Source organism: Somniosus microcephalus, chromosome 32 (assembly GCF_052327205.1).
Source record: "Somniosus microcephalus isolate GS21.2 chromosome 32, FLI_Smic_1.0, whole genome shotgun sequence".
NCBI lineage: Eukaryota > Metazoa > Chordata > Chondrichthyes > Squaliformes > Somniosidae > Somniosus > Somniosus microcephalus.
Window position 1 is genome coordinate 1642680 of NC_141018.1, and position 72089 is coordinate 1714768.

Below are 72089 nucleotides of genomic sequence, written 5' to 3' on the forward strand. Positions count from 1 at the left end.
TTTTTATACTGTTTGTTTGTTTACAGCCAAATGAGTCACCCCTGCTGATTGGTTAGAAAACTGTTTTCCACTGCCTGCTGTGCCAATTTACCCCTACTGCAGTGTAACCTTGTTTTACTCTTCTTAAACCAACAGAATCCCAAATATTTAACTTTTCCCCTTTACTTAAACTGCTTAAATAATCTTATCAAGAATGATTTAAAGAGAAATAACAATTAAAGAACTCTCACACTTACCCAAACTCACAGCATTCTCTGATGACTCGCACTCAGTGCTTGCTCGCACTAGGACTGGTCTTTTTATACTCTGTGACTCCCACTGTGGTGTGTCTGTTAGTACAGACCCAATCTGTAAATCTACTTGAGTCCCTGTAATTACAAATGCTCTCTGTGACTCACCCTGTGGAGTCTCTGTAAGTACAGACCCACTCTGTGACTCCCAGTATGGAGTCTCTGTAAGTACAGACTCACTCTGTGACTACCTCTGTGGAGTCTCTGTAAGTACAGAACCACCCCGTGACTCCCCCTGCAGTGTCTCTAAGTACAGACCCACTTTCTGACACCCCCTGTGGGGTCTCTCTAAGTATAGACACACTCTGTGACTCCCCCTGTGGAGTCTCTTTATGTACAGACCCACTCTGTGACTCCCCGTATGGAGTGTCTTTATGTACAGAGCCACTCAATGGGCTGGATTTTCATTGGGCCACGGAGTCGGGATTGGAGGCGTATGGGAGTTTAAAATCCCGAATTCGGGGTACCGACCCCATCCCGCACCCAACCCGCCTCCATGCCAGTTTCAGAGGAGGCAGGCACCCCAAGGTGGGAAGGGGATTAGTGCCAATTAAGTCCCTGTTAACAAGTAGTTAACAGGCTTTTATTTAGCCTAATCCCTATTTTTATTCTTGAAATGTGGGAGTCCCAACAGCTCCAAACCACACCAAGATTGCGAGGCAGGCCGTCGGGATGAAGGACTTGGAGGGGTCGCGATGTCAGTGTTCAGGTGAGTGATGGGTGTATGAGTGTAGAGTTAAGTGTGTTTGGTGTATTTAAAGTGTTTTTAAAGAAGTTTTACTTACCTTTACAGGCTTCCTTCCTTCAGGTCTCGGGAGTCCCTCATCTCACCGGCACAGAAAGCAGAATGGCTGCGATCTGTCAGAAGTTGCAGCATTCAGCTTTCTGTTCCACGGAGATCTCAAAATCATCCTGAGAGGAAGGAATTAACTGAGAGTACAGATTGTCAGTGTTTGCCAGCTTCAAACAGCTGTGAAATGATGATATTTCATCTGTCAAAAGGTCTTGACAGAGGAAATGTCAATCTGTGACATCACCTGCTGCTGGGCGGTCCTTAATTGGCCTGCTGAACCCGCTGGGTGGGCTCAACAAGATCAGTCAAGTTGAAATCGCGTGGGTTGGCCACAACTCGATGGAGGCGGGACTACAACCCCGAAAGTTGTAGTCCCGCCTCCTACCCGACTCCTCAACAAAAATCCAGCCCATGACTACCTGTGGAGTCTCTGTAAGTACAAACTACTTCTATGACTCCCACTGTGGTGGTCTGTAAGTACAGATCCACTCTGTGACTCCCACTGTGGTGTCTCTGTAAATACAGACCCACTCTGTGACTCCCCTGTGGAGTCTCTCTAAGAAAAGACCCATTCTGTAACTCACCACTGTGGAGTCTCTGTAAGTACAGATCCAATCTGTGACTCCCACTGTGCTGTCTCTGTAAGTAGAGACCCAATCTGTGACTCTACCTGTGGCGTCTCTGTAAGTACAAACTACTTCTATGACTCCCATTGTGGAGTCTCTGTAAGTACAGACCCAATCTGTGACTCTACCTATGGTGTCTCTGTAAGTACAAACTACTTCTATGACTCCCATTGTGGAGTCTCTGTAAGTACAGACCCACTCTGTGACTCCCCTGTGGATTCTCCCTAAGAAAAGACCCATTCTGTAACTCACCCTGTGGAGTCTCTTTAACTGCAGACCCCCTCTCTGACTCCCCCTGTGGTGTCTCTGTAACTGCAGACCCACTCTCTGACTCTCCCTGTGATGTCTCTGTAACTGCAGACCTGCTCTCTGACTCCCCCTGTGGTGTCTCTGTAACTACAGACCCGCTCTCTGACTCCCCCTGTGGAGTCTCTGTAACTACAGACCAGCTCTGTGACTCCCCCTGTGGAGTCTCTGTAAGTACAGACCCGCTCTCTGACTCCCCCTGTGGAGTCTCTGTAAGTACAGACCCAACCTGTGACTCCCCCTGTGGCGTCTCTGTAAGTACAGACCCAATCTGTGACTCTACCTGTGGCGTCTCTGTAAGTACAAACTACTTCTATGACTGTAATGATATCAGCAAATAGAGAAGGTATTTGCCTGTTCAATTATGATGCCTTAATAGCATGATTGCATGTATTGATTGCTTGTGCCTGACCAGCAGAGGGCATGTGACCGAGAGGAGCAAGGCAGTCAGTTTGGTTTCAGTTTCGTTCTAGATGCATCACAGCATAATGTCTCCTGTAAAAGCTGTATACAAGGTTTGAACATACTTTAGATAAAAACTCATTCTCTTTCATAAATGTCTCGTCATTGAACCCACAAAGAAATCAATACATGGTGTCAGAAGTGATTGAAAGAGATGAAGAGAAAATATCTGAAGTTAAATCAGCTCTCCACAAATTAGCAAGCCAAAAGAGAACATCGTTGCTTACCATTGGAGAATAGCTAACGAAGTGAAAAAATGGAAGGTTTACACCCACCGGCGACGCTTCAGTTGACAGGTAATGTGGCTGAAAATTGGAGGAGATTCAAACAACGTGTGGGGTTGTATTTATCAGCAATCGGAGCTGACGAGAAAAGTAATGAAAGGAAATCGTCACTGTTCTTACATGTCGTGGGCGATGAAGCGCTGGAGGTGTATAATAACTTCACATTCGCTGCTAATGGAGACAAAATGAAGCTAGATAAAATAATGGAACAGTTTGAGGCCTACTGCATACCTAAACGTTACGTGACGTTTGAGAGGCACAGATTTTTCACATGTGTACAGAAAACGGGTGAGACTATTGATCAGTATGTGACTGAACTGAGAAACAGAAGCAAATCGTGTGAATTTGGGGGACTGACAGACTCGCTGATAAAAGACAGACTGGTGTGTGGTATTCCAGATAATGGTCTAAGGGAAAGACTGCTAAGAGAGCAAGATCTAGACCTGGGAAAAGCCATAGCATTGTGTAGGGCTACAGAGACTGTGAAGTTGCAGGCAAAGGAGCTGTTCAGTGACAATAGCTGCAACGTGGATGCAGTGAAAATGAACGGACACAAACCGTTTAACAAAAAGAGCGCCAATGTGAAAAAAGAGGCGTGGCCAGCGAACGAAAATGAAAGGGACAATCGAAAGACATGTAGTCGATGCGGTACACAGCATCCACCAAGAAAGTGTCCAGCATATGGTAAAACATGCAATAGTTGCAACAAAAACAACCATTATGCCCGTTGCTGCAAGAACCAAGTGCAACAAAGCAAGGTCCATACAGTAGATGAGAGCGACATAGAGGAGTTCTATGTAGATGTTGTGTCTGAAAACAAAAAAGAAGAAAAAAGAGACTGGATGTTGACACTAAAAGTGAATGACATACACATTCCATTTAAATTGGATACTGGAGCACAAGTTAATGTGATATCAGAGACTGATTTTAAGAAAATTAGACCCAGACCAAAGATACATGGAATAAAAGTGAAAGTGACAGGATACACAGGTACTGATATACCAGTGAAAGGAAGATGCATTGTCAAAGTAACACACAAGGACAGAGAGTACACGCTAGCATGAATCGTGGTGCCAAAGGATGTGCAAGCCATACTAGGTTTAAAAGCCTGTGAGAGACTGAACCTGGTAAAGAGAGTCCTCGTTGTGGAAAGCGAAGGAGAGACAGTCTATGATGAACTGAATGTTGCATACACACCGGGTAAGCTGATGTATACAGCAGACACGTTGTCCAGAGCTGTTGACCCAGGAGAGCCCGCAAACACAGTGAAAAGACTGAAGTACAAAGCAAAAGACAGTGGAACTGACTTCTACCAAAGCATGCTTGTATACTGCACAATGCTGCTCGAGTGTGGTAAGTCACCAGCCCAACTCCTGATGGGACGTCGGCTAAGGTCAAACCTACCCATCCCGGAGAACCTCCTGAAAACAAAAGAGGGGGAGAAAGTGAGGAAGTTCAAAGAACAACAGAAAGAAAAGCAAAAGTACTACTATGACAGAGGAACACAAAACCTACCTGAACTCCACACTGGTGACCAAGTAAGGTTCAAAGACAAAACAAACACATGGACTCAGAAGTGAACTGTCCTGAGTGAAGTTCAACCAAGATCATACCCCATTCAGACAGATGAGGGTGCTGTTGTTCTGAGAAGAAATCGTCGAGACCTTCTCATGGGACCAGCCACAGCAGGTCAAGAGACTGATACTGTTGAACAACCTGATCACACAGCTGAGAACCAATCATCTGAGGCAACAACTCAGATTCAAGGACAATCAATCAGAAAATCCTCAAGACACGTGAAGCCTCCTGAGAGACTCATTGAGCAAATTTAAGGACTATTGTTATAGAAGGAAGTAATGTTATCTTATTCTTTCTTCAAGTTCTAGTGTATTGACATATTTCATGTGAACACACAAGGCAAGGTTAAAAAGCCTTGATCATGATAATGATAATGTAAGTTCATTAAGTGTTACAGTTAAAATGCAGATTAATACAAAGAAAACATGTTAGTTAAAAGTAAAATACTTTTGTTTTACGAAAAGGAGATGTAATGATATCAGCAAATAGAGAAGGTATTTGCCTGTTCGATTATGATGCCTTAATAGCATGATTGCATGTATTGATTGCTTGTGCCTGACCAGCAGAGGGCATGTGACCGAGAGAAGCAAGGCAGTCAGTTTTAGTTTCAGTTTCGTTCTAGATGCATCACTAGCATAATGGTGTCTCCTGAATGCTGTATAAAGAGTTGAACAGACTTTAGATTAAAACTCATTCTCTTTCATAAATGTCTCATCATTGAACCCACAAAGAAATCAATACAATGACTCCCACTGTGGTGTCTCTGTAAGTACAGACCCACTCTGTGACTCCCCTGTGGAGTCTCTCTAAGAAAAGACCCATTCTGTAACTCACCATGTGGAGTCTCTTTAACTGCAGACCCGCTCTCTGACTCCCCCTGTGGTGTCTCTGTAACTGCAGACCCGCTCTCTGACTCCCCCTGTGGTGTCTCTGTAACTACAGACCCGCTCTCTGACTCCCTCTGTGGTGTCTCTGTAACTACTGACCCGCTCTCTGACTCCCCCTGTGGAGTCTCTGTAACTGCAGACCCGCTCTCTGACTCCCCCTGTGGTGTCTCTGTAACTACAGACCCGCTCTCTGACTCCCCCTGTGGAGTCTCTGTAACTACTGACCCGCTCTCTGACTCCCCCTGTGGTGTCTCTGTAACTGCAGACCCGCTCTCTGACTCCCCCTGTGGTGTCTCTGTAACTACAGACCCGCTCTCTGACTCCCCCTGTGGAGTCTCTGTAACTAGAGACCCGCTCTCGAACTCCCCCTGTGGAGTCTCTGTAACTACAGACCCGCTCTCTGACTCCCCCTGTGGTGTCTCTGTAACTACAGACCCGCTCTCTGACTCCCCCTGTGGTGTCTCTGTAAATACAGACCCGCTCTCTGACTCCCCCTGTGGTGTCTCTGTAACTACAGACCCACTCTCTGACTCCCCCTGTGGAGTCTCTGTAACTACAGACCCGCTCTCTGACTACCCCTGTGGTGTCTCTGTAACTACAGACCCGCTCTCTGACTCCCTCTGTGGTGTCTCTGTAACTACAGACCCGCTCTCTGACTCCCGCTGTGGCGTCTCGGTAACTACAGACCCGCTCTCTGACTCCCCCTGTGGAGTCTCTGTAACTACAGACCCGCTCTCTGACTCCCTCTGTGGTGTCTCTGTAACTACAGACCCGCTCTCTGACTCCCCCTGTGGCGTCTCGGTAACTACAGACCCGCTCTCTGACTCCCCCTGTGGAGTCTCTGTGACTACAATACAATACAAATCGCTTTATTGGCATGATAAGGTACATCTTATGTTGCCAAAGCATCAAAATACATTTATGGTTGAACACATAAACGCGGTTCCATTCATACAGTGTATAAACAGGTATATCCCTGAGTTTATAAATATACGTTCGCCTTGTTTATATATACTCTTGTCTTAGTTTACTGGTTGTCCCTCTGTTCATGGCAAGCTGTAACATAGTGTGCCGCCAGTGTTACACAGCTTCTCTCCTCCCCCAGTAGGAATGGGAGTTTTTGGTTGTCAGTCAGATTTCTGAATTCAGGGCATATTTGTGAGAATTTTTGGTAGAAATTCTCTCTGATGCCCTGATATTTTCCACAGGCTGTGAGGAAGTGCATCTCTGTCTCAACTACTCCCTGACTGCAGTGAGAGCATATCCTGTCTTCTCTTGGCAGCCTGGTCTGCCTGTGTCTGCCTTTTTCGATCGCTAGGCTAACTACAGACCCGCTCTCTGACTCCCTCTGTGGTGTCTCTGTAACTGCAGACCCGCTCTCTGACTCCCACTGTGGTGTCTCTGTAACTGCAGACCCACTCTCTGACTCCCCCTGTGGAGTCTCTGTAACTACAGACCCGCTCTCTGACTCCCCCTGTGGTGTCTCGGTAACTACAGACCTGCTCTCTGACTCCCCCTGTGGAGTCTCTGTAACTACAGACCCGCTCTCTGACTCCCCCTGTGGTGTCTCGGTAACTACAGACCCACTCTCTGACTCCCCCTGTGGTGTCTCGGTAACTACAGACCCACTCTCTGACTCCCCCTGTGGAGTCTCTGTAACTACAGACCCGCTCTCTGACTCCCTCTGTGGTGTCTCGGTAACTACAGACCCGCTCTCTGACTCCCTCTGTGGTGTCTCTGTAACTACAGACCCGCTCTCTGACTCCCCCTGTGGTGTCTCGGTAACTACAGACCCGCTCTCTGACTCCCCCTGTGGAGTCTCTGTAACTACAGACCCGCTCTCTGACTCCCCCTGTGGTGTCTCTGTAACTACAGACCCATCCTGTGACTCTCCATGGACAATAGCAAAATACTGCAGATGCTGGAAATCCGAAATATCAACAGAAAATGCTGGAAAAACTCAGCAGGCCAGGCAACATCCGTGGAGAGAAATTAGAGTCGACGTTTCGGGTCGAAACCCTTTTTCAAAACTGGAAAGCAAATGAAATAGATCGAAGGCAGGGCTGCGATAGAACAAGAGAAGTGAAGAGACATTAAGAGGTATTCAAAACCAGACGAGATGGTAATAGGACAGTGGAGACAAAAGACGGCTGAGATTAGGTGTGAAGTGTACTGGCAGGATGAGAGACAGCTGCCATGTGGGAGAGAGAAAAAAAGGGAAAGGGGGGGAAGGGAAGACCCAAAACAAAGGGGTGGAAAAAAAATATAAGTAAAAATGTAATAGGGGCCGAGGTTATGATCTGAAATTGTTGAACTCGATATTGAGTCCGGAAGGCTGCAAAGTGCTTAATCGGAAGATGAGGTGCTGTTCCTCGAGTTTACGTTGAGCTTCCGTGGAACAATGCATGAGGCCGAGGACGGTGAGGTCCGAGTGGGAATGGAGCGGTGAATTAAAGTGACAGGCGACCGGAAGCTCAGGGTCACCCTTATGGACTGAACGGAGGCGTTCCGCAAAGCGGTCACCCAATCTGCCTTTGGTCTCCCCAATGTAGAGGAGACTGCATCGTGAGCAGCGAATACAGTATACTAGATTGCGAGAAGTACAAGTAAATTGCTGTTTCACCTGGAAATGGTGTTTGGGGCCCTGGACAGTGGGAAGGGGGGAGGTATAGGGGCAGTTGTTACATCTCCTGCGCTTGCACGGGAAGGTGCCGGGCGAAGGGGAAGGGGTGCTGGGGGTGATAGAGGAGTGGACTAGGGTGTCTCGGAGGGAGCGGTCCCTACGGAATGCTGAAAGGGGAGGGAAGGGGAAGATGCATTTGGTGGTGGGATCACTTTGGAGGTAGCAGAAATGGCGGAGGATGATCCGTTGAATGTGGAGGCTGGTGGGGTGAAAGGTGAGGACAAAGGGAACCCTATTGTGGTTCCGGGAGAGAGAGGCAGGGGTGAGGGCAGAAGTGCGGGAGATAGAACGGACACGGTCGAGGGCCGTGTCAACCACGGTAGAGGGGAATCCTCGGTTGCGGAAAAAGGAAGACATGTCGGAAGCACTGGTGTGGAAGATGGCATCGTCGGAGCAGATACGGCGGAGACGGAGAAATTGGGAGAATGGAATAGAGTCCTTACAGGAGGCGGGGTGGGAGGAAATGTAGTCCAGGTAGCTGTGGGAGTCAGTGGGCTTGTAGTGAATATTGGTCAATAACCTATCCCCAGAGATGGAGACAGAGAAGTCGAGGAAGGGAAGGGAAGAGTCAGAGATGGACCATGTGAAGGTGAGGGAAGGGTGGAAATTGGAGGCAAAGTGAATGAAATTATCTAGTTCGGGGCGAGAGCAGGAAACGGCACCGATACAGTCATCAATGTACCGGAAAAAGAGGTGAGGGAGGGGACCTGAGTAGGACTGGAACAAAGATTGTTCCACATAGCCCACGAAAAGGCAGGCATAGCTGGGACCTATGCGGGTACCCATAGCAACACCTTTGATTTGGAGGAAATGAATGGAGTTAAAGGAGAAGTTGTTCAATGTGAGAACAAGTTCAGCCAGGCGGAGGAGGGTGGTGGTGGATGGGGACTGGTTGGGCCACTGTTCAAGGAAGAAGCGGAGCGCCCTCAGGCCATCCTGGTGGGGGATGGAGGTGTGGAGGGATTGTACATTTTCCATGGTTTTCCACCCCTTTGTTTTGGGTCTTCCCTTCCCCCCTCCTTTCCTTTTTTTTCTCTCTCCCACATGGCAGCTCTGTCTCATCCTGCCAGTACACTTCACACCTAATCTCAGCCGTCTTTTGTCTCCACTTGTCCTATTACCATCTCGTCTGGTTTTGAATACCTCTTAATGTCTCTTTTACTTCTTTTGTTCTGTCGCAGCCCTGCCTTCGATCTATTTTATTTCCTTTCCAGTTTTGAAAAAGGGTTTCGACCCGAAACATCAACTCTAATTTCTCTCCACGGATGTTGCCTGGCCTGCAGAGTTTGTCCAGCATTTTCTGTTGTTATTTCTGTGACTCTCCATGTTGTGTTCCTGTAACTACAGTCACCCTCTGTGACTCAACAAGGGGTGTTATCTGTAAGTACAAACCCACTCTGTGACTCCCACTGTGGCATCTCGGTAAGTACAGACGCACTCTGTGACCCGCCCCTCCACCCATTGGAGTCTCTGTAACTATAGACCCACATTGTGACTCCCCCTGTGGTGTCTCTGTTATTACTGACTCAATCTGTGACGCCCCTTGTGGAATCTCTAAGTGCAAAGCTAATCTCCGACTCCCCCTGTGCTGTCTCTGTAAGCATAGTCCCAATCGGAAACTCTCCATGTGGAGACTCTCTAACTACAGACCCGCTCTGTGACTACCCCTGTGGTGTCTCTGTAACTACAGACCCGCTCTGTGACTCCCCCTGTGGTGTCTCTGTTAGTATAGACTCAATATGTAACTCTCCATGTGGAGTCTCTGTAACTTCAGATGCACCCTGCGACTCACCCTGTGGAGTCTCTGTAAGTACAGACCCACTTTATGACTCCCAGTGTGGAGTCTCTGTAAGTGCAGACATACTCTGTGTAAGGGGTTTTCGATTGCAGAGGTTTCTCACTCTAGAGGCCTCTCTCTTTCGCACAGTAAAACCTTGAGTGGTTCGACCCACTCGCCCCTTAGGTTCTATACACTGGACTTTGAGGCAGGAACTACAATGTAGAGAATACTCTATAGACCAAGTTTAATGAAAACGAAATGAAATTTTATTGCATAAGGAACAAATTGAATGTAAGCCAATAAGGTACATGGGAGGGAAAAAAACAAAATCATAATACAGTACTAACCAACATATATACAGGCATATTATATTTTACAAGGTTCATCCTGAAATAGGGAAACACACGGAACATCGAGGGACAACAACTCATAATTAATTATATCCAAAATGCCCACCCCCTAAACCTAACTAGATCAGATTATGAGGGGCCAGAAACATGCTCACCAATCCAATGAGAAAGTATAAGATTTTGAAAGGTCTGCGTTTTGATCCTCTCAGGCGTCCTGTCTCCACGTGGTCAATGCTGCGGGCTGCGACACTCTGTCTTCTTCCTCAAGGTGAAGGTCACGGACAGGCTGGATGCTGGCAGGCCTGTACATCAGCGTGGATGGAGGCCAACTGTTTGACCATGGTTAGATAGGTTTCTTCGCAGAGCCCAGCTGGTTTACCATTTTCAAATAAGTTTCTTCTGGAGGGCTACTGTCCTTTGTCTCGTCAATGGCCTAGGGTTTGTCGATGATCTCCTGATGGTTACACCGGGGTGGGACACAGACTCGAATCACCTTCTTGACTGATCTCCGGATCGACGTTCCTCCACGGCTCTCGAAAAGGCAAGCTAGCTAAGCCAAGCTGCGCCACGCTACGCTACCCTTCGCTCCACCAAGCTCCAAAAAGCTGCAAAAGCTCCAAGCTCCCGATGGCTACCCCGGGACTCCAGTTATACTTCTCAAATAAGCCCTTATCTCCCGCCAAATCAAGGTTAGTCTTTGTTTAACTTTTGGCGGGCTTGTAGCACAGCGGGGTAGTCTTTGTTTTAAAGTATCTTCGGGATGGCCGGTAACTGCCATCTCTGGTCTGGAACGACCCTGTATTGTCTTTAATGTCCTTCTGATGTCTTAAACGGTTCTTGATGTTCCCCCTATGAATATGAAACTGTTTCCCTTTGTCTGGGTAAACATATAGATGGCCTTTATCTACAGGCCGATCTGATCGGATCTGCATCCAATCTATATGTATGGGGCTCTGCCTGGTTTCGTTTTCCCTGAAACTGCCTTCCAGAACCTACTGTGGGCTGAATCCACAAAAGCTGTCTGGGGACTGCAGGAACCATTTTAAAGTGTCCCAAAAGCTGGTCACGGGGTCTGGCGGCCATTTTGTGTGCCCCTTTTTCTGGGCTTCTTTTAAAACAGTTTTTAAAAGTTAAGGCCTTTTCTGCCAATAGACCCTTACAGGACAATGTTCAATTTTGCGAATTCTACATCTGTGACTCCCGGTGTGGCGTCTCTGTAAGTACAGACCCAATCTGCGACACTCCATGCGGAGTCTCAGTAACTACAGTTCCGCTCTGTGATTCCCTCTGTTATGTTGCTGTAAGTACAGACCCACTCTATGACTTCCCCTGTGGTGTCTCTGTAAGTACAGGCCCACACTGTGACTCTCCCTGTGGTGTCTCTGTAAGTACAGACCCAATCTGTGACTCTCCATGTGGCGCCTCAGTAACTACAGTACCGCACTGTGACTCCCCTTGTTAGGCTTCTGTAAGTACAGACCCAGCCTATGACTCCCCCTGTGGTGTCTCTGTAAGTAGAGACCCACTCAGTGTCTCACCCTGTGGAGTAGCTGTAATTACAGACCCACTCTGTGACTCCCCTGTTGAGTCCTTGTAAGTACAGATCCACTCGGTGACTCCCAGTGTGGAGTCTCTGTAAGTAGAAACCCACTCTGTGACTCCCAGTGTGGAGTCTCTGTAAGTACAGCCCCACTCGGTGACTACTTCTGTGGAGTGTCTGTAAGTACAGACCCACCCTGGGACTCCCCTTGTGCTGTCTATGTAAGTACAGACCCACCCTGTGACTCCCCCTCTGCAGTCCCTGTAAGTACGGACCCAATCTGTGACTCTCCACCCCCGCATCTATGGAAGATTGGAAAATTATTGCAAGCCCTTCCGCTATCTCCTCCACCAATTCCTTTAGCAACCTGGGATGTGAGCCATCTGGACCAGGCGCTTTGTACACTCTAATCATACCCAGCAATTCTAGTACAGCCTGTCTATCAATTTTCAGAGGTTGTTACACAAATTTAGTGCCCATGGGATGGGGATAATATATTAGCATGAATTGAGGATTGGTTAACGGATAGAAAACAGAGAGTAGGAATAAACAGGTCATTTTCGGGTTGGCAGGCTGTAACTGGTGGGGTACCGCAAGGATCAGTGCTTGGGCCTCAGCTATTTACAATCTTTATTAATGATTTGGATGAGGGGACCAAATGTAATATATCCAAGTTTGCTGATGGTGCAAAGCTAGATGGGAATGCAAGTTGTGAGGGAGATGCAACAACGCTTCAAGGGGATATAGACAGGCTAAGTGAGTGGACAAAAACATGGCCGATGGAATATAATGTGGAGAATGTGAAGTTATCCGCTTCAGCAAGAAAAATAGAAAAGCAGAATATTTTTAACTGGTGAGAGATTGGGAAAAGTTGGTGTTCAGAGGGACCTGGTTGTCCTTGTGCATGAATCACTGAAAGTTGACATGCAGGTGCAGCAAGCAATTAGGAAAGCAAATGGTATGTTAGCCTTTTTTACAAATGGATTGGAGTATAAGAGTAAAGACGTGTTACTGTAATTATATAGGGCCCTGGTCAGACCACACCTGGAGTATTGTGTACAGTTTTGGTCTCCTTACTGTAAGGGGTTTTTGATCGCAGAGGTTTCTCTCTCTAGAGGCCTCTCTCTCTTGCACAGTAAAACCTTGAGTGGTTCGACCCACTCGCCCCTTAGATTCTATACTCTGGACTTAGGGGCAGGAACTACAATGTAGAGAAAACTCTTGTAGACCAAGTTTGATGAAACGAAATGAAATTTTATTGCATAAGGAAAAATAAATCAAATGCAAGCAGATAAGAGAGTACATGGGAGGGAAAAACACAAACAAATCATAACGACACAATACTAACTAAGGCAAATACAGGCATCTTATACTCTACAAAGATCATCATGAAATAAAGAAACACACGGAACATCGAGGGATAACAACTCATGTTAATTATACCCTTAAATATCCATCCCCTTAAACCTATCTAGATCTGATTGTGAAGGGCCAGAAACATGCTCACCAATCCAACTAGGAAGTGCAAGGTTTTGAACCAGTCTGCGTTTGATCCTTTCAGGCGTCCCGTCTCCACGTGGATCGTGGAGCCCCAGCGAGCTGCACCACACCTCTCTCCTGAGGTGGGGATCGGGGGCGGCTGGACACCGGCTGGTTCTGGATGTCGGCGGGGTCGAGTATTGTCAGCTCGACCCTGGGCCTTCTGCTGGCCTTCACATAGGTTTCTTCAGTTTATTTTTGTCTCTGCTCCCGAGCCGGGAGAGGGCCACTCGTTTTCGTCAACGGCCCGGGGTTGGTCGATGATCTCCCGATGTTTGACCCCAGGGCGGGACGCCGGCTCAAACGGTCTTCTTGATGGCGGCTTAGTCTTCCTCTTCTTCCTCCAATGGTGGAGAGGAGTTCGCTGATCTTCTCCCAAACCAGCTCCTCTTTACCCAGCTCAAAAGCTGGACCGGCTGCCAACGCTCCAGGGCTGAGCTCGAAAAGCTGAGGCTCACCCCACCGCTCCGAAGAAGCTCCGACTCCACTCCAACTCAACTCAACAACCGCCGAATTCAACTCCTCTCAACAACCACTCCTCTTCCAATTATACTTTTCCTTCAGAAGCTTCCACTTCCCGCCCAAAATCAGGTTAGTCTTTGTTTTACTTTTGGCGGGCTGGGAGCACAGCGGGGTAGTTATTATATTTTAAAATATTTTCGATGGCCGGTAAAGGTCCATCTCTGGTCTGGAATGACCTTCATTGTTTTTAATGTCCTGCTGATCTCGTTATCTAGTCCTTGGTGCTGTTCTCATGAATATGAAATTGTCCCCTTTTGTCTGGGTCAACATTTAGATGGCCTCTGTCTCCAGGCCGATCTTGACTTGATCTGCATCTAATCCATATGTATAAGTGGGGGTCTGGTTTCGTTCTCTCAGAAACGGCTTCCAGAACTTACTGTGGGTTGAATCCACAAAGCTGTCTGAGGATTCACAGGAACCATTTAAAAATGTCCCAATAAGCCGGTCACATGGTATGGTGGCCATTTTGTATGCCCCTTTTTCTGGGCTTCTTTTAAAACAGTCCTTAAAAATCATGGCCTCTTCTGCCATTTGACCCTTTATAATATAAAGTTCAATTTTGCGAATCCTACACTCCCCCCTGATGATACTGTAACTTGCTTGAAGTATCATAATTCTGGGTGAGCAAAATTTTCTGACTTTCCACAATCATACCATCCCCAGTATTTACCTATCTATGACCCCACGACACATGCATTTCCCATTTCAGAAAAATCTAGTGTACATTAAGCATCTATAGATGGCAATACCTTGGAGTTAAAATCTGACAACTTCCTTCCAGGCGTGGAGGGGGGCCTTATACCCCTACATCACCTAGTGCATACACATTACCCTTTTAATAATAATCTTCAATAATAAAATAAAGTACACACACAAAAATTACAATGCACATGAATACATATCAAAAATAATACAGAGGAGGGAGGGAAATCTTTATCATTATACAAAGCAACAAAAATCTAAACGGGTGTCTCTTCTTCTACCCGCACATAATACTCCCTCCATTCCCCTCTATTCTCATACTTTTGCGAATGTTTGACCTTTTTACAGTGTACAAACAGTAAATAAACTACAATGATAACCTGGCACACTACAAGAATGTGGGAGGCTATCCTAAACCAAGAAGGGACTTCTATATTAGTGAACAGGTCCCACCACGGTGAGGTCACTATGTCCAATATGTCTGCCCCTAACTCTAAAGTCTTCTGCTCCAGTGTGTAGAAGTGTTTCTGTGAAACAACAACAGCTTTTAATATCTTGGTGAGGTGTTCAGGGAGAGGGGGAATGTTATACCCAAAATGTGCAGCGAATCATTGCAGATCGGTGAAATTCTCTTTAACAGTGATGTGAACAGTGGAAGGTTCAGGGATGGGGACAATTCGCTCTTGGGCCACTTGAACTTCTGCCCTGTGCTTGAAACAGAAGCTGCTGTCACTCACCGGACACCAATCTTGCTGTCCATGCTGGTAGTGGGGCGCTGCAGTGGTGACACAGTATGTCCCACCTCCTATATATGCCACCTGCGGGGGCACATGGCCTTGTGCTATTGCCTCCATGGTGCAATTTATAGGCTTTGCACCAGCAGTTCTGAACCCGCACTGTGGTTTTGAATGGGTATTCAAGTGCTGGGGACACAGGATGATGTGTGCTCCCCGGTTCCGGCACCCCGAGAGGTTGGTACCCGTCATTGCATGCTCCCATCGAATGACGTAAGGTGGGACCCCTGTGTAGCGAATGTGCGCACCCCCCTGAATGACTCCAATGTGCTCCACCCTGTATACCGGGGCAGGTTTTGCTGTCTTTCCCATCACCGGCATTCTTACCACTATACCCATAATGCTGTGATTAGACCATCCACAGTCCACTGGGACTGGGTAGGCCTCTGAAGCTAGTCTGAGCTGGCACGGACTCAATGCATTCTCAGAAGGGTGGAGGGCTGCGAGGTGCTTGTTGCTGATCCAGGAGGGGACTAAACCTTGTTTTAGATCCTCCAGGTTACTGCGGCCCTCGCCCAGTAACCACGGCCCGTATAGCACACAAGCTTCGTTCTGCGCAGCCAGATCGGACGCGTTCCGATCCTCCCTGATGAGAGCTTTTACCATTCTGGCATGTTTCTCCAGCTCAGCTATAATCTCTTTTAAGTGTAGTGTCATGGCCTGGTCCTCATGTAACTCAGAACCCACTGCCTTATTCTCGTCAGTCAGTATCTTTCTTAACTGTGTTTTCAAACCATTGATCTGGGTTTGCAGCTCCACATCATCCAGTGTGTTGATGACAGAAGTTCCTGCATTAAAAGCTGTGAAAATATCATTTACTGCACCCCTCCTTTGTCTCCCTACTCTGTCCAAGACCTCATGTGGTGTGGTGTACAATTCGTCTCTGTCGACATCGGCAAAGTCGAATTCGTAAAACTGTTTAAACATGTTTGTTAACAGGACCTGGTATAATTGCTCCATTTCCCTGGGGCACCACTCTGGCAATCATACCTCGGTGAGGTTTAAAATCACCGAGGCCACCGCGTAGTGGACCCCTTGGTACAGTACCTGACCTGTGGGTACCAATACCAATCCGTTCCCGGGTCCGTTTGTTGTGGTGGGGCACCCTTCCTTGAGGGCTTTAGCTACCGGAATTGTGGGCAGGGGCTTGCGGGGTCGGGTGATGAGCTCAGTGGCGTTTACTGGGATCTGAGAGTATGGGACTCCGCACGCCCGTGTGCTGACGTCCCACCTCATTCCTTGTCCAGCATCCTGCCACTGTCTTTGGAAAAAGATGGAGACGCCTGTGGGGCAAGCGCGTTCTGGACCCCACATACAGATGTAGATCCCCTCATTTGGTTCCCACCATTTGTCCCAACAGACACTCAACCCCCCCATGAGTTCCCGTAATAGTCCGATGGGTGTTGTTCTCTCCCACTCCACAGTGGAGTTCTTCATGGTGCTGCTCAACTTGCGCAGCCACCACCAATGATCCAAAGGTACCCGTCCATTGCAAACAAGGCAAATCTTCCTCCCAGCGGTGACGCTGATCCTGGGTGCGATGACCCTCACCCTGGGGCACATCAGAGACGTTTCCCTGTATGCAAACCCCATCTGGCTGGAGTATTCAGTAGAGTTCGACCCCAGCCAGCCTGGCCATCTTCCTTCATGGAAGTAGACAGCAGTCTCTTCAGCGTCCCGTGGGCCGGTTCCATCAGTCGTGATGGGGCCTCTGTTGCCAGAGCACCCGTAAATTGTGGAGTCCTTGGTGCGGCCCCGATAGGCCCAGCTCCATCCGATCGTCATGAACGTGACGAGGATCCCTCTCATCCTTTCTGGCTCCTGTAACAGATTAAACAATATAGCCAGGCTCCCGAGAGATTCTGGCTTGGGTGATGGCATGATCGGGTCTTCCGACCTCGATCCAAACTACACACTTACTGGGCGGATTTCAAAACTACTTAAACTCTAATCACCTTAATATTTACACACCTTAAACTTCAACTTAAACTTAACTTATGTACAGCGCCGTCCGTCCCCGGGTGGCTTGCCTAATCCCTGATTGGACTGCAGCTCGCCGCTCCCTGTGGCGAGGCTGCAGTGACCTGTGGCTTGGGTTCCCTGCAGCCTTTTGCTGTTAATCGGGGACTGCGTTTTGTCAAGGATTTCTCAAGTCGGCGTTTACTGGGAGCGGGGGACTTGGGCCAAGGTTTTACCGGCTGAGGCGTTCGAGTCGACCTGCGAAAAGGTACTTTGGGCATGGCTCCCTTAGCGAGTGGACCTCGGGTGGGACCTTAGCTCTCACAGCCCGTGGCTCTTCCATGACTGTGGGCTTCGGCTCCCTCCTCTCAGGCTCCGCCCCTTTGGGATTTGGGTCTGTGGCAGACGACTCCCCCTCACCTGTCCCTGCAGGTGGAGGATCTCCGCCCCCAATTTCTACCTCCCCCACGCTCGAGTCGAGGGCGGGACCTCCGTCCTCCAACTCCACCTCCTCCAGAATCGTGTCGAGGGCGGGACCTTGTTGTTCGGGCCCCTCCTCGTCCGAGTCCCAGGCCATCGGGGAAAGCTCCCCCGAGGTGGGCGGGACAGCTTCTCCTTCCAAGCAGGCTACAACGCCAGCTTGTGTGGTCTGCGACTCATCGCACGCCTCAGGCTGAGGATCTTTACCCTCAGACCTGGCTTCGGTTGCTGATGCTCTTGCACCCGGTTTAAACAGTTTGCACCGTCTTATGTGAAACCACTTGTTGTGTCGGGACACCTCTACTGCGTGAGTGGCATGGACCGGTGGATTTTTCACCGATTCCGGTCTATCCTCCTGGTCTACGGCTCTCTCGCCAGCGCATAGGGTTAGACCCAAGAATTTTACTTCTCGCTGGCCAACCCGCGCCTTCCTTGGGTTTTCCTTAACACTCTCTATCTCTTCCACATTCGTACCCGCTCCCCAGAGACAATGATTTCTCAGGTCCACGTGGATCCCGTGGGCCACCAAGAAATCAGACCCCAGGACTCCCGTTCCACCTCCCACCTCCCACTTCATTAGTGTACACTTCCACATGGTGCGGAGTGGTCCTAAACGAATGGAGAGGGGAAGGGAATGTGCACCAGCCTGTTCTTCGCCCGTGAAGCCCGACAGGAGGTATGAGACCCCGGTGGATAGAGGCGAAGCAGTGGGGTTATCTGCGTGGATTACGGTGCACGATGCTCCCGTATCCAACAGATAGGTCCCTTTTACCTCCTCCACTTCCATCTCCACGAGGGGTCATCTCCATACATCATATCGCAGCGCACACAGGTAGACGGGCTGCGCTGACTCTAGTCATTTGGGCACAACGGTCGGGGTTTCGGGCATGACAAGACCGGTGGTGACAGCTATTTTCTCCTGTGAAATCATCAGAGACCGCATTGTCTCTATGATTGACTCAATCGCAGCGGGATCCATAACTGCACCAGCTCCTTGTGCTGGGGCAGGAGCTACGGCTTGGGTTTGGGCTGGTGCTGGGGTGGCGGTCTGGGCTTGGGCTTGGGCTGCGGGAAATTTCCCTTTATTATCCTTCCACGGATTTCTACAGTCCTTGTGCCAATGTCCATCCTTCCCACACCCGTAGCAATTGAGCTTGGCTTGGACAGGGCGATTCCCCTCCTGACGCCACTCCTTCTTGCTTGGGGCTGCGGGTTTTGCCTCATGCACCTTTCCCTTCTGGGGAGCTGTTTCCTGACCTCTACAATTCTTGTACGCAACATTTAGCTAACGGAGCACCGTCTCCTCCATGACACCGGGACCTTGGGGATGAAACCACGACCTGGCTAGGGCCCGTATCTTTGGCAAGCTGTTGGTAACCAAGCAACGGAGCCAATGAACCCGCTGTTCGTCGTTCATTGCAACCCGTTCAGGCATACCCGGACAGCTGCGTCGATACACTGGCCACAGCCTTTCTGTGAAAACCCGTGGGGGTTCTCCAGATAGTTGCACGGTCCCTTCCACATGGTCGAACGGACTACCGTCGTCCACTCCCATTACTTCTAAAACTTCCTCCCTGAGATCCGTATACCCTTTCCGTCCCCTCTTACTCTCATCTGAGAGGCACTGAAGGATTGTGGGATCCTGTTCCTGTTCATCACAGTTAATGGCTGCTGTTTCCTCTATCTCCCTGAAATGAATCGAGGGATCTCCCTTTACTGTGAGTCGTGTGAGGTGGCTCACCATGGACCTTAATTGCGGGGCAGCGTAGGGCACCACGAGTTGGTTCTGGTGGGGTCAGACATCGCCATTGCGGTGTTGGGACCGAACCTCTGGTGCCGAGTGGGACACATTGGTTCCGGTCCGGGCTTTGCTACCAGTGGTTGTTCTTTCTCACATTCCACCTCATCTACCTCCTCTTTTACCACCTCCTGTTTTTCCGGCCAAGTCTCACTATAGCTCAGCGGTTCTGCCGGCTCGGTGGCTGGTACCACAACTACCTCAGCTGGAATCAGCTGTTTTGATTCCTTTAAAAAGTCCATGTGACTGGCTTTCGGGCTGACGAGATACACCATGCCTTTTGCCTTAACCAGGGCCGTTCCTAGGTCCTCTATGGTCTTTTGGCAGGGGCCATGGTCTGTGCTCTCAAACCCGTGCTCGAGGGCTAGCTTGTAAGCTGCCTTAAGCTCCACTACTCTCTCCTCCTGCGCTCTTAGCTGTTGTGCGAGGCGGGCGCTTTTCTCCCGTATCCTCGTTTCATTGATCTTTGCCTCAGTAACCTGGCACTCCAGGTACTCTATCCTAGCCTGATGTTGACTAGCTACCACTTGGCGTTCCTGATTTAGCGCTTGAAGCGCTGTGATGAGTTTTTCCCCACCCATGGCCTTTTCCTCTATCTCTGCTGCCTGGGTTGTGATCCTGGCTGCCTGTGCTGCAACGACCCGGTCCAAGATCTGGACCTGCTTCTTGTACCACTTCAGCCACACTGCCTTCTCCACTGACTTCTTATGCTCTTTGCTCTCTGTCCACCTGATGGCTGCGCCCACCGGACGCCCATCCAGTAAGAGATCGGAAATCCACTGTTTAGTGAGATTTACCTTGCCAAAGACATAATCCGCTGTCCTCTCATCCATTGCATTTCGACCATTCAAACTCGGATCTACTACATTGCAATCCTGCTGCCAGAGTCCTGCCGCGGTCGCCATTTTCTGTAAGGGGTTTTTGATCGCAGAGGTTTCTCTCTCTAGAGGCCTCTCTCTCTTGCACAGTAAAACCTTGAGTGGTTCGACCCACTCGCCCCTTAGATTCTATACACTGGACTTTGGGGCAGGAACTACAATGTAGAGAAAACTCTTGTAGACCAAGTTTGATGAAACGAAATGAAATTTTATTGCTTAAGGAAAAATAAATCAAATGCAAGCAGATAAGAGAGTACATGGGAGGGAAAAACACAAACAAATCATGATGACACAATACTAACTAAGGCAACTACAGGCATCTTATACTCTACAAAATTCATCATGAAATAAGGAAACACACGGAACATCGAGGGACAACAACTCATGTTAATTATACCCTTAAATCCACCCCCTTAAACCTATCTAGATCTGGTTGTGAAGGGCCAGAATCATGCTCACCAATCCAACTAGGAAGTGCAAGGTTTTGAACCAGTCTGCGTTTGATCCTTTCAGGCGTTCCGTCTCCATGTGGATCGTGGCGCCCCAGTGAGCTGCGCCACACCTCTCTCCTGAGGTGGGGGTCGGGGGCGGCTGGACACCGGCTGGTTCTGGATGTCGGCGGGGTCGAGGATCGTCAGCTCGACCCTGGGCCTTGTGCTGGCCTTCACATAGGTTTCTTCAGTTTATTTTTGTCTCTGCTCCCGAGCCGGGAGAGGGCCACTCGTTTTCGTCAACGGCCCGGGGTTGGTCGATGATCTCCCGATGTTTGACCCCAGGGCGGGACGCCGGCTCAAACGGTCTTCTTGATGGTGGCTTAGTCTTCTTCTTCTTCCTCCAATGGTGGAGAGGAGTTCGCTGATCTTCTCCCAAACCAGCTCCTCTTTACCCAGCTCAAAAGCTGGACCGGCTGCCAACGCTCCAGGGCTGAGCTCGAAAAGCTGAGGCTCCCCCCACCGCTCCGAAGAAGCTCCGACTCCACTCCAACTCAACTCAACAACCGTCGAATTCAACTCCTCTCAACAACCACTCCTCTTCCAATTATACTTTTCCTTCAGAAGCTCCCACTTCCCGCCCAAAATCAGGTTAGTCTTTGTTTAACTTTTGGCGGGCTGGGAGCACAGCGGGGTAGTTATTATATTTTAAAATATTTTCGATGGCCGGTAAAGGTCCATCTCTGGTCTGGAATGACCTTCATTGTTTTTAATGTCCTGCTGATCTCGTTATCTAGTCCTTGGTGCTGTTCTCATGAATATGAAATTGTCCCCTTTTGTCTGGGTCAACATTTAGATGGCCTCTGTCTCCAGGCCGATCTTGACTGGATCTGCATCTAATCCATATGCATACGTGTGGGTCTGGTTTCGTTCTCTCAGAAATGGCTTCCAGAACTTACTGTGAGTTGAATCCACAAAGCTGTCTGAGGTTTCGCAGGAACCATTTTAAAATGTCCCAATAAGCCGGTCACATGGTATGGTGGCCATTTTGTATGCCCCTTTTTCTGGGCTTCTTTTAAAACAGTCCTTAAAATCATGGCCTCTTCTGCCATTTGACCCTTATTAATACAAAGTCCAATTTTGCGAATCCTACATTACCTAAGGAAGGATAGACTTTCCATAGAGGGAGTGCAACAAAGGTTCACCAGACTGGTTCCTGGGATGGGGGGATTGTCCTTTGAGGAGCGATTAAGTAGACTAGACCTATATTCTCTAGAGTTTAGAAGAATGAGAGGTGATCTCATTGAAACATATAAAATTCTTACAGTGCTTGACAGGGTAGACGCTGGGAGGATGTTTCCCCCCTGGCTGGAGAATCTAGAGCCAGGGGTCACAGTCTCAGAATAAGGAGTCGGCCATTTAGGACTGAGATGAGGAGAAATTTCATCAATGAAAGAGTTGTGAATCTTTAGAATTCTCTACCCCACAGGGCTCTGGAGGCTCAGCCTTTGGGCGCATTCAAGAGAGAGAGATCGATAGATTTTTCGATATTAATGGAATCAAGGGATATGGGGATAGAGCGGATAGTTTATTTTGAGGTAGAAGATGCACCATGATCTGATTGAATGCTGGAGCAGGCTCGAAGGGCCCAATGGCCTAGTACTGATCTTGGTTCTTATGTTGTTATGTTCTTATGTAATCTATATTACTGGCACCACGGGGGAAAGTGCATCAGACGAAATATGAGGTAGGATTGAATTCTGATGCTGCAATTCCTTCTCTTCTTCTCATCGTTTAATGAATTTTACAATGAGAATAAAAGGATATTTCACCACATTCTTCAACTGCTCTCTGAACTTTGTCTGGGTCACGCCATAAATACAAGTGTTTGTACAACAACTCAGGAGCTGCAACATGAATCCCAATTCTTGTACAAAATCAGGCAGAGTGATAGCCTCATACCCCAAATACCACATTCGTGACCATACAGAATACAGCATAAAGACAAACCATAACAGGATGAAATTCCCTGAGATAACCAATAGTAAAATGATGGATTTCTTTCGGCTCTCCATCTCTGGGTCTCTGGGTCTGTCCTCACTGCTGGGACCCCGGAGTCTCCTGCGGGCTCTGCTGGCCACTAAAATGTTTCTGACGGTGACACCATTGAGCAGCAGAATCAGAACAAATGGGACACATGGGGTGAGGATAAAATGCAGGGACTCAATTGTTGCCCAGGCCTGTGATTCCCGAACATCATATGTTACATCACAAAACCAGGGCATATTCATAAGCCAAAATCGACCTGTCAGCATAAAATACCAGAAAATGTTCTTTAAACAGCTCAGCACTGTCACTGTTCCCAGAATCACAGCCGCCGTTTTCACGGTGCAATATTTAGTTTTCAGCTTCTGGCAACAAATGGCCACAAATCGATCAAAGGTGAAAGTGACGGTGTACCAGACAGAACAGTCTGTTGCTGCATACAGCAGGACAGCGTGGATATTACACATGCGGATGGACAGCACGAAACGAAACTGTTCCCTATAAATAATCGGAATGTGCCTCAATATCAGATCGAGGATAACGACCAGTAGATCTGCCGCAGCCATGGCCACCAGGTAGCAAGTGACACATTTGGAGAGACCGCATTTTCCCCGAGACAGGATCGCAATCGTCACTAAGTTAACTGTGAGGAAGGGAAATTAAGAGGGAAAATATACATCAGACTGGAAGGAAAGTTATCAGTTTTATTGAGATTTGCAAATGTGTTACTGTATCCAGTGATTTATTGGAATGATTGTACCTGTGACAGGGTTATCTGCTGAAGAGAAGAATTACTAGTCAATAAAATCAACCATTAAATGGAAAATAATATTTAGGATAAAATAACACATGTGGATAAGCACTTTATTAGAGATCCGTTAAAGGTCACTGCTGAGCTGACAGTTTCTTTCATGCTCCAGTAAAAAGAGGTGAATGTTGCAGCAAACACCCCAAGAGCTAAGCTTCTGTTCGGGGAAGTATAAATTGGCTCAGTGACTCTCGGTTAGTGCGGGGGAATCAACCAACGTTTCTGCCCCTGAGCTTCAAAGCGTGTTCGTAGGTTACTGTGGAGGATTCAGCTCCGGTTCCTGCTGCTTATCATTACCCAGTGACCCTGGGTTAGTGTGAATGAATCAGTGCCGTTTCCCTGATCATTACACAGTGGCCCTGGGTTACTGTGGGTGAATCAGCCCAGGTTCCTGCTCCTCATCATTAACCGGTGACTCAAGGGTAGTGTGGGGGAACCAGCCCAGGTTTCTGCTCCTGATCATTGCCCAGTGACCCTGGGTTAGTGTGGGGGAACCAGCCCAGGTTCCTGCTCCTGATCATTAACCAGTGACCTTGGCGTAGTCTGGGGCAATCAGCCCAGGTTCCTGATCCTGATCAATAGCCAGTGACTCTGAGTTAGTGTGGATGAATCAGCCCAGGTTCCTGCTCCTGAACATTACCCAGTGAGGCAGGGTTTGTGTGAATGAATCAGTGCCGTTTCCCTGATCATTACACAGTGACCCTGGGTTACTGTGGGTGAATTAGCCCATGTTCCTGCTCCTGATCATTAACCAGTGATCCTGGCGAAGTCTGGGGCAATCAGCCCCGGTTCCTGATCCTGATCAATACCCAGTGACCCTGGGTTACTGTGGGGGAATAAGACCAGGTTCCTGCTGCTGATCACTAGCCAGTTGTAATGATATCAGCAAATAGAGATGGTATTTGCCTGTTCGATTATGATGCCTTAATTGCATGTATTGATTGCTTGTGCCTGACCAGCAGAGGGTATGTGACCGAGAGAAGCAAGGCAGTTAGTTTGGTTTCAGTTTTGTTCTAGATGCAACACTAGCATGGTGTCTCCTGTAAAAGCTGTATAAAAGAGTTGAACAGACTTTAGATTAAAACTCATTCTCTTTCATAAATGTCTCGTCATTGAACCCACAAAGAAATCAATACATGGTGTCAGAAGTGATTGAAAGAGATGAAGAGAAAAAACCTGAAGTTAAATCAGCTCTCCACAAATTAGCAAGCCAAAAGAGAACATCGTTGCTTACCATTGGAAAATAGCTAACGAAGTGAAAAATGGAAGGTTTACACCCACCGGCGACGCTTCAGTTGACAGGTAATGTGGCTGAAAATTGGAGAAGGTTCAAACAACGTGTGGGGTTGTATTTATCAGCAATCGGAGCTGACGAGAAAAGTAATAATAAGAAATCGTCAGTGTTCTTACATGTCGTGGGTGATGAAGCGCTGGATGTGTATAATAATTTCACATTCGCTGCTGATGGAGACAAAATGAAGCTAGATAAAATAATGGAACAGTTTGAGGCCTACTGCATACCTAAACGTAACGTGACGTTTGAGAGGCACAGATTTTTCACATGTGTTCAGAAAACGGGTGAGACTATTGATCAGTATGTGACTGAACTGAGAAACAGAAGCAAATCGTGTGAATTTGGGGGACTGACAGACTCGCTGATAAAAGACAGACTGGTGTGTGGTATTCCAGATAATGGTCTAAGGGAAAGACAGCTAAGAGAGCAAGATCTAGACCTGGGAAAAGCCATAGCACTGTGTAGGGCTACAGAGTCATAGAGTCATAGAGTTTTACAGCACAGAAAGAGGCCCTTCAGCCCATCGTGTCTGCGCCGCCCATCCATCCCTGTCCAGTCTAATCCCATTTTCCAGCATTTGGTCCATAGCCTTGTATGCAATGACATTTCAAGTGCTAATCCAAATGCTTCTTGAATGTTGTGAGGGTTCCTGCCTCCACCACCCTTTCAGGCATTGAGTTCCACATTCCAACCACCCTCTGGGTGAAAAAGTTCCTCCTCAAATCCCCTCTAAATCTCCTGCCCCTTACCCTGAATCTATGCCCCCTTGTTATTGACCCCCCCACTAAGGGGAAAAGTTCCTCTTTATCTACCCTATCTATGCCCCTCATTATTTTGTACACCTCAATCAGGTCCCCCCTCAGCCTTCTCTGCTCCAAGGAAAACAACTCCAGCCTGTCCAGCCTCTCTTCATAGCTGAGGCGCTCCATCCCAGGTAACATCCTGGTGAATCTTCTCTGCACCCTCTCCAAAGCAATCACATCCTTCCTATAGTGAGGCGACCAGAACTGCACACAGTACTCCAGCTGTGGCCTCACCAGCATTTTGTACAGCTCCATTATAACCTCCCTGCTCTTATATTCTATGCCTCGGCTAATGAAGGCAAGTATCCCATATGCCTTTTTAACCACCTTATCTACCTGCTCCGCTGCCTTCAGGGATTTATGTACATGTACACCAAGGTCCCTCTGACCCTCTGTACTTCCTAGGGTCCTACCACTCATTGTGTATTCCCTTGCCTTATTTGTCCGTCCAAAATGCATCACCTCGCACTTTTCAGGGTTAAATTCCATTTGCCACTTTTCCGCCCATCTGACCAACCCGTTTATATCGTCCTGTAGCCGGAGACTTTCCTCCTCGCAATTTACCACCCCACCAATTTTCGTGTCATCTGCGAACTTACTGATCATACCTTTTACATTCTCATCCAAATCATTTATGTAGATCACAAACAATAAGGGACCCAGCACCGATCCCTGAGGTACCCCACTGGACACAGGCTTCCAGTCACAAAAGCAACCTTCGACCATCACCCTCTGCCTCCTGCCACTCAGCCAGTTTAGGATCCAACGCGCCAAGGCACCCTGGATCCCATGGGCTCTTACCATATTGGGGAAGTTGAAATCCCCCACTATTATTACCCTATTATTTTCGCACTTCTCTGAGATTTGCCTACATATCTGTTCCTCTATCTCCCCCTGACTGTTTGGGGGCCTATAGTACACTCCCAGCAAAGTGCTTGCCCCCTTTCTGTTTTTAAGTTCTACCCATATGGCCTCATTAGAGGAACCCGCTAATATATCATCCCTCCTTACAGCAGTAATTGACTCCTTAATTAATATTGCAACACCCCCTCCCCTTTTACACCCCCCTCTGTCTCGCCTGAAGATTCTATACCCCGGAATATTGAGCTGCCAGTCCTGACCCTCCCTCAACCATGTCTCCGTGATAGCAACAATATCGTACTCCCATGTGTTCAACAACAACTTCAGTTCATCCACCTTATTTGCAAGACTCCTTGCATTAAAATAAATGCCTTCCAGCCCTGCCATATTCTCTTTTGCCTTCACATATTTGCTCTGCCTTCCCAGCTGACTTGTTTTTCCCTCTGTATTTGGCTGTAAATCACCCCCTACTATAGCTCCACTCTGTACCCCAACCCCCTGCCAAGTTAGTTTAAACCCTCCCCAGCAGTGCTAGCAAACCTCCCCGCAAGGATATTGGTTCCCCCCTGGTTCAGGTGTAAACCGTCCGACTTGTACAAGTCCCACCTTTCCCAGAAGCAGACCCAGTGATCCAGGAAACTAAAGCCCTCCCCCCTGCACCATTCCTTTAGCCACGCATTCATCTGTTCTATCTTCCTTTTCCTATACTTACTAGCACGTGGCACCGGGAATAATCCAGAGATTACAACCTTTGAGGTCCTGCTCCTTAATCCTTCACCTAGCTCCCTAAATTCTTGCTGCAGGACCTCATCCCTCTTTTTACCTATGTCGTTGGTACCAATGTGGACCACGACCACTGGCTGTTCTCCCTCCCCCTCCAGAATGCCCTGCAGCCGCTCAGTGACATCCTTGACCCTGGCACCAGGGAGGCAACAAACCATCCTGGAGACTGTGAAGTTGCAGGCAAAGGAGCTGTTCAGTGACAATAGCTGCAACGTGGATGCAGTGAGAATGAACGGACATGAACCATTTAACAAAAAGAGCGCCAATGTGAAAAAAGAGGTGTGGCCAGCGAACAAAAATGAAAGGGACAATTGAAAGTCATGTAGTCGATGCGGTACACAGCATCCACCAAGAAAGTGTCCAGCATATGGTAAAACATGCAATAGTTGCAACAAGAACAACCATTATGCCCGTTGCTGCAAGAACCAAGTGCAACAAAGCAAGGTCCATACAGTAGATGAAAGCGAGATAGAGGAATTCTATGTAAATGTTGTGTCTGAAAACAAAAAAGAAGAAAGAGACTGGATGTTGACACTAAAAGTGAATGACATACACATTCCATTTAAATTGGATACTGGAGCACAAGTTAATGTGATATCAGAGACTGATTTTAAGAAAATTAGACCCAGCACCAGACAGATCTTACCAGAAGGTAGGCGCTGACCTAGTCGCATGTCAAGGGAAGGACTATCTTGTAGTCACAGACTATTACTCCCTGTATCCAGAGGTTTGTAGACTGTACACCACCACTGCAGATGCTGTGATAACATGTATGAAAGCCATATTCTCCAGACATGGCGTGGCAAGCGAGGTCTTCACAGACAACGGACCCCAGTTTTACAATGCAAGTTTCCGACACTTTGCCAAAGAGTGGGACTTTGTCCACACAACGTCAAGTCCTCACTATCCACAGTCCAATGGACTAGTGGAAAAATCAGTCCAGACAGTGAAAAGACTGATGTGCAAGGCAAAAGACAGTGGAACTGACTTCTACCAAAGCATGCTTGTATACCGCACAACACCGCTCGAGTGTGGTAAGTCATCAGCCCAACTCCTGATGGGACGTCGGCTAAGGTCAAACCTACCCATCCCGGAGAACCTCCTGAAAACAAAAGAGGGGGAGAAAGTGAGGAAGTTCAAAGAGCAACAGAAAGAAAAGCAAAAATATTACTATGACAGAGGAACACAAAACCTACCTGAACTCCACATTGGTGACCAAGTAAGGTTCAAAGACAAAACAAACACATGGACTCAGAAGGGAACTGTCCTGAGTGAAGTTCAACCAAGATCATACACCATTTAGACAGATGAGGGTGCTGTTCTGAGAAGAAATCGTCGAGATCTTCTCATGGGACCAGCCACAGCAGGTCAAGAGACTGATATTGTTGAACAACCTGATCACACAGCTGAGAACACATCATCTGAGGCAACAACTCAGATTCAAGGACAATCAATCAGAAAATCCTCAAGACACGTGAAGCCTCCTGAGAGACTCATTGAGCAAATTTAAGGACTATTGTTATAGAAGGAAGTAATGTTATCTTATTCTTTCTTCAAGTTCTAGTGTATTGACATATTTCATGTGAACACACAAAGCAAGGTTAAAAAACCTTGATCATGATAATGATAATGTAAGTTCATTAAGTGTTACAGTTAAAATGCAGATTAATACAAAGAAAACATGTTGTTAGTTAAAAGTAAAATACTTTTGTTTTAAGAAAAGGAGATGTAATGATATCAGCAAATAGAGATGGTATTTGCCTGTTCGATTATGATGCCTTAATTGCATGTATTGATTGCTTGTGCCTGACCAGCAGAGGGCATGTGACCGAGCGAAGCAAGGCAGTTAGTTTGGTTTCAGTTTTGTTCTAGCTGCAACACTAGCATGGTGTCTCCTGTAAAAGCTGTATAAAAGAGTTGAACAGACTTTAGATTAAAACTCATTCTCTTTCATAAATGTCTCGTCATTGAACCCACAGAGAAATCAATACACCAGTGACCCTGGGTTAGTGTGGGGGAATTAGCCCAGGTTCCTGCTCCTGATCATTGCCCAGTGACCCTGGGTTAGTGTGGGGGAATAAGCCCAGGTTCCTGCTCCTGATCATTACTCAATGACTCTGGGTTAATGAAGGGGAATCAGCACCGGTTGCTGCTGCTGATCATTGACTAGTGACCCTAGGTTAGTGTGGGGGAATCCGCCAAGGCTCCTGCTCCTCCTCATTAACCAGTGACTCGAGGGTGATGTGGGAGAATCAGCCTAGGTTCCTGCTCCTGAACATGAACCAGTGACCCTGACGTAATTTGGGGGAAGCAGCCCAGTTTCCTGATCCTGATCATTATTTAGTGACTCTGGGTTTGTTTGGGGGAATCAGCCCAGGTTTCTGCTCCTGATCATTACCCAATGACGCTGGCTTAAACTTGGGGATTTAGCCCAGGTTCCTGCTCCTGATCATTACCCAGTGACCCTGGGTTAGTGTGGGGGAATCAGTCCAATTTCCTGATCCTGATCATTACCCAGTGACCCTGGTTTAGTGTGGGGGAATCTGCCCAGGTTCCTGCTCCTGACCATTACCCAGTGACCCTGGGTTAGTGTGGGGGAATCTGCCCAGGTTCCTGCTCCTGATCATTACCCACTGACCCTGGGTTAGTGTGGGGGAATCTGCCCAGGTTCCTGCTCCTGATCATTGCCCAGTGACCCTGGGTTAGTGTGGGGGAATCAGCCCAGGTTCCTGCTCCTGATCATTACCCAGTGACCCTGGGTTACTGTGGGGAATCAGCCCAGGTTCCTGCTCCTGATCATTGCCCAGTGACCCTGGGTTAGTGTGGGGGAATCAGCCCAGGTTCCTGCTCCTGATCATTACCCAGTGACCCTGGGTTACTGTGGGGAATCTGCCCAGGTCCCTGGTCCTGATCATTATCCAGTGACCCTGGGTTAGTGTGGGGGAATCTGCCCAGGTTCCTGCTCCTGATCATTGCCCAGTGACCCTGGGTTAGTGTGGGGGAATCTGCCCAGGTTCCTGCTCCTGATCATTACCCAGTGACCCTGGGTTAGTGTGGGGGAATCTGCCCAGGTTCCTGCTCCTGATCATTACCCACTGACCCTGGGTTAGTGTGGGGGAATCTGCCCAGGTTCCTGCTCCTGATCATTACCCACTGACCCTGGGTTAGTGTGGGGGAATCAGCGCAGGCTCCTGCTCCTGATCATTGCCCAGTGACCCTGGGTTAGTGTGGGGGAATCAGCCCAGGTTCCTGCTCCTGATCATTACCCAGTGACCCTGGGTTAGTGTGGGGGAATCTGCCCAGGTTCCTGCTCCTGATCATTACCCAGTGACCCTGGGTTAGTGTGGGGGAATCTGCCCAGGTTCCTGCTCCGGATCATTACCCACTGACCCTGGGTTAGTGTGGGGGAATCAGCGCAGGCTCCTGCTCCTGATCATTGCCCACTGACCCTGGGTTAGTGTGGGGGAATCTGCCCACGTCCCTGGTCCTGATCATTACCCACTGACCCTGGGTTAGTGTGGGGGGGAATCAGCCCAGGTTCCTGGTCCTGATCATTACCCAGTGACCCTGGGTTAGTTTGGAGGTATCAGTTCAGTTTCCTGCTCCTCATGATTTCCCTGTGAACCTGGATTACTGTGGGGGAATAAGCCCATGTTCCTGCTCCTGATCATTATCCACTGACTCTGGGTTAGTGTGGGGGAGTCAGCCAAGGTTCCTGCTCCTGTACAATATCCAGCGACCTTGTGTTAGTGTGGGGGAATCAACACAATTTCCTGCTCCTTATCATAGCCCAGTGAATCTGCCTTAGTGTGTGGTAATCAGCCCAGGTTCCTGCTCCTGATCATTACCCAGTGACCCTGGGTTCATGTGGGAAAACAACCAAGATTCCAGCTCAGATCAATACTCAGTGATTCTGTGTTAGTTTGGGGCAATCAGCCCAGTTTCCTGCTCCTGATAATTGCTCAGTGACCCTGGGTTAGTGTGAGGGAATCAGCCCAGGTTCCAGCTCCGGATCATTACCCGGTGACCCTGGGTTAGTTTGGGGAAATCAGCCCAGTTTCCTGCTCCTGATAATTGCTCAGTGACCCTGGGTTAGTGTGGGGGAGTCAGCCCAGGTTCCTGCTCCTGATCATTACCCAGTGACCCTGGGCTGGAGTGGAGATTTCGGCCCAGGTTCCTGCTCCTGATCATTACCCAGTGACCCTGGGTTAGTGTGAAGGAATCAGCCCAGGTTCCTGCTCCTGATCATTACCCATTGACCCTGGGCTGGAGTGGAGATTTCGGCCCAGGTTGCTGCTCCTGACCATTCCCCAGTGATCCTGGGTTAATGTGGGGAAACAGCTAAGGTTCCAGCTCCGGATCATTACCCAGTGACCCTGAGTTAGTGTGGGGGAATCTGCCCAGTTACTTGCTCCTGATCTATACCCAGTTCCTCTGGGTTATGAAAGGATTCGCAAATTTCACGTCTCCCCTGAAGATTTACTTCTGGCTTATTGGAGAAACCCTGGCTGGACTGAGTTTAAAATCCAGGGCTCCAGGGCCCAACGAGATGGCTACGGTCAACCTCATGGCCAAGGCCTGCAAAGTTCAGGTTTGGACTGACAAAGAAGGAATGTTCCAGAAATGAGAAGGAAGACAGGCCTTCTGCATTTATGTATGAGAAGCAAACAGTGGCATTCAGGCCTCTGATTAAAACCCATCAAGGCCGTTTGCACAGACAATCAACGGGTAATAGCTGCATTCAGACCTTCGTTAGTTGACTTCAACACTGTTTGGAAACGATCAACGGGGCATTAAAACTGGAATGGCCCCATCACAAGAGCAGTTACACAAAGGAAAACACTTATGGGACGTTTAAAGACCAATTAACCGGCCATCCAGGTCAATGGGCCCAGGCCGGTTTCCTTTGTATCATTTTCAACACATTCAGGTCAGACAAAGAAACAAGCTGATCTGGCGAGTGATAAGGGCTCCCAGAAAGGGGTATAAGTAGTCCCTCGGGAAGCCATATCTCTCTCTCTCTCTCTCTCTCTCTCTCGCCTGGACTCCGGTGCCCTGCCTTACCATCAAGAAGGTCGAAGATGAAGAGCCCGTCCAAGGGAAGCAGGATACCCGCAGTTACATTTTAAATCACTGGGGTATCTCTGCTCTGGGTGATGAAAACCCTAAAGACATCGGCAGGCAATGGGGCACGGGGCAGGCGTTCTAATATCCGAGACTGGTGAGCATAAACTTTCTGGCTCATCGCAAGACAACTTAGATAGGTGTAAAGGGTGGGAATTAAGGGGATTGCTAAAATTGTCATTTTAGTCATTTTTCCTCGATGTGTCCATTTCTCCTCCCCCGCTAAGTGTAATTGTGTTACATACATAGTGATTTTCTCTGTATAGTGTTTATTTTTCTCTATTTTAATAAACATTGGTTTCCTTTGCACCAAACCACTGGTCTCGTTTTGTTTATATCGCTGCTCGTAATAAGTCTGGTGGTCAGAACCAGAGGGGAAGTGATTCAAACCGCACAGGGCTGGAGCAGCTCAGATACGCCCGACTAGCCAGACACAAACCCCAAACCAAAACCCCCTACAGAAATGGCGACCGCGACAGGACATCGGCGACAGTATGCGATATAACAGACAGTGGTGCGGAGGGAGAAACCGTAATGGAAGAGAGGTTGTCCACTTATGTGTGTAGAAAGGTTAATATCGCCAAGAAATGGGTGGGCGCTATGTTAAAGGCCGAGCGTCCCATAGACGCCGCCGCCCAGTGGACGGCGAGTAAACAGCATAAGAGGGCAATTGAAAAGGCAGTCTGGTTAATGTGCTATAAGAAGCAGGTCCTAGTGCTGGACAGGGTTGTAGCAGCACAGGCTGCCAAGCTCAAGAAATTGGCCCTAGAAATGCAGGATAAGGTTGCAGCGGAAGAGAAGGTGCTAGTGGCGCTTCAGGCTTTAAGCCAAGAAAGAGCGCAGACGGCCAAGGAACACCAGGCAAAAGTAGAGCGTCTGGAGGCCCGGGCCGTCGAGGTGCAATGGGAAAATCAGGCAAGGGTAGAGCGCCTGGAGTACCAGACCGCTGAAAGTAAAGCCAGTGCTAGGCGCAAGATGGAGCACTTAGAATACCAGGTTAGAGAGGTGAGGGGCAGCGAGATAAGGCTGCAGGACACAATTTGCGACCTTACTCAAAAATTAAAAGAGCAGGAGGAGAAAGTAATGGAGGTAAAGGCAGCATACAAGCTAGCCTGCGACCGGGGGTTCGAGGAGGCAGATCACGGGCCCTGTAGGGAGGAGATAGAAAGCTTGGGCATGGCCTTGTCGAGGGCGAAGGGCATGGTATGCCTCACCAGCCCGAAGGCGGGCCAGTCGGACTTTACCAGCAACCCAAACCGAACCGTCCCACAGGCAGCACCCAGGACAAAGTTGGCCAGGGAATCAGAGGTCCCACGGCCGCCACCCACAGCTCCGAGTTTTCAGGAGTTCTGGTAGCAAGGGAGGGTGGAGGATGAAGTGGTAGGGGAAGCACAGCAGGCCCCGCTAGATAGGCCGGGACCAGGACTGGTGTACCCCCTCCGACAACGGAGGTACGGCCCGCCCGTTGATGACGAGGACCCAGGGGCAATCCAAAATCAGTTTGTGGTGCCGCATGGCACCCAACAGCTCAGGGTTATGGTTAGCCACATCCCCAAGCTCACTGAAAAGGGAGGCCCCTCTCTGCACTTCAGGGAGATAGAACAGGCAGCGTGCGTCAATGACTGCGATGACGCAGAGCAAGCTAAGATGCTGCTGTTTTCTCTGGGGAGTGATCTCCTCCAGACGCAATCTGATGAATGTAAAAAGGGGCAGAAGGATTATGAGGATTTGAGGAATGAGATATTGGAGGCCGTGGGACTCAATGACGGGAGTCCGTTCGCCCGGGTGGAAAAAATGGTACAGCTCCCAGGGGAGTCCCCGCAGGCGTTCGCAGACAGGCTGTGGCCAGTCTACCAGAGCGCATGCCCGGGAATGCCAGCGCAGACATTACTGAACCAAGTCCAATTGACCCACTGGCTCCGTTGTCTAATGACACACTGCCTGCCCCAAATCCAAGCCCAGGCTGCGGCCTGGTTTGACCCCAGTAGCCCCCAGACCACCGAGGAAACGGTGATCCGCCAGCTCACTATAGCATTTAAAAATATGAGGGGTATCGAGACGCCCCAACCCAAGGGAAAAATCCATGAGGTTAAACCTGGGAGCCAGAGTAAGAAAGAGTGGCACCAGGAGGGGAACCGTCCCTCCCAGACTAAGTTAAACTGTTACGGGTGTGGGAAGGATGGCCACTGGTGCAAGGATTGTAAGAATCCCTGGAAGGAGAATAAGGGAAAGAATTCATCAGCCCCAGCCCAAAAGGCAGAGCCAGGTATCCCTCCTGCTGCGATCGAGCCACTCTTGGAGTCGATACGATCTTTCTTCCTGACCAACCAGGGGAAAATAGCAGCCACCACCGGTGTTGTAATCCCATCAGCCCCATACAACCCACAGCAATGACTAGTGCCAGCGCAGCCTGTCGACCTGTGTCCCCCAGAAAGACACACACAGGAAGAGACCTCCTGTAAAATGGAGGAATACCTGCGGTGCCAGGTTGCGGAGGCTAAGTTAGTTGAGCAGGCTTTAAGGGAGGAGAATGCTAGGTTAACAGTGAGGGCTGGCAATTTAGAGGGTCAGCTAAGGGTTTTTAAAATGGTTCATGACCAGTGTGAGTTGTTTAAGCCGGAGGCAGGGAAACAGGCAGCTGGGATTCAACCCGAGATTAGAAATCCTCAGCCCGCAGCGGGGACGCGCACGCAGGCTGCACACGCAGGCGCAGTCGCGTGCATCAAGGGAAAAGTTCCCCAGCACTTTGTCCAGACCACTCCCCCTCTCTTATGGGACTCCGAGGAGAAGGAGCCCGAACTAGATGGTTCCGAGCCCGAACCAGGTTTTGAGCCTGGAGGGGCAGACCCTCAGCCACCGGCAGCCGGTGGCAAGGGATTGCCCGTCCCCAGTTCAGGTTTCGGAAGGGAGGGACCCGAGGGAGAAGGCCCCCAGCCAGCGAGGACTGTGACCCGAGCCAAGGGTCCGCTCGCCAGGGTAGCCCCACCGGTAGCACTCCCCAGGAGGTCTCCTCGGCCACCCCAGCCAAGAAAGGTATGGTCACCGACTCCCCAGCTTAAAATGACAACCTCCCGAGTTAAAGAGAAGTCGGAAGACAAAGGTCCCCAGCTAGCAGCTACAGACTGCAAGGGACTGGAAGTGCAGGTCAGTGCAGCCACGCCGCAGGGAGCAGCCTGTAGCAGCCCAAACAGAGTTTAGGCTGGCCGCCCGGAGACGGGCGGCGGTTGTATATAGTTTAGGTAGTTTAATTTTTAAGTTTATATAGTGTTAAGTTTAGAGTGTTTAATTTAATTCTAATTAAGGTGATGGTTAGCTTTAAGTAATTTGCTCAGAGTGTGTACATTTGAGTCGAGGTCGCAAGACCCGACCATGCTTCACCCAAGCCAACAAATCTCTAGGGAACCTGGCTGTGTGCTTCTATATCTGTTACAGGAAAATTTACGGAATGAAGGGGGGCATAATCCTACTCGCCCTGATAGGACTGAGCTTCGGAAGGAGAGGTGACATGGAGGATTCCCACCTCTATGGGTGCTCCAGAGACACAGCACCGATAGTGATCGATGGGAGTGGCGAACGGGATGCAGAGGGGAATTTTACCAATTATGGGAATAGTAGTCAGAATGCCGGTTATGGGTAGGACAGCCCGCCCCACCCCGGTATACAGGGTGGAGAACATTGGAGTCATTCAAGGGGGTGCACACATTCGTTTTGCAGCAGTCCCACCCTATGTCATAAAGTGGGAGCACGCTATGACAGGTACTGACCTCTCGGGGTGCCGTAGCCGGGGAGCACACATCATCCTGTGTCCCCAGCACTTGAATGCCTATTCGAAACCACAGTGCGGGTTCAGAGCTGCTGACGCAAAACCTATAAATTGTACCATGGAAGCCATGGCACAAGGCCATGTTCCCCTACAGGTAGCGTATATAGGAGGTGGGACATATTGCATCACCACAGGAGCGTCTCACTACCAGCACGGACAGCACAGCTGGTGCGCGGTGAGTGACAGCAGTTTCTGCTTCAAACCCGAGGCAGAAGTTCACGTGACACAGGTACGAATTGTCCCCATTCCTGAACCATCCACTGTTCACCTCACTGTGGAGGAGAATTTCACTCACCTCCAGAAATATGTCGGCCATTTTGGTTACCCGATTCCCCCTCTCCCAGAGCACCTTACCAAATTATTAAAAGCCGTCCTAGTATCGCAAAAGCACTTCTACACTTTGGAACAGAAGACTGTACAGATAGGGGCCGACATTTTAGATATCATGACCCCGCCCTGGTGGGACGTTTTTGAGAGTATAGAGGTCCCCTCCTGGATTCGAATGGCGTCCCACATCTTAGTAGTCTGCCAGCTAGGGATCGTCCTCTACCTGGTCTGTGTCCAATGTAGGAGAAAGGGTCCCAGGGTAGAATTTAATGTAAAAGGGTAATGGAAGGACCAGTATGCCCAGGTGGAAGAAGAAACACCCATGTGAGCTTTGTGTAATATCACTGCCGAATGATGGCAGATCCGTTTGTTATTTTAATAAAGCTTGTTTTGCTTTTGCTCGTTATTTTTAATAAATATGGTTTTTTTTTGGCCTGATGTTTATTTTTATTAAAGGTTGTGTGTTGAAATGAAGTTCTATGATGTCCCAAGTAGTGCAGGGGTGCTGGACCCCCTCCGTGCTTGGATTATTGTAACAGATAGTAATTTGTTTCTATTGATAGATGCCTGTCGTTCACTGTAGTTTTCTCTAAGTAAGGGGAATGTATGTGTCGAGGGATCGTGGATAGATAAATATAGGGGAAGGTTGTTTGTGGGGGGTCAGAAATTTGCTCACCTTGATTGAATACTACAGGCAAGTTTCAGTATCCTAGGGAAGACTGAAAGGATTCGCAAATTTCATGTCTCCCCTGAAGATTTACTGCTGGCTTATTGGAGAAACCCTGGCTGGACTGAGTTTAAAATCCAGGGCTCCAGGGCCCAACAAGATGGCTACGGTGAACCTCATGGCCAAGGCCTGCAAAGTTCAGGTTTGGACTGACAAAGAAGGAATGTTCCAGAAATTAGAAGGCAGACAGGCCGTCTGCATTTATGTATGAGAAGCAAACAGTGGCATTCAGGCCTCTGATTAAAACCCATCAAGGCCGTTGCACAGACAATCAATGGGTAATAGTTGCATTCAGACCTTCGTTAGCTGACTTCAACACTGTTTGGAAACGATCAACGGGGCATTAAAACTGGAATGGCCCCATCACAAGACCAGTTACACAAAGGAAAACACTTATGGGACGTTTAAAGACCAATTAACCGGCCATCCAAGTCGATGGGCCCAGATCGGTTTCCTTTGTATCATCTTCAACACGTTCAGGTCAGACAAAGAAACAGGCTGATCTGGCGAGTGATAAGGGCTCCCAGAAAGGGGTATAAGTAATCCCTCGGGAAGCCACATCTTTCTCTCTCGCCTGGACTCCGGTGCCCTGCCTTACCATCAAGAAGATCGACGATGAAGAGCCCGTCCAAGGGAAGCAGGATACCCGCAGTTACATTTTAAATCACTGGGGTATCTCTGCTCTGGGCGGTGAAAACCCTAAAGACATTGGCAGGCAACAGGGCACGGGGCAGGCGTTCTAATATCCGAGACTGGTGAGCATAAACTTTCTGGCCCATCGCAAGACAACTTAGATAGGTGTAAAGGGTGGGAGTTAAGGGGATTGCTAAAATTGTCATTTTAGTCATTTTCCTTCGATGTGTCCGTTTCTCCTCCCCTGTGTTACATACATAGTGATTTTCTCTGTATAGTGTTTATTTTTCTCTATTTTTAATAAACATTGGTTTTCTTTGCACCAAACCACTGGTCTCGTTTTGTTTATATCGCTGCTCATAATAAGTCCGGTGGTCAGAACCAGAGGGGAAGTGATTCGAACCGCACGGGGCTGAAGCAGCTCAGATACGCCTGACTGGCCAGACACAAACCCCAAACCAAACCCCCTACAGTTAGTATGGTGGTATCAGCCCAGGCTCCTGCTCCTGATCATTACCCAATGACTCTGGGTTAGTGTGGGGGAATCAGCCCAGGCTCCTGCTCCTGATCATTACCCAGTGACTCTGGGTTAGTGTGGGGGAATCAGCCCAGGTTCCTGCTCCTGATCATTACCCACTGACTCTGGGTTAGTGTGGTGGAATCAGCCCAGGCTCCTGCTCCTGATCATTACCCACTGACTCTGGGTTAGTGTGGGGGAATCAGCCCAGGCTCCTGCTCCTGATCATTACCCACTGACTCTGGGTTAGTGTGGGGGAATCAGCCCAGGTTCCTGCTCCTGATAATTACCCAGTGACTCTGGGTTAGTGTGGGGGAATCAGCCCAGGCTCCTGCTCCTGATAATTACCCAGTGACTCTGGGTTAGTGTGGGGGAATCAGCCCAGGCTCCTGCTCCTGATCATTACCCAGTGACTCTGGGTTAGTGTGGGGGAATCAGCCCAGGTTCCTGCTCCTGATCATTACCCAGTGACTCTGGGTTAGTGTGAGGGAATCAGCCCAGGCTCCTGCTCCTGATCATTACCCAGTGACTCTGGGTTAGTGTGGGGGAATCAGCCCAGGCTCCTGCTCCTGATCATTACCCAGTGACTCTGGGTTAGTGTGGGGGAATCAGCCCAGGCTCCTACTCCTGATCATTACCCACTGACTCTGGGTTAGTGTGGGGGAATCAGCTCAGTTTCCTGCTTCTGGTCATTACCCAATGACTCTGGGTTAGTGTGGGGGAATCAGCCCAGGTTCCTGCTCCTGATCATTACCCAGTGACCCTGGGTTAGTGTGGGGGAGTCAGCCCAGGCTCCTGCTCCTGATCATTACCCACTGACTCTGGGTTAGTGTGGGGGAATCAGCCCAGGCTCCTGCTCCTGATCATTACCCAATGACTCTGGGTTAGTGTGAGGGAATCAGCCCAGGCTCCTGCTCCTGATCATTACCCAGTGACTCTGGGTTAGTGTGGGGGAATCAGCCCAGGCTCCTGCTCCTGATCATTACCCACTGACTCTGGGTTAGTGTGGGGGAATCAGCTCAGTTTCCTGCTTCTGGTCATTACCCAATGACCCTGGGTTAGTGTGAGGGAATCAGCCCAGGCTCCTGCTCCTGATCATTACCCACTGACTCCGGGTTAGTGTGGTGGAATCAGCCCAGGTTCCTGCTTCTGATAATTACCCACTGACTCTGGGTTAGTGTGGGGGAATCAGCCCAGGTTCCTGCTTCTGATCATTAATCATTGACCCTGGGTTAGTGTGGGGGAATCAGCCCAGGCTCCTGCTCCTGATCATTACCCACTGACTCTGGGTTAGTGTGAGGGAATCAGCCCAGGTTCCTGCTTCTGATAATTACCCACTGACTCTGGGTTAGTGTGGGGGAATCAGCCCAGGCTCCTGCTCCTGATCATTACCCACTGACTCTGGGTTAGTGTGAGGGAATCAGCCCAGGCTCCTGCTCCTGATCATTACCCACTGACTCTGGGTTAGTGTGAGGGAATCAGCTCAGTTTCCTGCTTCTGGTCATTACCCAATGACCCTGGGTTAGTGTGAGGGAATCAGCCCAGGCTCCTGCTCCTGATCATTACCCAATGACTCTGCGTTAGTGTGGGGGAATCAGCCCAGTTTCCTGCTCCTGATCATTACCCAATGACTCTGCGTTAGTGTGGGGGAATCAGCCCAGTTTCCTGCTCCTGATCATTACCCAATGACCCTGGGTTAGTGTGAGGGAATCAGCCCAGGCTCCTGCTCCTGATCATTACCCAATGACTCTGCGTTAGTGTGGGGGAATCAGCCCAGGTTCCTGCCTCTGATCATTAATCATTGACCCTGGGTTAGAGTGGAGGAATCAGCCCATGTTCCTGACTATTACCCAGTGACCCTGGGTTAGTTTGGCAATTCAGCCCAGCTTCCTGCTCCTGAGCTTTACCCAGTGACCCTCGGTTAGTGTAGGGGAATCAGACAGGTACCTGCTCCTTAACATTACCCAGTGAACCTGGGTTAATGTTGGGTAATCAACTCGGTACCTGCTCCTGATAATTACAGAATCACAGAATCACAGAAACCCCACAGTGCAGATAGAGGCCATTTCGGCCCATCGAGCCTGCACCAACACATATCCCACCCGATCCCCGTAACCCCTACACCAACACATATCCCACCCTATCCCCGTAACCCCACGTATTTAATCCCCCTAACACTAAGGGTCAATTTATCATAGCCAATCAACCTAACCCGCACATCTTTGGACTGTGGGAGGAAACCGGAGCACCCGGAGGAAACCCACGCAAACACGGGGAGAATGTGCAAACTCCACACAGACAGTCACCCGAGGCCGGATTTGAACCCGGGTCCCTGGCGCTGTGAGGCAACAGTGCTAACCACTATGCCACCGTGCTGCCCAGTTAGTGCAGAGGAATCGGCCAGGTTCCAGCTCCGGATCATTACCCTGTGACGCTGGGTTTGTGTGGGGAAATCAGCATTATTTCCTGCTCGTAATCATTACCCAGTTACCCTGGGTTAGTGTGGGGGAACCAGCCCAGGTTCCTGCTCCTGGTCATTTTCCAGTGACTGAGGGTTAGTGTGGGGGAAACAGCCCAATGTTCCTACTCCAGATCATTTCCCTGAGACCCTGGGTCAGTGTGGGGGAATCAGCCTAGGTTCCTGCTCCTGATCATTACCCAGTGACCCTGGGTTGACTGGGTTAAACAGCCCAGGTTCCAGCACCTGATCATCACCTACTCTTGCTGGGTTAGTACTGATTCTGATCTCTGATTTGTGATTCAGTGTAATAAAGGCACATCAATCCAGGATTAATCTGTCTGTCTTTCCTCAGTTGCTGCTTTGGCAAGTTTGTGTGTTGGTGTCTGATGTGGGCGGTTTGTGCTGGGGTTGTAAAGTGTGTGTGGGTGTCTGATGCGGGCGGCTTGTTTCGGTATGATCTTCCTGAATTTACATGACTTCACCCCCACAGTATAAAAAGCAGCGTATAACAGGCGGCTGATGAGAGACCGCCTGCTTATTGCTACCGCCCAAGGCGAATATCTACCCCAGAAACTAGGGAGCTGGGTGAAGAATGAATCATAGCATCATAGAAATTTACAGCACAGAAGGATGCCATTCGGCCCATCTTGTCCGTGCCGGCCAACAAAGAGCTATCCATCCTAATCCCACTTTCCAGCAAATGGCCCGTAGCCTTGTAGGTTATGGCACTTCAAGTGCATAGCCAAGTACTATTTAAATATAATGAGGGTCTTTGCCTCTACCACCCTTTTAGGCAGTGAGTTCCAGACACCCACCAGCCTCTGGGTGAAAACACTTCTCCTCAAATCCCCTCTAAAATTCGACCAATTACTTGAAATCTATGCACTCTGGTTGTTGACCCTTCTGCTAAGGGAAATTGGTCCTTCCTATCCAATTTATCTGGGCCCTTGATAATTTTATACAACTCAATTAGATCCCCTCAGGCTTCTTTGTTCCAACGAAAACAACCCCAGCCTATCCAATCTTTCCTCCTTGCTAAAATTCTCCAGTCTAGACAATATCCTCGTAAATCTCCTCTGCACCCGCTCTCGTGCAATCACATCCTTCCTGTAATGTGGTGACCAGAACTGCACCCATTTTTCTAGTTGTGGCCTAACTAGTGTTTTATACAGTTCAAGCATAACCTCCCTGCTCTTATATTCTATGCCTCGGCTAATAAAGGATAGTATCCCGTTTGCCTTCTTAGCCACCTTATCTACCTGTCCTGCTACCTTCAGGGATCTGTGGGCATGCACACCAAGGTCCCTGTTCCTCTGCACTTCTCAGTGTCCTACCATTTATTGTGTATTCCCTTGCCTTGTTAGCCCTCCCCAAATGCATTACCTCACATTTCTCCAGATTGAATTCCATTTGCCAATGTTCTGCCCGCCTGATAGTACAAAGGGATCTGGGGGTCCTGGTGCATGAAACACAGAAGGTTAGTATGCAGGTACAGCAGGTGATCAGGAAGGCCAATGGAATCTTGGCTTTTTTTGCAAGGGGGATGGAGTATAAAAGCAGGGAAGTCTTGCTTCAGTTATACAGGGTACTGGTGAGGCCACACCTGGAATACTGTGTACAGTTTTGGTTTCCATATTTAAGAAAAGATATACTTGCTCTCGAGGCGGTTCAGAGAAGGTTCACTCGGTTGATTCCAGAGATGAGGGGCTTGACTTATGAGGAAAGGTTGAGTAGGTTGGGCCTCTACTCATTGGAATTCAGAAGAATGAGAGGCGATCTTATCGAAACATATAAGATTGTGAGGGGGCTTGATCAGGTGGATGCGGGGAGAATGTTTCCACTGATGGGTGAGACTAGAACTAGGGGGCATAATCTTAGAATAAGGGGCTGCCGTTTCAAAACTGAAATGAGGAGAAACTTCTTCACTCAGAGGGTAGTAAATCTATGGAATTTGCTACCTCAGAGAGCTGTGGAATCTGCAACATTAAATAAATTTAAAATGGAGATAGACAGTTTCCTAGCTGATAAGGGAATTAGGGGTTACGGGGAGCGGGCAGGGAAGTGGACGTGAGTCTAGGTTCGGATCAGCCATGATCCTATTGAATGGCGGAGCAGGCCCGAGGGGCCATATGGCCTACTCTTGCTCCTACTTCTTATGTTCTTTACGTTCTTATGTTCTGACCAGCCCATTGATATCTTCCTGCAGTCTTCAGCTTTCTTCTTCGTTATCAACCACACGGCCAATTTTTGTATCAACTGCAAACTTCCAATTATACTTCCTACATTCAAGTCCAAATCATTGATATATACCACAAAAGCCAAAGGACCCAGTACTGAGCTCAGCAGAACCCCACTGGAAGTGGCCGACCAGTCACAAAAATACACCTCGACCATTACCTCTGAGCCAATTTTGGATCCAACTTGCCACTTTGCCCTGGATCCCATGGGCTTTTACTTTCCTGACCAGTCTGCCATGCGGGTCCTTATCAAAATCCTTGCTAAAGTCCATATACACTACACCAAACGCACTACCCTCAGAAACTCTCCTTGTTACCTCCTCAAAAATGCAATCAAGTTAGTCAGGCACGATCTTCCCTTAACAAATCCGTGCTGACTCTCCCTGATTAATCCGTATCTTTCTAAATGAAGATTTATCCTGTTCCTCAGATTTTTTTCCAATAATTTTCACACCACCGAAGTTAGGCTGACTGGCCTGTAATTACTCGGGCTATCCCTTTCTCCCTTTTGAAGCAATGGTTAGCATTCCTCCAGTCCTCTTGCACCAGACATGTAGCCAGAGAGATTTGGAAAATTATGGACAGAGCCTCTGCTATTTAATCACTTACTTCTCTTAACAAGTCTGGGATACATTTCATCCCGGCATGGGGATTTAACCACTTTCAAAGATGCTAAACCCCTTAATAATGTCTCTTTCGATATGTTTATTTCAACTAATATTCACAATCCACCTCCCTGATAAATGTTTGCATCGTCCCTGACTTTTGTGAAAACAGAGGCAAATTATTCATTATGAAACATACCCATGTTTTCCGCTTCAACACACAGGTTACCTTACTTTAGTTATCCTATGTAGCAGTGAACAGGGAGTGTGGCGAATATCAGCCCCAGAATACCAGAGCTGGTTTGGATAATGAAGCGGTGAACAGGGAGACAGTATGCCTCAGAGACATGGACCATGTGCAGCAGGCACCTCAAAGCACTGGAGAGGTACCACCAACGCTACCTCCACAAGATCCTGCAAATCCACTGGCAGGATAGGCGCACCAATGTCAGTGTTTCCGTTCAGGCCAACATCCCCAGCATCGAAGCTTTGACCACCCTCGATCAGCTCCGATGGACGGGTCACATTGTCCGCATGCCCGATACGAGACTCCCAAAACAAGCGCTCTACTCGGAGCTCCGACAGAGTAAGAGAGCCCCAGGTGGGTAGAGGAAACGCTTCAACGATACCCACAAAGCCTCCATGAAAAGGTGTAACATCCCCACCGACACCTGGGAATCCCTGGCCCAAGACCGCACAAAGTGGAGGAGAAGCATCCAGGAAAGCGCCGAACACCTCGAGTCTCTTCGCAGGGAGCAAGCGGAAGCCAAGCGCAGGCAGCGTAAGGAGCGCACATCAACCCAAGCACCCCACCCGCCTGCCCCTTCAACCACCATCTGCCCCACCTGTTACAGAGACTGTAGGTCCCGCATTGGACTCATCAGTCACCTGAGAACTCATTTTTAAAGTGGAAGCAAGTCATCCTCGGTTCCGAGGGACTGCCTAAGAAGAAGGACAGGGAGAGTGGGTGAATATCTAGCCCAGAAACCGGGAGCTGGGTTGGAGAATCAAGCAGTGAACAGGAAGTGTGGGTGATTATGTATCCCTGTAACCAGGAGTTGGGTTGCAGAATAAACAGTGAACAGGGAGCGTCGGTGAACATCTGCCCCAGAAAAAATGGGGCTGGTTTGGGAAATGAAGCACTGAACAGCGGGTGTGGGTGAATATCTGCCCCAGAAGTCAAGAGCTGGGTTGGAGAGTGATGCAGTGAGCAGGGAGTATGGACGGATTCAGCCCCAGAAACAGGAACTGGGTAGGAGAATGAAGCATTGAACAGGAAGTGTGGACGAATATCTGCCCCAGATGCCAGCAGCTCAGTTGTTGAATGAAGGAATGAACAGGGAGTGGGGAATGATATCTGCCCCAGGAACCTAGAGCTGGGTAGGAGAATGAAGCAGAGAACAAGGAGTGTGGGTGAATATCTGCCCCTCAAATAGGGAGCTGTGTTCGAGAATGAAGCAGTGAACAGGGGATGTGGACGGATATCTGTCCCAGAAACCGGGAGCTGGGTTGACGGATGAATCATTGAACCGTGAGTGAGGGCGGATATCTGTCCCAGATCCCAGCAGCTCAGTTGGTGAATGAAGCATTGAACGGGGAATGTGGAAGGATATCTGCCCCAGGAACCGGGAGCTGGGTTGCAGAATGAAGCAGAGAACAAGGAGTGTGAGCGAATATCTGCCCCAGAAACCAGGGGCTGGGTTGGGGGCTGAAGCAGTGAACAGCGAGTGTGGACGGGTCCAAACTTGGCTTCGATGCATCATGTGAGCCCTGGAGCCCCCGTGGAACCGGAATGCAGCAGGAAGACTACAAGCCCAGGAAAGGAGAGGAGAAACTGATTAAAGATAGATCAGTATCAGAATTCATTGGTAATATTGTGATTTCTCTATCAACTATCAATTCCATTGTATATTGAAAATGGAACCAAGAAACAAATTATTGGTTACAACCGGGACCATCAGCCCAACATATAGTCATTCATGTAAAAGCCGATGTTCCAATGTGATTACAAATAATTTCGATAGTATTGTAATATTATTAAATGTAGACAATAAAATTGCCGATGGGATACATTACCCTGGGGTCTCAGAAGCTATCTGGATGACAGTAATAATGTAATATACTTGTCGCCATTCTGTGATAATTGGATACATTTCTAGAGGTGTATAGAAAGTGAAATACTAAAGTTCACAATACGGCAGTTATAATCTTGTAGAAACATTGACAGTAAAGGAGAGAAGGACATGATAGAAAGTTCAATTTTTGAGTGACAGAGATTCCCTCACCTGTGACAGGCAGAACGTAATTCACTCATTTCAAAACAATGATTGGAAATGAGTACACTGAAAAAGCAAAGAAAAAATTAACTGATTTCTGTAAGATAAGTAGTGCTTGTTATAATATCAAACCATCTAGAAAAAGAAACATTGATTTGTAGCAGGAGATGGTCCAGTACAGACACGATGGGTCGAATGATGTCCTTCTATGTAAGTTTCGATGATTCTATGGTGGAAATTGAGAGGAAGGCTGGAGATGGATGTGAGTCATTCTGGGGAAGGTGGGGCCTGTCCAAGCCGGATGGGCTACACCGCAACAGAGCCGGGACCAATATTCTCGCGGAGGTTTGTTGGTGCTTTTCGGGAGGGTTTAAACTAGCTTGGCATGTGGATGGGCACCAGCATATAGGAGTTGAAAAGTTGAATAAGATGCATAAAAAGAGTGAGTGTATTGGATAGTACTAGAGAAGTACCATATTAGATAGGAGCAGACTAAGAAAGACTACGAAAAATTCAAAAATGGGTTTAGAATGAATGTACGTAAACGCACAAAGTGTGGTGAATAAGGTTGGTGAGCAACAAGCACAATTAGCCGTGTGGCAATATGATGTGGTGGCAATAATGGAGACGTGGCTTAAAAACGCCGAGGACTGGACACTTCAAATATTCAAAGGTACAAGGTGTTCAGAAAAGACAGGGAAGGAAAAAAGGGAGGTGGGGTGGCAGTGCTGATTCAGGAAGACATTGTAGTGTTGGAAAGGGCCGATGTTCTTTAGGGGACAAGGACAGAATCCATTTGGTTAGAGTTGAATAGCAATAAGTGTATGATCACGCTCCTGGCGGTATTCTATAGGCCTCCAAATAGTGAGAAGGAGTTAGATGAGAAAAATCTGCAAGGAAATCACAGAGATATGCAAGAGCTATAGAGTGGTGATAATGGGGGACTTTAATTACCCAAATATCAATTGGGATAATGCTGGGAAAAAGGGAAAGGAGGGGGAGGATTCTCTGACATGTGTTCAGGAGAATTTCCTTAACCAATAAGTTCTTGGCCCAACTAGGAAGGAGGCATTCTGGATCTGGTGCTGGGTAATGAGATGGGCCGGTCGACCAAGTATCTGTGGGAGAACAATAGGGTAGCAGTGATAATCGTATCATACAATTTAGATAAGCAATGGAGAGGAGCAAGGAACAATCTAGAGTGGAACTTCTAAACTGGAATAGATCTAACTTCAATGGGATGTGAAAGGATCTAGCCAGTGTAAAATGGACCAAAAGACTGACAGGAATAACTGTAATGGAACAATTGCTGATCTTTAAGGACGAGATGTTCCAAGTAAAGGCTAGGTACATTGCAAGAAAATGGAAGGGCAAGGGAACCAAAGAATGGGCACCTTGCATGGCGAGGAAGATAGAGAAGATGATGAAACTATAAAAGAGGGTGTATGATGCTTGTCAGGTGAATTCCTCGAGAGAGAACCAGACCAAATATGATAAATTGAGAGGGGTTTTGAAGCTGAAAATATGATTGGCAAAGAGAGAATATCAGAGTAGAATAGCGGTTAACATAAAAGGGAACCCACAAATCCTCTACCGGCATGTAAACAGTAAGTGGGTAGGGGTTGGGGCCTATCAGAGACAACGAAGGTGATATAAGATTAGAGGCGGAGGGCAAGTCTAGAACACTCAATGAGTGCTTTGTATTTAATGTTGTATTTAATGTATTTAATATTGTATTTTAATATATCGTACTGTTAGTTTTTAGTATTCTACTGTTTAGTATTTAGCACTCTAGTTCTAGTATTAGTAATTTAGTTGTTTTAAAAAAAATATTCTACTGTTTAACCAACCTGTATGGCTGCTGTTTTACGAGCTCCTCCCCAACTGGTATTTTAATGTTGTATTTAATGTATTTAATGTTGTATTTTAATATATCGTACTGTTAGTTTTTTAGTATTCTACTGTTTAGTATTTAGCATTCTAGTTTTAGTATTAGTAGTTTAGTTGTTTTAAAAAAAAATATTCTACTGCTTAACCGACCTGTGTGGCTCATGGGGGTAGCCGCTGTTTTACGAGCTCGTCTACAACTTTCCACTTTATTTATTATTTTATTGTTATTATTAAACAATTTTGTAAGTACTGTTTCTTCACTTATCCGCTACAACCGTCAATCACTTCTGGACATAAGTTCGTCCGGAGATATAGGACCTACCCCCGATTTTTCGAACTGGGATTCTGCACCACTACCATCTACCCTCCCACCTGCTTACCTGACTTCATTCCTGTGATCAGGAAGCGACGACGGCGCAAGCGGGGCAGACGAGCAGGTGCATTAGTGAAGCTGAGGTGACGTGAACACCACCCCCCCCTTCCGAGTATTCTCCTGGCGAATGTGCAGTCACTGGACAATAAGCTGGACGAACTCGGGGGAGGCTCACCTTCCAGCGAGACATTAAGAACTGCAACGTCTTGATTTTCACTGAGACTTGGCTTGATCCATCGATACCGGCTTCGTTCATTCAACCAGAGGGATTCAACATTCACCGGCTAGACCGAACAAAGGACTCGGGGAAGAATAGAGGGGGTGGAGTATGCTTTATGATCAACAATTCTTGGTGTTCCGACGTGGAACTACTTACATCTTCTTGTTCACCCGATCTTGAACACCTGATGATCAAATGCTGACCCTTCTACCTCCCGAGAGAGTTCTCATCCATGATCATTACAGCGGTGTATATTCCACCACAGGTCGACGCAAATAGGGCACTAAACGAGCTGTATGGGACCATTAGCAGGCTTGAAACTTCCCATCCAGAGGCTGCATTCATCGTGGCTGGCGATTTCAACAAAGCCAATCTGAAGAAAGAACTGCCTAAATACCATCAGCATATCACCTGCCCAACGCAAGCCAAGAACACACTAGATCATGTTTACACTCCGTTCCGGGATGGATACAAGGCCCTCCCCCGCCCTCCCTTCAGCAAATCAGATCACAACTCCATCCTGCTGCTACCCACCTATAGGCAGAAACTGAAACAGGAAAAGCCTGCGATGAGATCTCTACAACGGTGGTCGGATCAATCAGACGCTATGTTACAAGACTGTTTTGATTCCACTGACTGGGATATGTTCCGGAATGCCTCGGATAATGACAGCAACACATATACAGATTCAGTCATTAGTTTCATAAACAAGTGTTCCAAGGATTGTTGTACGAACATTTCCCACCCAGAAACCATGGGTAAATGGCGATATTCGTGCTATGCTAAAAGCACGGTCCATGGCATTCAACTCTGGGGACATAGATGAGTACAAGAAATTAAAGTACGAACTAAGAAAACCATCAAAAATGCAAAAAAACAATACACGGATAAAGTGGAGTCACACTATCATAGCTCAGATTCGCAAAGGATGTGGAGTTGACTACAATCTATTACGGACTACAAAGGGAAACCCAGCTGTGTCATGCCCAGCAATGCCTCTCTCCCGGACGAGCTTAACACTTTTTACGCCCGGTTTGAGGCCAACAACAACTGGCCTGTTACAAGGGCGCCCGCGGCTCAGGACGACCGGGTCTTCTCAATCTCCATGGCTGACGTGAGAAAGACTTTTAAGAGAGTGAACACCCACAAAGCACCCGGTCCAGATGGAATCCCTGGGCGTGTCCTTAGAGCATGCGCTGACCAGCTGGCAGCCATGTTTACGGATATATTCAACCGTTCACTGTACCAGTCTGTAGTCCCCACCTGCTTCAAGATGACATCGGTTATTCCAGTCCCCAAAAAATCAAAAGTAATCTGTTTAAACAACTACCGCCCCATAGCACTCACTTCTGTCATCATGAAGTGCTTTGAGAGGCTGGTCAAAACTCACATCAACTCCTTACCAACTGACACACTGGACCCACTCCAATTTGCTTACCGCCCAAAAAGATCTAGGGATTGTAGTGATCAATAGCATGTCATTCTATAGTGGACACTAGGTGGAGCCGTAGAGCTGTATATAGCTGTATGTATAAGACTACACTACCCAGCTGTATATATATTAAGACTACATTACCCATGAGGCTAGGCTACCCACAAGGCAGCAGTCAAGATGGAAGCCTCTACAAGAGGCTGGACAAGTCCACATGTGCTCAATAAAAGTGTCTAGCAAAAGCTAGCTGTGTTCATAATAAGAATGTCTAGTTATTAATGAACATAACAGGGATGGTACCATCGCCACTGTACTGCACACTGCCTTATCACACCTGGATAAGAGGAAAACCTATGTGAGAATGTTGTTCATTGATTATAGTTCAGCATTCAATACCATTATCCCCTCCAAGCTTGTCAACAAGCTCAGTGAGCTAGGACTTAACACCTCCCTATGCAACTGGATCCTGGACTTCCTGACGGGCAGACCCCAGGTGGTGAAAATAGGCAGTAACAGCTCCTCAACACTGATCCTGACACGGGAGCTCCCCAGGGTTGTGTGCTCAGACCCCTTCTGTACTCCCTGTTTACTCACGATTGCGTGGCCACGCACAACTCCAACTCTATCATCAAGTTTGCTGATGACACGACCATTGTAGGCCTGATCACAGATGGCGACGAGACAGGCTACAGGGAGGAGGTAAGAGCTCTAGCAGAATGGTGCAAGTACAACAACCTCTCCCTCAACATCAGCAAAACAAAGGAGATGATCGTTGACTACAGGAAGCGGCAGGGGGAGGGACACACCCCGATCTACATCGAAGGGGCTGAGGTGGAGACGGTCAGCAGCTTCAAATTCCTGGGTGTATTCATTACGGAGGACTTAACGTGGTCACATCACATCGACGTCGTAATGAAGAAGGCATGCCAATGCCTGTTCTTCCTCAGGAGACTGAAGAAATTTGGAATGGCCCCCCAGATTCTCACCAACTTCTACCGGTGCACCATCAAGAGTATCCTGTCCAGCTGCATCACTACCTGGTATGGCAACTGCACCGCCACAGACCGCAAGGCTCTACAGATGGCAGTGAAAGCTGCACAACACACTATAGGAATTAAACTACCTGCTGTCCAGGATATCTACCCCGAGAGGTGCCGGGGGAAGGCCCTGAGAATCATTAAAGATGCGAGCCACCCCAGCCACAACCTCTTCGCCCTGCTCCCATCCGGTAAGAGATACCGAAGCATACGGTCTCGTACCAGTAGGTTTCGAAACAGCTTCTACCCCCAGGCCATAAGACTCATGAACGTATAATTTATTATTATTTATTGCTGTTGTTTTATTTATTATTACTTTATTTCTATTAGTATTTTCTCATTGTTATGCCATATTTATTCCAATGTTGGGAGGACTCGTAAAAATCAACATTTCATTGTGCAGTACACACGTCTGCTGCATATATGACAAATAAAAGATTGAATTGAATTGAATTGAATTGTATCGGTGTTTACTAAGGAGGTGGATGCTGAAAATTTTTTGGAAGAAGTGGAAAAGTTAGCAGCAATGGAATGGGTGAAAATTGATAGACAGGATGTTCTAGAAAGGCTGGGCACGATTAGAGTGGACAAGTCGCCTGGTCCAGATGGCTTGCATCCCAGGTTGTGAAGGGAACTGGGGGAGGAGATAGCAGAAGGGCTTGCCATAATTTTCCAATCTTCCCTAGATGCGGGTGAGGTGCCTGAGGATTGGAAGGTGGCAAATGTGACACCATTGTTCAAGAAAGGGTGTAAGGGCAATCCTAGTCACGACAGTCCAGTCAGTAAAACATCAGGTGGTGGGCAAAGGTTTAATAACAATAGTCAAGGAGAAAACTAACAGGCACTTGCAGAGGTTTAAGTTAATTAAGAAGAGTCAACACGGATTTGTAAAAGGCAGATCGTGTTTGACTAATCTAATTACATTTTTTGATGAAGTAACAGAGCGGATTGATGAAGGGAATGCAATGGATGTTGTCTACATGGATTTTTGGAAGGCATTTGACAAAGTACCACATAGAAGGCTGGTTAAGAAAATTGAGGCTCATGGAATAGTGTAATGATCAGTAACCTGTCATTCTGGAATGGTACACTAGGTGGTGCTATATATATATAAGAGTGGGCTACCCACAATGCACTATGCTACCCACAAGGCAGCAGTCAAGATGGAGGCCTCTACAGATACTGTACCTAGTCCACATGTGCTCAATAAAGTGTCTAGCAAAAGCTAGCTGTTCTTAATAAAAACGACTAGTTATTAATGAACATAACAAATAGGTGGGTCATTGGCAGCTTAAATAAGGAATTAGCTTAAGGACAGAAAACAGCGAGTTGTGGTAAATGGCTGTTTTTCAGACGAGAGGATGGTAGGCAGTGGTGTTCCCCAAGGGTCAGTGCTGGGGCCAATGCTTTTTTGATATATATATAAATAACCTGGATATTGGAATACAGAGTAGAATTTCTAAATTGCCGATGACACCAAACTTATGGGTGTGGCAAACAGTGAGGATAATACCAATCAAACGCAACAGGACACAGAAAGGCTAGCAGAGTGGGCAGACAAGTGGCAGATAGAATTTAATACAGAGAAGTGTGAGGTGATGCATTTTGGCAGAAGGAACAGGGAGAGGCAATATACACTTACTGGCACTCTTATAAAGAGTGTGCAGGGACAGAGGGACCTGGGAGTTAATGTGCATAGGTCCCTGAAGGTGGCAGGACATATAGAGAGAGTGGTTAGCAAAGCATATGGGATCTTGGGCTTCATAAATAGAGGTATTGAGTACAAAAGTAGAGAAGTTATGCTGAACCTTTATAAAGCGCTGGTTAGGCCACAACTGGAGTATTGCATCCAGTTCGGGTCACCACACTTTAGGAAGGATGTGAAGGCCCTTGAGAGGGTGCAGAGGAGATTTATCAGAATGGTTCCGGGGATGGGGAATCTTAGCTAAAAGGACAGGTTGGAGAAGCTGGAATGTTTCCATTAGAGCACAGGAGGTTGATAGAGGTTTACAAGATTATGACAGGTTTGGATAGGCTAAATTGGGAAAGGCTGTTCCCACTAGTTGATGGTACAAGGACTAGGGGATAAAGATTTAAGGTATTGGCCAAGAGATACAGGGGGACGTAAGGAAAAAAAATTATGCAGCTCTCTGTAAAGCAATCCAGTCAGTCCCATTCCCATAGCCCTGGAAGTTTATTTCCCTCAAGTGCCTATCCAGTCATCCCTTGAAAACATTGAGTGTCTCCGCTTCCACCACTTCCGTCAGCAGCGAGTTCCAGGTCCTCACCACTCGCTGTGTAAAAAAGTTTTTCCTCACGTCCCCCCTGTATCTCTTGTCCAAAACCTGAAATCTGTGTCCCCTAGTCCTTGTACCATCAACTAGAGTGAACAGTCTTTCCCCGTCTAGCCTATCCAAGCCCGTCATAATCTTGTACACCTCTATCAAATCAACACTCAACCTCCTTTGCTCTAATGAAAACAAATCCAGCTTCTCCAACCTGTCCTTGTAGCTAAGATCCCCCATCCCCAGAACCATTCTGGTAAATCTCATCTGCACCCTCTCAAGGGCCATCAAGTCCTTCCTAAAGTGTGGTGACCAGAACTGGACGCAATACTCCAGTTGTGCCCTAACCAGCGCTTTATAAAGGTTCAGCATAACTTCTCTGCTTTTGTACTCAGTACCTCTATTTATGAAACCCAAGATCACACATGCTTTGCTAACCACTCTCTCAATATGTCCTGCCACCTTCAGGGACCTCGGGTCATTAACTCCCAGGTCCCTCTATCCCTGTACACTCTTGAAAGCTATGCCATTAAGTGTATATTGCTTCTCCCTGTCCCTTCTGCTAAATTACATCACCTCACACTTCTCTGGATTGCATTCCACCTGCCACTTGTCTGCCCATTCTGCTAACCTTTCTATGTCCTGTTGCAGTCGATTGGTATTGTGCTGGCTGTTTGCAACATCCCCAGGTTTGTTGTAATCGGCAAATTTAGAAGTTTTACTTTATATTCCAATATCGAGGTCATTTATCTATATCAAAAAGAATAGTGGCCCCAGCACTGACCCTTGGGGAACACCACATTCTACCATCCTCCAGTCCGAAAAACAGCCAATTACCACAACCCGCTGTTTTCTGTCCTTAAGCCAATTCCTTATCCAAGCTGCCACTGATCCAACTATTCCATGAGCCTCAATTATGTTAACCAGCCTTCTATGTGCTACTTTGTCAAACGTCTTCCTAAAATCCTTGTAGACAACATCCATTGCAATCCCTTCATCAATCCTCCCTATTACTTAACCAAAAAATTCAATTAGATTAGTCAAATATGATCTGCCTCTTACAAATCCGTGTAGTTTCTCCTTAATTAGCTTTAAACCTCTCCAAGTGCCCGATAACTTTTTCCTTGATTATTGTTTCTAAAACATTACCCACCACTGATGTTAAACTGACCAGCCTGTAGTTACTGGGATTGTCTTTACACCCTTTCTTGAACAATGGTGTCACATTTGCCACTTTCCAATCCTCAGGCACCTCCCCCGCATCTAGGGAAGGTTGGAAAATTATGTCAAGTCCTTCCGCTATCTCTTCCCCAATTCCCTTAGCATCCTGGGATGCAAGCCATCTGGACCAGGCGACTTATCCACTCTAAGCATACCCAGCCTTTCTCGTACATCCTGTCCATCAATTTTCACCCCTTCCATTGCTTCTACCTTTTCCACTGCTACCGATATTTTGTCAGCATCCACCTCCTTAGGAAACACCGATACAAAGTACTCATTAGGTAATCTAGCCTTGCCCTGTGCCTCTAAGCATATACCACCTTCTTTGTCCCTAATAGGGCCCACCCCGCCTCTTACTGCCAATTATTGTTTACCTGCCGATAGAAGTTCTTTGGATTCCCTTGTGTGTTAGCTACCATTCTACTCTCATTGTCTCTCTTTGCAATCTTATGTTCATCTTCACTTCCCCTCTCAACTTATTGTATTTGGGCTGGTTCTCCCTTGAAGAATTCCACTGACATGCATCATACACCCTCTTTTATATTTCATCATCTTCTCTATCTCCCTCGTCATCCAAGGTGCTCTTGCTTTGGTTCCCTTTCCCTTCCCTCTTGTTGGAATGTACCTAGTCTGTACTTGGAACATCTCCTCCTTAAAGATAACCCATTGTTCCGTTACAGATTTTCCTGTCAGTCTTTGCTTCCATTTTACCCTGTGTAAGATTCGCAAAATAGATATTGTATTAATAAGGGTCGAATGGCAGAAGAGGCCATGATTTTAAAGACTGTTTTAAAAGAAGCCCAGGACAAAGGGGCATTCAAAATGGCCACCAGACCCCGTGACCAACTTATTGGGACACTTTAAACTGGCTCCTGCAGTCCTCAGACAGCTTTGTGGATTCAACCCATAGTAGGTTCTGGAAGCCGTTTCTGAGAGAATGAAACCAGACACCCACACATACATAAAGATTGGCCTGTAGATAAAGGCCATCTGAATGTTTACCCAGACAAAGGGGAACAGTTCCATATTCACAAATAACATATCAAGGACCCGCTAAAGACATCAAGAAGACATTAAAAACAATGAAGGTCATTCCAGACCAGAGATGGCCCGTTACCGGCCATCCAAGAACAGTTTAAAATATAATAACTAGCCCGTTGTGCAACCAGCCCGCCAAAATTAAAACAAAAGACTAACCTGATTTGGCGCGAGATAAGGGCTTCTGCTGAGAAGTATAATTGGGAGACACCGGGGGTAGCGAAAAAAGAGGCTTCATCTTACATATTGGGAAGAGAGAGGTTCCTTTCTTCATTCATCTTCGTGGGATCTTCGGTAATAGCCGTTACCTTCGATAGCAGCTGGAGTTCGGAGAAGAAGACGGTGCGAGCCGGCATCCCGCCCCGGGGTAAAACATCGGGAGATCATCGACCAACCCCGGGCCGTTGACGAGATGAAAAGGGCCGTAGCCCTACCGAAGAGACAAATAAAACCTACAGAAGAAAGCTGAAGGAAAATGAGGGCCAGCCCGAGGCTCCTATGACCGGGGTCGAACAGGCGATCCCCGACCACGCCGACATCCAGGCCAGCCGGTGTCCAGCCGTCCCCGACCCCCACCTCAGGAGAGAGGTGTGGCGCAGCTCGCTGGAGCTCCATGAACCACGTGGAGTCAGGACGCCTGAAAGGACCAAAACGAAGACCTGTTTCAAAACTCTATACTTTTCCAACTGGATTGGTGAGCATGTTTCTGGCCCTTCATAATCGGATCTAGATAGTTTAAAGGGGGTGGTCATTTTGGGTATAATTAACATGAGTTGTTGTCCCTCGATGTTCCGTGTGTTTCCCCATTTTATGATGATCTTTGTAAGGTATAATATGCCGGTATCCATTTTAGTTAGTACTGTATTGTTATGATTTGTTTTTCCCTCCCATGTACCCTCTTATTTGCTTGCATTTGATTTGTTTTTCCTTATGCAATAAAATATCATTTCATTTCATTAAACCTGGTCTATAAGAGTATTCTCTACATTGTAGTTCCTGCACCTAAGTCCAGTGTCTAGAATCTAAGGGGTGAGTGGGTCGAACCACTCAAGGTTTTTCTGTGCAAAAGAGAGAGAGAGAGAGAGAGAGGCCTCTGAGAGAGAGTAACCTCTGCGATCTGCGAATCTCTTGAGAGAGAGAGAAAACCCCTTACACCTGGCTAGATCCTTTTGCATCCCATTGAAGTTAGCCCTATTCCAGTTTAGAAGTTCCACTCTAGATTTTTCCTTGATCCTCTCCATTGCTAATCTAAACCTTATGATACGATGACCACTCGTTCCCAAGTGTTCTCCCACAGACACTTGGTCGACCTGTCTCACCTCATTCCCCAGCACCAGATCCAGCAATGCCTCCTTCCTAGTTGGGTCAAGAACATATTGGTCATGGGAGTTCTCCTGAACACATTTCAGAAATTCCTCCCTCTCCTTTCCCTTTAATCTAATATTATCCCAATCGATATTTGGGTAATTAAAATCCCCCAATATCACCACTCTATAGTTCTTGCACATGTCTGCGATTTCCCTGCAGATTTGCTCCTCTCTCTGTCTCTCACTATTTGGAGGCCTATAGAATACCCCAATAGTGTGTTCACAACATTTCTGCTCCTCCACTGTAACCAAAAGGATTCTGTCCTTGTCCCCTCAAGAACACCCTCCCTTTCCACCACCACAATGTCTTCCTGAATCAGCACTGACACCCCACCTCCCTTTTATCTTTCCCTATCTTTTCTCTCCTCTTCTGCCTGGTGGTCACCCATTCGCTGTCTGCCTGCACACTCTTAAGCTGCGGGGTGGCCACCTCCAGAAATGTGCTATCCACGTAACTCTCAGCCTCGCAGATGCACCGCAGTTACTCCAGCTGCCGCTCAAGCTCTGAAACACCGATCTCGAGCTGCCGTTGCTGGTGACACTTCCTGCACATGTGGACGTCCAGGCCATGCAATGCGTCCAGGATTGCTCACATGGCACAGGATGTGCATTCCATGGGACAGAGCTGTCCTGTCATGCCTCTATTTAGTAGACTGCAAACTAACTTAGCAGAAATAATCTTGAAACTTAAATAAAACACTCACCAGCTACTCACCAAGTAGCTCCGTCTGTTGTGCCGATGGCAGTTTTTCCACTCTGACGTCACTTTCGGATTCTGCCTCTCTCGCTCTGCTCCCGCTCTGGTCTCGCCCAGGTCCGCTGCCTCCCCTTCCCCTCGTGCTCTTTAGAGCCGCTGCTCTCGCCGCTGTTCTCGCGCTCTTTAAAGCACCGCACTTCTCGCTCCTATCGCCGCTCCTCTCGCTGCTGAGAGGAGACATTAAATGGCCAAAACAGTAATGCAGTGAAACGTTGTTTATAGAATTAATAGCTGGATAGAGAGACTTACCAGAAAAACCAACAGCAGCATGGAGAGCAGACTTAAAATGACATGAACGGTCAATACGTGAAACATGGTTTATACAATGAATACATGGATATAGGAACTTACCAGGAACAGCAACAGCAGCGAGGATGGGATAATAAATCTTCTGAACTTTATAGATGAACATTCCTATCTGGAAATCTGATAGGTAACTCTTGAACATTCTCTCCATTTCTGTGGAGCCGGTGATCCCTGTTAGTGCCGGAGGTGATGCTGTCATTGATACTAGAATGACACCTTGAAAGTAATCCCTTATTAATAGAAGAGGGAAACCCTCCGGAGTAACAATTAGGGTCCGTGGAGACTGACATTGATTACAGTCAGTGAACAAACAGGTTAAGTTAACCCCTTTCAACCCAGCACTTTTTATTCTCACAACATATTGAACCAGATGTGAAATTAAACGCCCTCATCTCCCTCGTGAAGGAAGCCATTCGGCACTCCATGCCTGTTCCAGCTCTTTGTTATAGCTCTCTGATTAATCTCAACCCCTGATCTTTCCCATAGCTCTGTATTTTTCCCTTTAAGTATTTATACAAATCCCTTTTGAAAGCGACTATTGAATCTGCTTCCACCACCATTTCAGGTCGTGCATTCCAGAAAATAACAGCACGCTGTGTAAACAATATTTCCTAATGTCGCCTCTGGTTCTCCTACCAATCCCCTTAAATCCGTGTCCTCTGGTTACCGGCACTTCTGTCACTGAAAACAGTTTATACTGATTTACTCAAAAACATTCATGATTTTGAACACCTCCATTATATCTCCCCTTAAACTTCTCTGCTATAAGGAGAACAACTCCAGCTTCTCCAGTCTCTCCAAATAAATGAAGACCCTCACCCATGGTATCATTCTCATCAGTCAATCTCTTCTGTACCCTCTCCAAGGCCGTGAGCATCCTTTCCAAAGTGCGGTGCCCAGAATTGAACAAAATACTCCAGCTGAGGCCAAAATAATGTTTTATAAAGGTTTACCAGAACGTCCTTGCGTTTGTACTCTACTCCTCCATTAGTAAAGCTAAAGATCCCATAATATTTTAACAGCCTTCCGAATTGGTCTTGCCACCTTCAAGGAATTGTATACATAGCCCTGTAAGATTAGAGCCAATTTGTTAATTAACACCTATTTTATACACATATATATGTAGACAATCATAATTAACCCTTTTAAAATAGTACACATAATTGAACAAGGGCACATTGAAAAGTTACAGACTTTGAAGAATCAAGGGCTGTGACGGTTTGAGAAAAGCAAGAAGGCTGTGAAATCTCGTCAAGGCTGGGATCTGCTGATCTGTAGAAACTGGACTGATAAAGGAGTCTCACTGGGCGGATAAGGAAGAGGCCGCTCGGTGCAAAATAACACCTGTTGAAATAACTGTCTAGTGGAAAATTACAGCAGGGAAGGTCTGGGAGATGTCATGAGAACCGAGAAAGAAACAATCAATGGGAGGAAGGCAAAGTTATGTTTGCACGGAGAGAACAGTGTATTTCAATGAAGTCCTGACTGTTGCAAGTGGTAGAAGAGTTGAGGAGGATTCAGGGCATTCTCGGAGACACCTAAAGGCCAGAGGGTGCAGACAACACTTCCTGCGACTATTACCTAAGGCAGTAACGGGGTAGTACTTTAGTGTATGTACCTTTAAGAGAGAACTACTTTTACAGCTCCTGTATACAGTAGTACCGGCAGTGACCACACCTGTATATAAGCCTTGAGCAGGCACCTGTACTGTCAGTCTTTAGACTACCCTTCTCCAGTAAACACCTGTTGATTGTAAATTTACAGCCTCCATCTAGTTATTGGAAAACATCATACTTTAAGAATCACGGATTCAACAGTGGCGATGAGGTCGATTCGAATCTACCTGCAACTCTGCATTTCCTTTCAAGGATTCGCTCCGGGAGGACGGTGGAAGAAAGTCGAGGCCAGAAGCACGGGCGTCAACCACGAACAACCGCCCAGTCATCCGGCAGAGAGTGAACATCTCAGGGGAAGCTGTTGAGAGCTGGGCTTGGTTCTCCAGCCATGACGATCCAGCAACAGACTGGCAACAGGTACAGCGCAGACCCTTCCTGGACAGCAGCGGCTGGAGCCGACCGACGGCACAGAAAAGGCCGAGCAGCGTTGAAGGGGTAAGAGAGAGGGTAAAGCGCACAGGGCACAGCCGGGGGTTGAAGACTGAGCGGCGTCGACGGAAAACAAAAAGAGAGAGAGGGTAAAGCAGCAGCCGGGGTTCAGGACCGAGCGGCGGCAATGAGAGAGGTGCACAGGAGAACGTGCAGAGTGCAGCCAGGGCTCAAGGGCTGAGCAGCGTCCGTGGGGAAAGAAAGGAAGCGCGGGAGACGCCATTGAGCCGTGGAGAAGAAGGGAGAGTGTGGGAGAAGCCATTTTAGAAGCCGCAGCGGAGAAGAAGGGCAAGCGCAGGAAGAAAGGAAAGCGCGGGAGATGCCATTTTGAGCGAGCGGAGAAGAAGGGAGAGAGCGGGAGACGCCATTTTAGACAGTTTAACCACACCCAGGGATGCCGAAGAGTGGCAGTGTCACTGCGTTCGACAATGAAGTCGAAGATTGGGCGACATATGTGGAACGTATTGAGGTGTACTGCAAGGCGAATGAAGTGCCAGATGCTAGGAAAGCACTGGTTTTGTTGAATTCCATGGGTGCAAAAACTTATGGCTTACTGCGAAACCTAATAACCCCAGAGAAGTCACTGGATAAGGATTTCGAAAGCGTAGTGGAAATCCTACAGGACCACTTAAACCCCACACCGCTGCTGATAGCAGAAAGATTTAAGTTCCACAAAAGGAACCAGCATAAAGACAAAAGTAATGCTGAGTACTTAACGGAACTGCGCAAGCTATCGAAACACTGCCAGTTTGGAGTGGGACTAGCAGATACGTTAAGGGACAAGTTTGTGTGTGGGCTTCAAAGCGAAGGAACCCAGAAACGGCTTCTATCAGAAAAGGATCTTACGCTGGACAAGGCTTTCAGCATGGCAGTATCACACGAAGCAGCCGCACGGGGCGCTGCAGAGATACAATGGAGACCGCAAGAATATGGCACCAATGAAATGTCATATGGAGCAGGGAAGTGTTATCGCTGCGGCAGAACAACACACGACCAGAAGGATTGTTGGTTCAAGGACCAAGTGTGCAGACAGTGTGGAAAAGCAGGACACATAGCAAGAGTCTGCAGGTCAGGGAAGAAAACCAGCAGCAAGAAATCTCCACAGGAGAAGTACAAAAAGGTACATAAGGTGATGGACAGTAGTTCAGACAAACAGAAAAGTGATACAGACTCCGGAAGCAAGGAGCTGGGTTGTCGGAAACTACATAAGGTAATCAAAATGGAGGATCACCAGACTATCTGGGTCACGCTCAAGATAGACGGAGTCCAAGTGAAAATGGAATTGGACACAGGATCAGCCCTAACAGTCATAAACCGAAGGGACTACAAGCGGCTATTTTCACATATACCCTTGAAAGCTACAGAGATTGTCTTGAAGACGTACACGGGGCATAAAGTCTACCCCAAAGGAAAAATAAGGGTGAACGTGATATACAAAGGCCAGGAAATACCCAAAATAGACCTATATGTATTGCCAGATGGAGGACCACCACTGCTAGGACGTGAATGGATCCGGAAGATACAATTAGATTGGCATTCCATACAGGCACTGAAGGTTGAGACCAAAAAGGATGACGACGTCACACCTGGACGACTGTCAAAAATGCTAACTGACGCACAAGAAGTGTTCCAGGAGGGACTCGGAACACTAAAAGGCATAACAGCGATGATTGAAATAGAGGAAAATGCAAGCCCAAAGTTTTTTAAGGCCAGACCAGTGCCTTATGCGATCCGACCAGCCACCGAAGCAGAGCTGGAAGGGTTGGAACGTTCAGGAGTACTGTCCAAAGTGGACTGGAGCAAGTGGGCTACACCCATCGTTCCTGTAATGAAGAGGTCGTTGAGTAATACGCCTGGGGAACCAAAGAAGGTCCGCATCTGTGGGGATTTTAAGGTGACAGTGAACCCAGTCCTTCACACGGTACAATATCCGCTTCCACGGATTGAGGATATTTTCACCTCACTATCTGGAGGTAAACGCTTCACTAAGATTGATCTGGCCCAGGCGTACCTGCAAATGGAGGTAGGAGAAGCCTCGAAACAATACCTCACGATCAACACTCATAAAGGTCTCTACCAATACAACCGGCTGGCGTTCGGGGTAGCATCGGCTCCGGCTATTTGGCAAAGGGCAATGGATCAAGTCCTGTAAGGGATTCCAGGGACCCAGTGTTATTTGGACGACATCCTGGTCACGGGCGAAAATGACAGTGATCACCTCGCCAACCTGGAGAAGGTGCTCACTAGATTAAAGGAATATGGGCTACGAGCTAATCGCCACAAGTGCGAGTTTTTCAAGAAGCAGATCTCGTATTGTGGCCACGTCATTGATGAAGAGTCATAGAGTCATAGAGTTATACAGCACAGAAAGAGGCCCTTCGGCCCATCGTGTCTGCGCCGACCATCAATCCCTGTCCAGTCTAATCCCATTTTCCAGCATTTGGTCCATAGCCTTGTATGCAATGGCATTTCAAGTGCTCATCCAAATGCTTCTTGAATGTTATGAGGGTTCCTGCCTCTACCACCCTTTCAGGCAGTGAGTTCCAGATTCCAACCACCCTCTGGGTGAAAAAGTTCCTCCTCAAATCCCCTCTAAACCTCCTGCCCCTTACCTTGAATCTATGCCCCCTTGTTATTGACCCCCCTACTAAGGGAAAAGATCCTCTTTATCTACCCTATCTATGCCCCTCATCATTTTGTACACCTCAATCAGGTCCCCCCTCAGCCTTCTTTGCTCCAAGGAAAACAACCCCAGTCTGTTTAGTCTTGCTTCATAGCTGAGGCGCTCCATCCCAGGTAACATCCTGGTGAATCTTCTCTGCACCCTCTCCAAAGCAATCACATCCTTCCTATAGTGAGGCGACCAGAACTGCACACAGTACTCCAGCTGTGGCCTCACCAGCGTTTTGTACAGCTCCATCATAACCTCCCTGCTCTTATATTCTATGCCTCGGCTAATGAAGGCAAGTATCCCATATGCCTTTTTCACCACCTTATCTACCTGTTCCGCTGCCTTCAGGGATCTATGTACATGTACACCAAGGTCCCTCTGACCCTCTGTACTTCCTAGGGTCCTACCACTCATTGTTTATTCCCTTGCCTTATTTGTCCGTCCAAAATGCATCACCTCGCACTTTTCAGGGTTAAATTCCATTTGCCACTTTTCCGCCCATCTGACCAACCCGTTTATATCGTCCTGTAGCCTGAGGCTTTCCTCCTCGCAATTTACCACCCCACCAATTTTCGTGTCATCTGCGAACTTACTGATCATACCTTTTACATTCTCATCCAAATCATTTATGTAGATCACAAACAACAGGGGACCCAGCACCGATCCCTAAGGTACCCCACTGGACACAGGCTTCCAGTCACAAAAGCAACCTTCGACCATCACCCTCTGCCTCCTGCCACTCAGCCAGTTTAGGATCCAACGCGCCAAGGCACCCTGGATCCCATGGGCTATTACCTTCTTGACCAGTCTCCTATGCGGGACTTTGTCAAAAGCTTTACTGAAATCCATGTAAACCACATCCACAGCATTTCCCTCATCCACACACCTCAGCACTTCACTCTACCGCAAGCCCACGGACAACCTCACGATGCTTCACTTCTCCAGCTTCCACCCTAACCACGTTAAAGAAGCCATCCCCTATGGACAAGCCCTGCGAATACACAGGATCTGCTCAGACGAGGAGGAACGCGATGGACACCTACAGACACTGAAAGACGCCCTTGTAAGAACGGGATATGACGCTCGACTCGTCGATCGACAGTTCCGACGGGCCACAGTGAAAAATCGCATAGACCTCCTCAGAAGACAAACACGGGACACAACCAACAGAGTACCCTTCGTCGTCCAGTACTTCCCCGGAGCGGAGAAACTACGCCATGTTCTTCGCAGCCTTCAACATGTCATCGATGACGACGAACACCTTGCTAAGGCCATCCCCACACCTCCACTACTCGCTTTCAAACAGCCGCCTAACCTCAAACAGACCATCGTTTGCAGCAAATTACCCAGCTTTCAGGAGAACAGCGACCACGACACCACACAACCCTGCCACAGCAACCTCTGCAAGACATGCCAGATCATCAACACAGATACCATCATCACACGTGAGGACACCACCCACCAGGTACATGGTACATACTCATGTGACTCGGCCAACGTTGTCTACCTCATACGTTGCAGGAAAGGATGCCCCGGAGCATGGTACATCGGCGAGACCATGCAGACACTGCGACAACGGATGAACGGACACCGCGCAACAATCACCAGGCAGGAGTGTTCCCTTCCAGTCGGGGAACGCTTCAGCAGTCAAGGACATTCAGCCTCCGATCTTCGGGTAAGCATTCTCCAAGGTGGCCTTCGAGACACACGACAATGCAAAATCGTCGAGCAGAAACTGATAGCCAAGTTCCGCACCCATGAGGATGGTCTCAACCGAGATCTTGGGTTCATGTCACGCTACATGTAAACCCACCTGATGCAGGGTCATCCAGACTCGAGTCGACATTGGCTTGTTCTCTCTACACAGATGCGGCCGGACCTGCTGTGATTTCCAGCCAAAAAAAATGTTTTTTGTCTGTTTTTTTGTTTTTCATACAGACCCCAGCATCTGCAATTTTTGACCCCTTGTGACCCCACCTCATTGTTCTTTGATGTAATGTTTCCCTGACTGACCTGTTTGGACACCATTCACACCTTTGACTGCTGTGATTATCTCTCTGCCGAGGTGTGATAAATGGCAGTTGGAAAGGTTACCTGTAAACATCTGACATGATTCTCTGACTATATAAGCTGTGTCTTTATGCATTTCTCCACTTCACCTGAAGAAGGAGCAGCGCTCCGAAAGCTTGTGATTTCAAATAAAGCTGTTGGACTATAACCTGGTGTTGTGTGACTTTTTACATAATTATATAAACCATCAAAGCGAGGGCTCCTTGGATGACAAGGGAGATAGAGAAGATGATGAAACAACAAAAGAGGGTGAATGATGAATGTCAGGTGAATTCTTCAAGTGAGAACCAGACCAAATACAATAAGTTGAGAGGGGAAGTGAAGATGAAAATAAGATTGCAAAAGAGAGAATATGAGAGTAGAATGGTGGTTAACATCAAAGGGAGCACAAACATCTTCTACCGGCATTTAACAGTAAGCGGGTAGTAAGAGGCGGGGTGGGGCCCATTAGGGACAAAGAAGGTGATATATGCTTCGAGGTGTAGGGCAAGTCTAGAATACTCAATGAGTACTTTGTATTGGTGTTTACTTAGGAGGTCGATGCTAACAAAATGTCAGTAGAAGTGGAAAACTTAGAAGCAATGGAAATGGTGAAAGTTGAGAGACAAGATGTACTGGAAAGGCTGGGTATGCTAAGAATGGATAAGTCGCCTGGTCGAGATGGCTTTTCCCAGGTTGCTAAGGGAATTGGGGAAGGAGATAGCGGAACGGCTAGCCATAATTTTCCAATTTTCCCTAGATGCGGGGTAGGTTCCTGAGGATTGGAAAATGGCAAATGTGACACCATTGTTCAAAAAAGGGTGTAAGGACAATCCATGTAACTACAGGCCGGTCAGTTTAACATAAAGTTTTGGGTAAAGTTTTAGAAACAATAATCAAGGAAAAAATTAACGGGCTCTTGGAGGGGTTTAAGCTAATTAAGCAAGGCCAACACGGATTTGTAAAAGGCAGATCCTGTTTGACGAATCTAATTGTATTTTTTGATGAAGTAACAGGGAGAATTGATGAAAGGAGTGGAATAGATATTTTCTACATGGATGTTCGGAAGGCGTTTGACAAAGTACCTCATAGAAGGCTGGTTAAGAAAATTGAGGCTCATGGAATAGGTGGGTCAGTGGCAGCTTGAATAAGGAATCGGCTTAACGACCGAAAACAGTGAGTTGTGGTAAATGGCTGTTTTTCAGCCTGGAGGATGGTAGGCAGTAGTGTTCCCCAAGGGTCAGTGCTGGGGCCACTGCTTTTTTGATATATATAAATTACCTGGATATTGGAATACAATGTAGAATTTCTAAATTGCCAATGACACCAAACTTATGGGTGTGGCAAACAATGAGGATGATACCAATTGAATGCAACAGGACATAGAAAGACGAGCAAGCACTGAGAGCGAGTCAGCAGAGAGTGCTGTGAGTTTGGGTAAGTGTGAGAGTTCTTTAATTGTTATTTCTCTTTAAATCATTCTTGATAAGATTACGAAAGCAGTTTAAGTAAAGGGGAAAATTTAAATATTTGGGATTCTGTTGGTTTAAGAAGAGTAAAACAAGGTTACACTGCAGTCAGAGTAAATTGGCACAGCAGGCAGTGGAAACCAGATTTCTAACCAATCAGCAGGGGTGACTCATTTGGCTGTAAACAAACAAACAGTATAAAAAGACCAGTGCTAGTGTGAGCAAGCACTGAGTGTGAGTCAGCAGAGAGTGCTGTGAGTTTGGGTAAGTGTGAGTTAGGGTAAGTGGGGTGTTAGGTGCTCTTTTCAAACTTTAACTCTGTGGGTTGTAGTTAATAAGGCCTTTCTGGTGCAGAGTGACTGTTGGTAAACCATTTAACTGGTGTAATTAGAGGGATTGATTTAATTTAAATCCAATTAATTAAAGGGGATACTAGCATCTAAAATCGGGCAGAGGGTGTCCATAACTAACAATAAAAATTTTAATTAATTACATAGAATGGAGCAGGTGATGTGTTACTGTTGCGAGATGTGGGAGCCGGTGGACCCCATTGAGGCTCACGGTGATTACGTCTGTGACAAGTGTCTGCTGCTACAGGAACTCCTGCTCCGTGTTGACAAGCTGGAGTCTGAGCTTCAGACACTGCGACATATCAGGGAGGGGGAGACGTACCTGGACTCTGTGTTTCAGGAGGTGGTCACACCTATGAAGTTAATTAATTCAGATGTAGCCCATGGTCAGGGACAGGACGGTGTGACTATGAGTGAGGCAGGTACGGGGATCCAGGAGGTAGTGTTGGAGGAGCCGCAGCCCTTGCTCTTGTCCAACAGGTTTGAGGTTCTTACTCCCTGTGGGGACAGGAGCAGGGACTGCAGGGAGGATGAGCAACCTGGCCACAGCACCGTGGAACGGGGGGCCATTCAAGAGAGGGGAGTAAATAGAAATGTTGTAGTGGTAGGGGATAGTATTATTAGGGGGATAGATAGAGTTCTCTGCAGCCGAGAGCGAGAGTCCCGAAGGCTGTGTTGCCTACCCGGTGCCAGGGTTAAGGACATCTCCTCTGGGCTGGAAAGAAACTTGCAGTGGGAGGGGGTGGATCCAGTTGTCGTGGTCCATGTTGGTACAAACGACGTAGATAGGACTAGGAAGCCGGTTCTGTTAAAGGAGTATGAGCAGCTAGGGGTCAAATTAAAAAACAGAACCTCAAGGGTAATAATCTCTGGATTATTACCTGAGCCATGAGCGAATTTGGCTGGGACAAATAAAATTAGAGAGTTAAATGCGTGGCTCAAAGACTGGTGTGGGAGAAATGGGTTTTGCTTTTTGGGACACTGGCACCAGTACTGGGGCAGGAGGGAGCTGTTCCGTTGGGACAGGCTTCACTTGGCCAGTGCTGGGACTAGAGTCCTGGCGGATCATATAACTAGGGCTGTAGAGAGGGCTTTAAACTAACTAGTGGAGGGGGAGGTTCCTAGAGAGCAAATAATAAAAATGACAACAGAGAAGGTCATAGACTTAGGTAGCAGTGGGGAAATTAAAAACCAGAGCATGTCAGGAAGGGGCAGAAGGTATGGAGTAAAAGGTAAAGTAATAAAAAGGGCAAAAGCAGGAACTAAGTGTCACAAAACATATTTGAAAGTTCTCTATCTGAATGCACGTAGCATTCATAACAAAATAGACGAGTTAATGGCACAAATAACTACATATGGGTATGATCTTGTGGCCATTGCAGAAACATGGCTGCAGGGTGACAATGCCTGGGAATTAAACATACCAGGTTATTTAACGATCAGGAAGGACAGGCAGGAAGGAAGGGGAGCTGGGGTGGCTACGTTAATAAAGGAAGGAATCACTGTAATACAGAGAAATGATATTGGGTCAAAAGATCAGGATAATGAAACAGTTTGGGTGGAGATAAGGAATAATAAGGGGAAAAAAACACCAGTGGGCGTAGTCTATAGGCCTCCGAACAGTTGCAACTCTGTTGGACGGAGTATCAATCAGGAAATAGTTGAGGCTTGTAATAAGGGAACATCTATAATTATGGGGGATTTTAACTATCATATTAATTGGACAAATCAAATTGGGCAGGGCTGCCTTGAGGATGAGTTCATTGAGTGTATTAGGGATGGGTTTCTTGAGCAGTATGTAACTGAACCGACCAGGGGGCAAGCAACCTTAGATCTGGTCCTGTGTAACGAGACAGGATTAATTAAAAATGTCCTAGTAAAAGATCCCCTTGGAATGAGTGACCATAACATGGTTGAATTCCATATTCAATTAGAGGGTGAGAAGGTTGGATCTCAAACAAGCATGCTAAGCTTGAATAAAGGAGACTATGAAGGTATGAGAGCGGAATTGAGTCGAGTTGATTGGGAAAATAGTTTAAATGGTAAGACGATACATGATCAGTGGTGTACATTTAAGGAGTTATTTTACAACTTCAAAAAAATATATATTCCACTGAGAAGAAAAGGGTATAAAAGAAAAGACAGCCATCCGTGGCTAAGTAAAGAAATTAAGGATATTATTCAACTAAAAACAAGGGCATATAAGGTAGCCAAATCTAGTGGGAGGATCGAGGATTGGCAAAACTTTAAAAGACAGCAAAAAATAACAAAAAGATTGATTAAGAAAGGGAAGATAGATTATGAAAGTAAATTAGCAAAAAATATAAAAACAGATAGTAAGAGTTTTTATAGTTATATAAAAAGAAAAAGGGTGGCTAAAGTAAATGTTGGTCCCTTAGAGGATGAGACTGGGAAATTAATGGTGGGAAATATGGAGATGGCAAAAACACTGAATGAATATTTTGTATCAGTTTTTACAGTAGAGGACACTAAGAATATCCCAACACTGGACAAACAGGGGGCTATAGAGGGGGAGGAGCTAAACACAATCAAAATCACTAAGGAAGTGGTACTCGGTAAAATAATGGGACTCAAGGCGGATAAATCACCTGGACCTGATGGCTTACATCCTAGGGTCTTGAGGGAAGTGGCGGTAGGAATTGTGGATGCATTAGTAATAATTTTCCAAAACTCCCTGGACTCAGCAAAGGTCCCGGCAGACTGGAAAACTGCTAATGTAACACCCTTATTTAAAAAGGGCAGTAGACAGAAGGCTGGAAACTATTGACCGGTTAGCCTAACATCTGTGGTAGGTAAAATTTTGGAGTCCATTATTAAGGAGACAGTAACAGGACATTTGGATAATCATAATTTAATAGGACAAGGTCAGCATGGTTTTATGAAGGGGAAGTCATATTTGACAAATTTGCTGGAGTTCTTTGAGGAAGTAACATATAGGGTGGATAAAGGGGAACCAGTGGACCTAGTGTATTTAGACTTCCAAAAGGCATTTGACAAGGTGCCACACAAAAGATTATTGCTTAAGATAAAAAATCATGGGATTGGGGGTAATATTCTGGCATGGATAGAGGATTGGCTATTTAACAGAAGGCAGAGAGTTGGGATAAATGGTTCATTCTCAGACTGGCAATCAGTAACTAGTGGTGTTCCACAGGGGTCAGTGCTGGATCCCCAACTCTTTACAATCTATATTAACGATTTGGAGGAGGGGACCGAGTGTAACATATCAAAGTTTGCAGATGATACTAAGATGGGAGGGAAAGTAGTGAGTGAGGAGGACATAAAAAACCTGCAAGGGGGCATAGACAGGCTAAATAAGTGGGCAGAGATTTGGCAGATGGAATACAATACTGGAAAGTGTGAGGTTATGCACTTTGGCAGGAAAAATCGTAGAGCAAGTTATTATCTTAATGGCAAGAAACTTGAAAGTACTGAAGTACAAAGGGATCTGGGGGTCCTGGTGCACGAAACTCAAAAGGTTAGTATGCAGGTGCAGCAAGTGATTAAGAAGGCCAATGGAATGTTGGCTTTCATTGCTAGGGGGATAGAATATAAAAATAGGGAGGTATTGCTTCAGTTGTACAAGGTATTGGTGAGACCGCACCTGGAATACTGCATACAGTTTTGGTGTCCATACTTAAGAAAAGACATACTTGCTCTCGAGTCAGTACAAAGAAGGTTCACTCAGTTAATCCCGGGAATGAGGGGATGGACATATGAGGAGAGGTTGAGTAGATTGGGACTCTGCTCATTGGAGTTCAGAAGAATGAGAGGCGATCTTATTGAAACATATAAGATTGTGAAGGGGTTGGATCGGGTGGATGCGGGAGGATGTTCCCGATGTTGGGTGAAACTAGAACTAGGGGGCATAGTCTTAGAATAAGGGGCTGCTCTTTCAAAACTGAGATGAGGAGGAACTACTTCACTTAGAGGGTGGTAGGTCCATGGAATATGCTGCCCCAAAAAGCTGTAGAAGCTACATCATTACATAAATTTAAAACAGAAATAGACAGTTTCCTAGAAGTAAAGGGAATTAAGGGTTACGGGGAGCAGGCAGGAATTTGGACATAAATCACAGAATCACAGAATCACAGAAACCCCATAGTGCAGATAGAGGCCATTTCGGCCCATCGAGCCTGCACCGACACATATCCCACCCGATCCCCGTAACCCCTACACCAACACATATCCCACCCTATCCCTGTAACCCCACGTATTTAATCCCCCTAACACTAAGGGTCAATTTATCATAGCCAATCAACCTAACCCTCACATCTTTGGACTGTGGGAGGAAACCGGAGCACCCGGAGGAAACCCACGCAAACACGGGGAGAATGTGCAAACTCCACACAGACAGTCACCCGAGGCCGGATTCGAACCCGGGTCCCTGGCGCTGTGAGGTAACAGTGCTAACCACTATGCCACCGTTCGGATCGGACATGGCCCTGTGGGTAGCGGAGCGGGCCCAGGGGCCGTGTAGCCTGATCCTGCTCCTATTTCGTGTGTCTAATTCTGTTAGATTCAGGAGATGGTTCTGTGATAGTAGATTGGCGGTTAGGATCAGATCAGCCATGATCTTATTGAATGGCGGAGCAGGCTCGAGGGGCCAATTGGCCTACTCCTGCTCCTATTTCTTATGTTCTTATGTTCTTACTAACAGTATGGGCAGACAAGTGGTCAATGGAATTTAATACAGAGAATTGTGAGGTGATGCATTTTGGTAGAAGGAACAGGGAGAGGCAATATACACTTAATGACACTGTTATAAAGAGTGTGCTGGGACAGAGGGACCTGGGAGTTAATGTGCATATATCCCTGAAGGGGGCAGGACATATAGAGAGAGTGGTTAACTAACCATATGGGATCTTGGGCTTCATAAATAGAGGTATTGAGTACAAAAGTAGAGAAGTTATGCTGAACCTTGATAAAGCGTTGGTTAGGCCACAACTGGAGTATTGCGTCCAGTTCTAGTCATCACACTTTAAGAAGAATGTGCAGGCACTTGAGTGTTTGCAGAGGAGATTTACCAGAATAGTTCCAGGGATGGGGAATCTTAGTGTCCAGGACATGTTGGAGAAGCTAGATTTGTTTTCATTAGCGCAACGGAGGTTGAGGGGTGACTTGATAGAGGTGTACAAGATTACGACTGTTTTGGATAGGCTAGATGGGGAAAATCTGTTCCCACTAGTTGATGGTAGAAGGACTAGGGGACACAGATTTAAGGTTTTGGGCAAGAGATACAGGGGGGACCTTTTTACTTGGGGAGTGGTGAGGACCTGGAAGTTACTAACGATGAAAGTGGTGGAAGCGGAGACACTCAGGCCTAGAAATTCAGTATAGCCATGTTTGGGGCGCTACAGCCGGGCGTTCGCTAAATTTAGCGCCCGGCGCAACTTAGCACCACTTTCGCCGATATTCAGTTGCATCGCCCCAAGAGGTTGCTGCTGCGCTAAAGCAGGCGATGCATAACTATCATAAGGTGCTAAGCCGG

General features: G+C 47.5%; 1 protein-coding gene across 1 annotated transcript; it reads right to left on the reverse strand.

The window, feature by feature from the left end:
- Positions 1-22469: 22469 nt before the first annotated feature.
- Positions 22470-58118, reverse strand: LOC147097237 (putative G protein-coupled receptor 139). The gene is made up of 2 exons (XM_085972012.1): positions 57979-58118; positions 22470-23371 (listed from the first exon to the last, which is right to left on the reverse strand). Exons 1-2 carry the CDS (start codon positions 58082-58084, stop codon positions 22470-22472), a joined length of 1008 nt encoding a protein of 335 aa, XP_085828138.1. The 5' UTR covers positions 58085-58118.
- Between the last annotated feature and the right edge of the window lie 13971 nt (positions 58119-72089).

What these genes read in the sequence shown, in the direction of transcription:
- LOC147097237 (XM_085972012.1), bottom strand. Translation starts at nt 58,084, where the DNA reads ATGGAGAGAATGTTCAAGAGTTACCTATCAGATTTCCAGATAGGAATG. An exon ending in CGCTGCTGTTGCTGTTCCTG is followed by an intron (nt 23,372 to 57,978) that starts GTAAGTTCCTAT and finishes CCTTCCTCACAG; the next exon opens with TTAACTTAGTGACGATTGCG.